The following is a 72,089-nucleotide window of genomic DNA, read 5'->3' as shown; positions in this document are numbered from 1 at the left end:
GTTGGAATTTGTTATAAATGTTCCAAAAGGTCAAATTAAACAAATCATTACTAGTTAAATCTAGAAAAATTAGAATATCAAATCTAACTATAGAAATATATCATAACCCATTGAATGGCTTAGAAACCCTGCAAATACAAATGAACCAATAAATGGAAATATTTGTGAAAAATATTACATGTATTTTGTAACATTTGAAATCTCATCCTCACAAAATATCTTCTAATGACAAAAGAAGAAAAGCCAGCATTACTGTGGGGAAGCCAAGCCTAAGTAGATCCTTTTCGCTAGAACTTTCAACTGATCAAAATGAATGTTACCTGTAATTGGACAAATGATGATCATGTACCATCTGTTTGGCCATCCTCTTCTTAGCCACCATGTGAGGTGTCTCCAAGCATACACTCCGAGTGTTAGGAGCTCTGTCATACCTTTTCATCCATGAAGGACTTATACTCTCTGTTTCCATCTCTACCCTTTGATTTTTTTTTTAATCCATTTTGAGGGAGGAGGATGACTGCAGGCCCTACACAGATCCAGAACCGCTCTTTCAGCTACCATCCATCCAGCAAAGACTAACATATCACTTATTTCTGGGAGTAGAAAGGGAGCCCCTTTATATATTTATTGGGAAATTGAGAGCGTGGGAGCATATGTGTGTTTTAAAATCATATTAAATAAACCAGACTCAAAAACTTACATGACATGCCAGACCAAGGCAAGGGTATAACTTTGTAATGGCTGGTTTTGTGTGTCAATATGACACAAGCTAGAGTCATCAGAGAGTAAGGAGCCTCTGTTGAGAAAATGCCTTCATGAGATCCAGCTATAAGGAATTTTCTCAATTAGTGATCAATTGGGGAGAGCCCAGCTCATGGTGGGTGGTGCCATCCCAAGTCTTTTTGATCATGGTGTTTTGTCACAGCAATAAAAACTAAGACAAACTCAATCTGAATCCCATATAGTGATGGATACCTATCATGGGAACCACATGGTCCTAGCCCAACCTACCATCTAATACCTAGGTTTACATCAAGGAGATATAAGCAGTGGACTCCTGAACTGTCCCTGGAGCTTCAGCTTGGCTTGATTTCCCACAGGTGACATAGCCTATTTGACTGCCTGCCCACCTTCCTGAGAGCCAGTGTGGATCTGGATATTAACCCCTTATTTCCAAATCTAGAGCTGCTCTGGCCTTTTATCTCACAGCTGAACTTTGCAGTAGCTTTGCTCTCAGGTCCAAGGTCCAGCAGCCCCAGCAGCAATTATCCCCAGCACTGCATTGCTTCATTAGTTTATTGTAGGAGGCGGTTTTGATGATAAGGTCCCGTTCCCTAATTGGCTCTTAATCTGTCGGTAAAGAAAGCCATAGAACAATTTTTCAGCAGAAGAGACAGACAGGATTTCCAGAGCCCTGGAGGCACAGAGAGAGACACAGGGGCGGGGAAAGAGTTACCCATGCTTTGGAGAGAGGAGAACAGGGCAACCATGAGGGATCTCGAAATGGAGTGGTCACACAGGCTGCTCCTACAGGGATGGTCAGGGGAGTTTAGCAACTGAAGTTTAGGGCTGGTGGGGATGGAGATAAGAAATTGATAAGGGTATGCCTTTCCAGGTAATAAATAGTATTGCCCAGCAATTGTGCCAGGCTACTTGTAATTGAACGACTATGTGGCTGTGTCTTTTGTCCAAGGATTCAAGGGAAGCTGGGTGGGGGCTCATATCATAGTCACCTCCTGAAGCTAAAGGTGGGTAGAGCCTAAAATTACATGCTACAGTTTACCAATAAAGACTCTCTCTCAGATCACTTCTGAAACTCTTAGAACTCTGCTACAACCCCTTTAGTGTGTGTATTCACCCTTTAAACTGCATATATGCATATAGATATAGTTATTGTATGCTATGTGCCATGAGAATTAATATTTGTATTTAAGAACCTGCATCCACCTTGGCTAGGCTGCCAGGGCAAATAAGATTACATGACAAATTTGTGTCATTGAAACCAATAAGCCTTATTAATTTATCATTATTAAATAAAACCTGACATTGTACGAGACACAAACATAATTGGTTTGTGTTTCTGGCACAGTGCTCTTACAGTGGGCTCTTTAGCCCTGACTTAACTTGTGTTTTCTATTCCTGATAATTCACAACAGTATCCTGTGGGAATAAATTTTTTGCAACCTACTTTTAATAAGGGTTCAACCTCTCCTCTAGCCTACTGCCCAACAGAGATAGTAGAAGAGAAAAGTTATTAGGAGATGGGGGAAGTAGACCTGTTTAGCAATAGTTTTTTGGGGGGTGGGACAGCTCGATCATCTTTGGCAGTAGTTCAGTCCTATAGCAAACACCAAATACAACTCGACAGCTTCAGACCAGTCATCCAGGCAGGTAGACACCAGGCATGAACCAGCAGCAGCAGTTAAATCCTGAAGAAACCTCAAGGTTTGCCACCCAGCTGCACAAAGATTGTGAATACTGGCTATGCCTGTGTAGGCCCAAACAAATTCTCTGGTGGTGCACTTGGCTACACATTAACCTGTCGTACCTGTGCTATTTCTTGCTCTTTGAGGCCACTGGAAGCAGGGCTGGGTGGCAGTTTACCTTCCAACATAGACACTTCTACCTCTATCCACAAACTCTCTAAATGCACAGCCAGCTCTGCAATCTTTTCTAACAGAAGAGAATTATCAGGTTTCCCATTATATTTTTTCAAAATAGTACACATGAAAACTATCATTAGGAAAAAGTAGTGAGGTGGAGCAAACCAAACCAAAGCTCAGTTCTCATCTCCTGGGGCCATTATTTATACTACTTCATCAGGGTCTTTTCATGTCTTTAGCAAGACATCCTTTCACCTGTGTGCATTTTTCACTAAGAACCCCAGGGTAGGAGAATCTCAGTTTTCTAGACTACCCTTAGGCTTAATCCATTTCCTAGGCAATGCCAGTAACTCTGTTACCATTACAATAGATGTCCCTAATGTATTGTTCTCTAGTTGGGAAGGCTAGTTGGGACAAATCCCCAAATGAGATGTTACCTCTGGAGAAGAAAAAAAAAAAAATCTGCCAAACAAACAGCTTTGATTAAAAGCTGTATGGAATGATAGCAAATTTTTAGAAAGTTTAAGTCTATAAATGATAGGTTTTTCATCATCACGTATTGGCCAATACATACTGAGAATAAGTACCAACAGGAGTGATTTAGAGTAACTATTCTGTCATCAAGTATCTAGCTAATCACTCAGTGGTTTGAAATCATACTGGGAGCTTAGTGTTGGTCTCTGTAGGTTGCAGATAGGAACTTATCAATGGTCATTGTCAGATCAGCCTATGTGAATAGAAGTTCTTATTGGTGATGCCATGTATAACCTACATCCTTGTCCATGTCCACTTTGCTTATGAAGCCCATTGGATGATGATATGTGAGTTAATGGTAGTTTGAAAGAGAATGGCCCCCAAAGGCTCAAAGATTCGAATACTTACTCACCAGGGAGTTGCACTATTTGAAAGGATTAGGAGGATGTATGACCTTGTAGGAGGAAGTGTGTCACTGGAGATGGGCTATGAGGTTTCATGCCACTCCCAATGTGCTCTCTGCTTCCTGTTTGTGGATCAAGATGTGAACTCTCAACTGCTGCTCCAGTGTTATGGCTGCCTGCTTGCAGTTATATTCCTCACTGAGGTGGTAATGAACTCTTAACGCTTTAAAACTGTAGCTCAAAATACATTCTTACTTTTATGAGTTGCTTTGGTATCATTATATACATATACATCACTACAGCAAAAGAAAAGTAACTAAAGCTCCAAGAAATGGGCTATTTCTGTGGCAGATCTTTATGATTTTTTGGAGGGGTGGAGAGACTATTGGACTTTGCATTAGGAAAGCAGTTGAATGTTGTAAACAGAGATTAATAGACCATCATACTAAAATCTTGGAAGACAGTAGTACTGAGAACTGTATGTACTGTGAGGACTGAGCTCAACACATTTCAAAGAAGAACAATATTAGCACCTGGGCTATAGGACATTCTTGTAATATTTTGACAAAGAGTGTGTCTGTTTTCTGTTCTTGTCAGAAGAACAGAAGCTAGTTGTCAGAAGCTTCTTGTCAGAAGCTAAATTGAAAAGTAGTGGACTAATTTCTTTGGTGGAGGAAATTCCAAGACAGGCTAATACTGACTCTGACACAGGTTCACCTCATGGTGGTAGCCAGACTTGGTAGTGTCCTCCTTGTAGTACTGGCTTTAGAATCATGAAGCATATGCTAGTTAAGGGGTTATAGAATCTTCCTTTACAATTATGAAGAACCACTGAGGCCAGATGTGTGGGAGGGGAGTTCCTACATGAAGGCCCTGAGAGGCCATTGTGAGAAGCTGTGAATGGGAAGGTTGGATTGAATTAGAGACCCCAACATATTGGAGATTCCAAAGCCATGAGACATATGCCAAAGAGAGCTGCATACATGGGGTAGAACTAGCCTAAGAGAAAAGAGTGTCACAGGCAGTAAAGCCTGAAAGAACAGAGCCAGATAAGCCTTCTGATGTCAGTCATGAAGCTATAGAAGTTCATGGTTTTCCCTGCTGGGTTTTTGTCTTGCTTTGCACCAGTATTTCCTCACTCTAACCTCATTCCTCCTTTTGGAATTGTAATGTATACTCTGTGCCACTGTATGTTGAAAGTATGTAGTTTGCCTTTGATTTTACATGGCGTTAACAGTTTTGACATTTTTCACTTTGGACTTTTTAAACAGTACTGAGACTAAAAGACTATGAGAGCTTTTGAAAAGAATGTTGCATTGTGATATGGCTATGAGCCTATGGAGGTCAGTGAGTAGAATGTAATGGTATAAATGAAAATGTCTCCATTGCTTCTGCTATATATGTAGCAAAGAACTGCCTTATCTGGCATCAATGGGAGGGGAGGCCCCTGGTCCTGTGGAGGCTTGTTGCCCCAGCATAGGGGAATGCTAGAGCGGTGAGCTGGAAGTGGGTGGGGGGGAACACCCTCTTAGAGTCAAAGGGGAGGGGGGATGGGATGGAGGGTTTGTGGAGGGGAGACGGGGAAGGGGAACAACCTTTGAAATGTAAATAAATTATATAATCAATTAATAGAAAGAAGGGAAGGAAGGAAGGAAAGAAGGAAGGAGAAAGAAAAGAAAGAAAGAAAATATCCCTATCTGCTCATATTTGAGTACTTGATCCCCAGTTAATGAAACCGTTTGGGAAGGATTAGGAGGTGAAGCCTTGCTGGAGGAAGGCTTTGAGTCCTTGTCAATTACTGTGTGCTGTTTCCTTGTGGTGAATGGAGATATGAGCTCTCAACTGTTACTTGAATGCCACACCTTCCTGCCTGCTATCATCATCCACACTGTGATGAACTTTTAATCCCGTGAAAATACAAGTCCAAGATAAACTCTTCTATAAAATTATCATCATAGTATCACAGCACTAAAAAAGTGACTAGATGTTATCACATTCTTTCTTTGCTTTCCTTCCTTCCTCCCTTCCTTCCTTCCCTCCCTCCCTCCTTCCTTCCTTCCTTCCTTCCTTCCTTCCTTCCTTCCTTCCTTCCTTCCTTCCTTCCTTCTTTTCTGTTTGGATCAGTTACAGAACCATCTCTTGGTCTGTGCTCACTGAAAAATGGGAAGCTTTCAGGATAGTTAATAAATAGACTTTAGTTACATACCCAGAGGTGGAGTCCATTCACAGGACAGTGTCCCTTTTTTATGGTTTTAAGAAACACCAGCTGTATACTTGTCCTTTAACTTTAGAAAAGATATCTTGATATGATCCAAACTTTTGAACTCCTAAAAATCTCTTTAGGCTAATAGACCTCTGAATTTTGTTATATTTATTTTCTATACTTTAACGTCAATGTAATGAACAAGTGTAATCTTGTGTTGATTAGACTATAGCATATGAGTAGAGAGCATGCAGGACTGAAAGTGATGCTATATTGTTAATCTTGACAACTGAATGTGAACTCCTTCACTGGAATGCAGGGAAAGGCACAGAGAAAAGATTATCTGTCTTATTTAAAGCTTGCATTAGTAATACAATGAGATGTGTTGATTTGTTTAATCTATGAAGTCATGTGTAATACAGTGGCTACATCTGGCATGTGGTAGTTTGAATGAGTTTGGCACCCAACCTTCATATATTTGAATGTTTAGTCATCAGAGCGTGGTACTTGCTGGAGTACTTGTGGCCTTGTTAAAAGAAGTATCACTGAAGTTGAACTCTGAGGTTTCCAAAGCCCATGCCAGGCCCAGTATCTCTGACTCTGCCTGAGGATTAGGATGTAACTCTCAATTGTTTTCCAACACTATGCTCCCCACCACGATAATAATGGACTAAACTTCTGAAACTATAAGCAAGCAATGAATTAAATATTTACTCTTGTAAGAATTGCCTTAATCATGCTGTCTCTTCACAGCAATAGAATAGTGACTAAGATAGAACTGTGATATTGCTGTGTCAGACCTGAACATGCTGTTTGTTGGAGGAATGTGGAAGACTTTGGGACTTTGGAGTAGAAAAGTAGTCGGATGCTTTAAGCAGTCCTTAGTGGACCATCTGAGGAGGAACATGGAAGATGGCAGTGGGGGCACCAATTTGAACTGACAGGCACCCCCCCAAGAAGTTTCAAAGGGGAAGAATATTTATAAATGGCCTAGAGATTATTCCTGCAAATGTGGCTGCTTTTCACCCTTGTCCTAAAATTCTGCCTGAGGATAAAGAGAAGAATTTTCAGTTAATGGCATCAGCAGAGAATATTTCAAGACACCTTAGTATTGACTGTGCCCGTGTTATTAGTAATTCTTCTTACACAGATCTACAGTAGAAAGGATCAAGTTGAGCAAGAGAAATTATAAAGCATACAGTTTGAGGAAAAAAGGAGCACTAGGGGGTGACATGGAGCTAAGTCCAGCGCCCAGGAAAAAAACGTTAAAGAAAAGCTAAATGGAATAAAAGAATAATGGACCTCAGGGCAGGAGTTAACCCAGCTAAGCTTCCAACATACGATGAGAAATTATAGAGAAGCATAAGCAGAGAAGGAAACCATCAAAAGCAGCACGCTGAGGCAAATGTAGTTGAACAAGGGGCAAGTTCCAGCCCCATAGAGCAGCAGAAAGTCACAGATTTGGTCACATGGTTCTGGCTTTAGTGTCAAGGATACAAGAAAGGGGCTGTGAAATCTTCCTTCTGAGGCTAAAGAGAGCCACCGAGGCCATGCTTGTGTCAGCGGTGTCCCTGCATGGAGACCCAGAGAGGTCATTGTATTATGAAGGTAAAGACCAGATTGTGCTGGAGACCCCACGATGTTGGAGATGCCAGAGTCCTGAGACACCTGCCAAGAAGAGCTGCAGACCGGATATGGAGCCAGAGAGAGAGAAAGAGAGAAAGAGAGAAAGAGAGAGAGAGAGAGAGAGAGAGAGAGAGAGAGAGAGAGAGAGAGAGATCCATTACAGCCAATAAAGCTGAAAGGAGTTAGATACAAAGAAAGCTTTGACATCAGACATAGAGGTGCAGAATTTGGAGTCTTCCCTCCTAGTTTTTGGTCTTGCTCTGGTTTAATATTTCTTCAACTATGCTTTTTTTTTTTAATTTCCATTTGGAATGGCAATGTATATTATGTGCCATTTCATGTTGGAAGTATGCAATCTGTTAGGTTTTTTTTTTTTTATTTTATTTTATAGTAGGTTACAGTAAAGAGAGTACCATGAGTCTCAGAAGAGACTTTTTATTTTTTATTTTTAAACAATGTTGAGACTCTGAAAGACTCTAGGAACTTTTGAAGTTGGCTCCTGTAGGCTCACATATTTAGTACTTAGTCATTAGGGAGCCTGACTAGTTGAGAAAGATTAGCAAGACTAAGACAATGCATACTTTGCAAAGAGCTTCATTGTAAACATGTCTTAAGCTATGTTGTACTCACAAAGCCGAGTTCATTATTTGTTTGTTTGTTTGATTTTTCCAAAATCTTGCAATGCTTAAATTTGGCAAAAACATATGAGCTGATGTCAGACGCTGGAAGTCCTGGCCCAGCACCAGTAGCAAAATCGAGCTGAACCAAGTTTCATTCTTGCCTTTTTACAGATTGTTTCCCTGTTGACTGTAAAGCCCCCAGGGACCAAACCCATTACTTGCCCCTCCTGAAAGGTATTAAAATGTCAGATTTCTCTTTTATTTCAAGGATTAGTCTGAATCCTCAAGAAGACCACTAAAGAGATTACCTGAAGACTGCTTTCTGAAAGAGACTCCTCTGGCCTCCTCCCCTCTTCCCTGTAATGGCAGCACCCCCTCTTCTTTCTTTTTCCCTATTTGTCTCTCACTATGTTTCTCTTTCACCTTTTCAGCATCTCTCTTATTCTCACTCTTAATGATTCTCTCTACTGTGCTTTAAAGGGAAACCTCTCCATCCCTTCAGTGCCCCATCATGTTTAGATCATCATACATTGTACTACTTCTGTCTAACGCTCCCCCTCTCACCTTGAGTTCCATCATAGCCTTGAAATCTTTTAATAATAGTAAAGCTCACGAGTCAATGGAATTATGAGTTACATGTCAGCTTTTATTCTGAACTGACCACTGCTGTTATTTTCCATTATATTTAGAATTTTTATTTATGTGAAATCAAGGCATGCCCAGCTTTGCCAAGCCATTCACAAGGTCTTACTTTTTTAAAACAATTATTTTATGTTTATGGGTGTTCTGCTTGTATGTATATTTGTGTATGACATACATGCCTTATGCCAGTGGAAGCCAGAAAAGGTTTTCAGATTCACCGAAACTTGTGTTATAGGAAGTTGTGAATCACTATGTAGGTGTTGGGAACCAACATAGGTCCTCTAGAAGACCAGCCACTGCTCTTAACCACAGAGTCATCCCTCCAGCCCCCCAGTCACTCACGAGTTTTAGCCAAGTAAAAACCATGATGATGATGGTGGTGGTGGTGGTGGTGGTGGTGGTGGTGATGATGATCACCATTGAATAGCACTAACAACCCATAGAAAGCCATTAGAGACTTTACTGAATCCCTCCACTGCCTCATTGTAGTTATCTTTTCTTAGTGAACCCATGCCAATAGAGTCATCCCAAACCAAACTTATCTTTTTTCCATTATTTAAACTCCTAGTCATGTCCCAAGGCTTTCTGACTAGATAAAATCTACTTAAAGGTATTAGATGATGGTATAAAAATTCACATAATATAAACCCAAGTAGATTAAATTTATTGCAAAGGATATATTCCATATTTAATATCCTGTCCCAGAAGTAATGTCTTATAATAAAATAAGTCATGGTTATGGAGCTGACTTGGGAATATTTAATAAGAGGTCCCAAGACTCAGAGGGAAGAATAATTATGTCAGAGAGAAAAAGAAATATGTCAGAATAGATATATTTTATTCTCCAAAAAGTCCTACTTATTATTCCTGAAAACTCACCAGAGGATATTCCAGAGCAATCTGAGAAGCTCACTGATGCTGTTTGCTGAGGGTCATTGTCAGTTGTAGGAGATACAGCCATAGAACTGGGCTTGGTAAAGACAATAGTGTTTCAGAATGACCGTGTTCAAAGGACATCACTTAAATATGGAAAGTGTGTAGAACAGGAGAGAATCAAGCTTGTGGTTCCAGTGTGGTCCTGGAAGTAAGACTCATGAAACTAAAAAGAATGCTAACTATGGCCAAACTTGCTTGATTGAAAAGATTAAAATTAGATTAAAGGTTAAAAAGAAAACGTTTGATAGAAGTCATTGGACAGCAATGATGCATGCAAGCAGTTAATAGATATGGATTTCATTCCACAGCCAATAATATGATCAGACTCGGGGTTCACAGAAGGAGGCTAGTAAGCGTGCTGGTTCTAGTCTGCTTCATAGCAGAGATCGATTTGCAAACTTTCATTGGTTATCTCTCCTATTCTTAAGTGTGCAATTGAAGTGAAAATTCTGCTTTCTTGAGAAACTCAGTTGTGTCGTGAGATGCTTTTTCTGGAACCTATGTTGTGAGAGGATATTTTGTTGAAATAGACATGTAAGAGGCTGTTTTGCTGAAGCAGGCATATGAGGATGTTTTGCTGATGCAGACAGGAGAAGAGGGTATGTGATGTTTGGAAAGAGTATAAACGGAGCCCCACAAACAGTAAAAGGATGCTTGTCATTGAGACACCCATGCAATGCTTCACCGGTCTACATTTCATAGAGATAAACGCACCACCGAACTTCTCATGGTATTCCAGGGGATTCTGGCTACTTCTGCTAACTCATGGCTATTCGGGAGCCTTACAGTTTCTGCTGAATTGAGCTGCTGCTACTGATTCATGTTTTGTGTTTGCTATTGGACTGGAGTGCTGATATCCTGACAACAAAGATTGGAATCACGCCCAAAGAACTACTTCTAAGCAGGGCCACGCCCCCTTGTCCTATTAACCAAAGGTCTCCCCAGCCTTTGGTTGGTGGGCTAGAAGGGAGGTGTTTAGAGAAAAATCTAAGCCTACAATCTGATTGTGATAGATTTCATTATTGGCTCACAATATTTGTACTTGATTTCACCAGCTATGTGACCAGAGCCATGATGGTAGACAGGAAAAGCATCTGAAAGCTGAATTGAAGTATCATAACTTCTATTGTCAGTATAGTAAGTCACAAGTAATCCTTCACCCTGAATAGATATAAAGGTTAAGATTCCTTTTAAAAACTCAGAGGAAGAATGAGTGGTTATGTCTAAAGTCGTTTCATTTAAATCACCTGCAGAGTTACTGTAAAATTACATGAATCAATCATGTGGTGGTGGGTTACCACCATCTTAATGAAATGACAGTCTTAGTCACAGGTTTGTTAGCTGCTCTATCACTGATAATAGCCAAAACCAGTTTGCTTTCACATTAGGGTAAGATCATGCATTACATCTCTCTCTTCTTTTAATTTAATTTTATCTTGTTATTTATTCTCTTTACATCCCACTCACTGCCCCCTCCTGATTACCCCCTCCTACCATCCTCCCTCAATCCCCTCTCCCCTTCTCTGAGTGAGTGGGGGAACTGCTAGGGTGGGCCTGGTACTTCAAGTCTCTGTGAGCCTAGGCACTTCCTCTCCCACTGAGGCCAGACAAGGCAGCCCAGCTAGAAGACTATATCCCACATACAGGCAACAACTTTTGGGATTGCCCCTGTTTCCGTTGTTTGGGACCCATATGAAGGCCAAGGAATATCTACAAGAAATGTATTGTATCTCTTAATACAATCTAAACTGAGCTAGATCATGCCACAGCTTCACAGGATATCACACATGTCAACTATTTGGACTTTTGTTTACTTACTAAGTTAGATCCATGCCAACATGCTAGATGATATTGGTGAGGGCCACACGGCGACCAGTTTTACTTGATGAAGTTCCAACAATTCAACATCGTGGACCACAATTCTCCAGTATCCCTTTATTTTCATCTTTGATGATTCTCATAACGTGTTATGGGAGTTGTCTTATGTGTCTTTCCTTCAGGAAACTTTGTTCGAGCTTTGGTAGAGGGTAGTGAGTATATACAATGGTAATCTCTCTAAAGAAAATCATTCTTTGGAAAAAGTCTCTGCCACCATGAAACCATATAGCATGATAATTCTAACTAATTCTGCATAAGAATCTCCACTGTTCCCCGCTTGCATCAAGAATAGAGAAGTTAAAGATTTATGATTCCAGAAAGTCTTAAGCACTTACACCTGGGCCTAAAGATAGAAACACACAATCTAGAGAAACAGTGGCCCAGACCCAGAGTCCAAGGCCTTGGCAGTTAAGGCAAGAGTTCAGTTAATAAGGATAGAGTAGTATCCATGGTTAATTCCCTGGGTATGTGACTTACAGGATGAGTGACAAAATCTGGTATGCCCCATGAGAAAAAGGATCTGTTAAGAAGTTAGATTGCTTGATCCCCCTCTGCCATGTACAGGAAAATGCATTGAAGGAATCGGGATGACATAGCATAACAGAAAAAGAGTAGGATGTCCTTCCCTTGGGGGAGTGTATGAGGAGAACAGGCCCAATTGTAAGACTAAGGCACAGAGGAGCACAGTTAGGAAATAGGTCAGTGCTCGTTATGCTACATGGCACAGACATTGCATCATGCTCCTTAACAAATGAAAATTGCTCTTATGAGTTTGTTTCTTAGGACTCAGAGTCTGGTACCCCTGACCACAAAATTTGGGAGCATGCAGGAAGTGTAAAAGCCACCTAGTAGTGTTATTGAACTGTAGAAAACAATAGAGACTTAATTGCTTTTGCTTCCATTAAAATACTGTAATAAAATTGATTACCTCTTTTACTCTGGATATTGAAAAACAGGGCTAAATAGGTTAAAAACAATATGCAAAAAGATGATATATTTCTTGGAATCACTAGTCTGGTTTCAGTATTACCTGTGACTAAGCTACTTTGCAAATACACAGTATAAAAGGTATAGCTTTTTTTCAATAACCACAAGAGCTATCCTGATTCACTCTCTAATCATGTCAGTTTCTTTTCCTCACAGACTCCACACCTCCTGTTTGGGACCTGAACCCCACTGGAGCTGGACACTGGCATAATATGCCAGAGAAGTCTACCATCATGTCAGTAGAATGGGTTAGAAACTGTACGATCTAGGAAGTCCAGGACTGAAAGAACTCTGTGGAGCCAGACAAACTTCTTTGCTGGTAGAGCAGACTTCATGACACTCACTGTGGATGCAAGTGCTGTGCATGTACCCCAGAAACTAGGCAAGGTGACGATTATTGGGGATTCTGGAGTACCGAAAATCTATATATGTAGATTGGAGTTACAATAAAAACCAACTTGATGTTTGGAAAATACCTAGAAGAAACCTAGAAGCGACTAAATTCCTAACCATGGAGCACCGAGTAATTATGTTTGGACTATCCTAACACAAACAGGATATTATCAGTTTTATTGTGAGTAAGCACAAGACAGACTATTATCAGACCCAATTAGTCACATCGCATGAAATGGCAGTACGTGAAATCATGAAATGACTTGTCCACATTGGATTTGATCAAGTCCAGAGGTCACAAGCAATATCAATAATAGGTGACGTAGAGTTCCACATAACCTATTTTGTTTGCATTCTTTCATCTTCCTCAAATCATCCTTACGACATCACAAGTATTCTTTATGACTAAATGAGACTAGGTTCATAAAAGGGCCAAGTCAGTATGTTGACATTAACAGAAAATAAAGTCACTGTATGAGAGCCATACTTAACAGTAATCTTGACAAAAATGAAGAAGCTTTTCAATGCTAGAGCACTGACACTGATCATTCATTCACATGAAGGATTAAATTATTCAAAGTATGAATATTCATGAGCTCTTGAGCAGCAGTGCAGCATGAGTCTTGAATGAGGAAAATGGAAAAACTTGAAACAAGGGCATCTGGGGATGAGGCCTGCAGATGGGTCCTCTGGAATGCCTACCCGTGTGGAGGATCCCTTCGCCTTCTGTCATATTCAGAGAACATCCTCTGAGAAAAGATATGGAAACTGGGCGATGGGACAGATGGTAAAGTAGCTGCCAAGTGAGAACCAGGACATCAGCTGTGAGCCCCAGAAACACACATAAAATGTGGGCACAGCAGCATGATTTGATTCCACAGCGAACTGGATTTCTTACAAGGTCATTAAGATGAGAAAGAATGTAGATTGGGAAATTAAAAGTAAAATTATTAGCACTATTAAAACTAATAAGGCCGCTGAGAGATAATAATAACCCAGATCCGTGTGGTGGTGGAGATGCAAAAGATGCATCTGAGAAGTCAGAGCAAAACTAATAATGTTAGAGGATGGATTAATAGTCACATGAAGACAAGGGAATCTTTAAAAAGACCTTTGATATTTGGGTTGTATAATTTGATGGTTGGTGAGGCCATTTATAGAACAGAAAGGGAGGGAGTGCTGAACGAATAAATTTTTAAGGGAAATAAGTTAACATTTGGTTTAAGAGATTGAGGTGTCTTAAAGAAGTGAAGTCTGTGTGTGTGTGTGTGTGTGTGTGTGTGTGTGTGTGTGTGTGTGGCATAGAGTGTTTTCCTGGGACCCAGAGAAATGTCCTGGGTTTGAAATTAGAGTTTAGGATTTATTTGCAAATAGATGGTCATAGAAGTCATTTCTAAGAAGAAGAAGTTACCTAGGAAAAGATGAAAGAACTAAAAGGTCTGGAAAGAGAGCTCATCACTTGAGAGCATGTGTTTCTCTTGCAGAAGATCCAGGTTTGATGGCTAGCATCCATGTGGTGGCGAACAACCACCAGAAACTCCAATTTAGAGGATAGACTGCCGTCTTCTGTGGGGCAGCAGAACATGAGAGGAAGCCTGGTAAGGTCGAGCTAGGAATTGAAGCCCCGGGGACCCTGAAGGGAGAGTGGGAGCTTCTCCTGCTCCTGGCACCAGGCTTCTGGCACGTAGCCACAGCCTGCCATAGGGGCAGTGCCTCCAAGCCCTTCCACATGTAGATGAGGCATCCCTAAAACATCTCATACCAAGCCAATAGAAAGCACCTGTTGTCAGACTCCAACCCACCCCAAACTGTATATAAGATTCTATCCAGAAGGAATAAAGGTGTGTGGGAATTACTCTGTTGACTGAGAGCCTCTGTTGCACAAGAGCTGCAACACTTTCTGGGAAGAGAACGCTCTCCAGAAGCTTTTGTACTCCACGTGCTCGCTAGCTAGCCAGTCCTAACCAGTCCTCTGCAAGCTCAGCTCTGCTCAGTACAGCCAGTGTCTCAGAGCAACAGCAGCTGCTGGGGCAGCAGCACCGGAGCATCAGTAGAGGTGGCAGCAGCAGCAGCAGAGGTGGAGACACTTCCCCCTCAGTGCTGGTACCTTTTCTCCTTCACTCGAACCCTCCTACCAGCTGGGCCAGAGATGCGGCGGAAAGCCTCTGGTACACAGAGCAGCACTCTTCTGTGGTTTTGTTTTTTTCGTTTGTTTGTTTTGGCACTAAGTATACATGCAGTGTACTTACATGTAAGCAAACCACTCATACACACAAAATAAAATAAATAAATCTTAAAAAAACTGAGATTAGGCAGGAGGACCAATGCTAATGAGTGCAGACTGCTTCCGAGGCACAAGGAGTGCTGAACACAAGCCCATAAAGTAACTTCATTCGTTTATTTAGCTTTAATACGTTTGTACTAGTCGTATCTGAGACAATGTGTTGTGGATCCCAGGCCTGGAGCATACTGTGGAGCCAAGACTGATTCTGAACTTCTCATGCTCCTGCCTTCATCTCTGGAGTACTGGGATTGTAAGTGTATGCCGGCATACTCAGTTTACGTGTCGTGCTGGGAATAAACCCGAGGACATGCATGTTAGGAGTGCTGGCTAGTTTATGCCAATTCGACACAACAGAAACCTCAACTGAGAAAATGGTTCCATTATATCTGGCTGTAGGGCATTTTCTTAATTAGTGACTAATGAGTGAGGACCCAGCCCATTGTGGGTGGTTCCACCCCTGGGCTGGTGGTCCTGGGTTACATAAGAAAGCAGGCTGAGCAAGCCGCCAGGAACAGGCAAGAACGCAGCACTCCTCCACAGGCTCTGCCTCAGCTCCTGCCTCCAGGTTCCTGCCCTGCTTGAGCTCCTGCACTCAATTCTTTTGATGATGAACTGTTACGAGGACCTGTGAGTGAAGTAAACCCTTCCCCCCACAAGTTGCTTTTGGTTGTGGTGTTTCATCACAATAGTAACCCTGACGAAGACCCGAGTCAAACACTGTACCAACTGAGCCCTGGACCTAAGCAGCCCATGCTTATCAACATGGAGACCGTCAGCGACTTTCCAGAAAGCTGTCTTGACAGAGTGATGGAGCCACGTGCCAAACTAGAAAAAATTCAGGCTTAGGCAGAAGGTGTGAAATTTGTGCTGCTAAATAAAGGAGATTCAGAAGCCCAACCATGATGTAAGCAACAGGAATAGGGTAATAGTTTGCCAGAAGTGTGGGAGATGCGGATTTGAGTGAGGAAATTTTTATATTTGATTTACAGTTCCATTCACTACCGTTTGTTTTCAAGGCAATGGTGAACAGTGAATTGAGAGGAGAGGCTACTTATGCAAAGGAGAAGAAAAGGAACTGTGGGTAGTAAAAAGTTCTTGCAGGTAACAGGGCAGAATTCAGAGCTGAGGTGTAAGCCATCAGTCCCCTCTATGACAATTTAGGAGACATTAATTGGAAAGGAGGCACAAAGCACAGTGTTTTATTTGAAGACGATGGAGTTTGTATATGGGGGAGTTCTGGGGTTTTTTTCCCCTGTTTTTATTATATAAAACAATTTTTAAAATTTAAATATATTTTGATCATATTCTTCCTCCTCTCCTAAAAATTAACAAATAAACCAAAAAAAAAAAAAAAAAACCAAAACCCCAATACAACAACAAAAAATACAACACTCTCCCCAAAAGACTGAACAGTAGCCAAACACACACATACACACACACACACACACACACACACACACACACACACACACACACATACACACACACACACACACACACACACACACACACACATACACACACACACACACACATACATTGTGGAGTCCATTATATGGTGGTCAACTATCGATGAACATGAAACCTGCCCTGGAGCAGTTGATATACACAATGTCATTCTGCTGGAGAAAACTGATTTTCTATCTTCTCTCAGCAGGTCTAAGTGACAGTCCAGTTGTTAACCTTTACCCTAGTGGCTAGGTTTTTGTTTGTTCCTTCATTCATTTTATTTCAAATATAACAAAATAAAATATAAGATAAAACATGTACTATTACATTGAAGTTGAACAAGACAAAGCAGAAGAAAAAAGAGTCTACGAGAAGGCACAAGAGTCATAGACACACTTGTTCACACACTCAGGAATTCCATAAAACACTATGCTGGAAGCCATGAAACTATCTCAGAAGATCTGGTACAAACCCATGCAGGTCCTGTGCATCCTGATTTAATCGCTGTGAGTTCCTATGAGCTTCACTCAGTTAACTCAGAGGGTCTTCTCCTGGTGTCCGCTGTCACATTTGGCTCTTACATTCTTTCTGCCTCCTCTTTCTCGGGGTTCCCTGAGCTTTGAGAGAAGGGATTTGGTGGAGACACCCCACTTAGGCATGAGAATTTCAAGGTCTCTCATTCTCTGCATAACATCTGGCTATATGTTTCTACATATCTGGTGCAGAAGGAAACTTCTCTGATGATGGCTGAAGAAGGCACTTACCTATGAGTATAGCAGAATGCCATTAGAAGTCATTTTATCACTACGTGCTGTGCTTGCTTGCTTGCTTTCAAAGAACAGTCTTATCTGCCCCCTCCCCCACCCCGCTACCAGGTCCCTGGGCTATCAAGTTTATGTCATCTAAACAGTGTTGGATTTCAGTTCTATCTGGTGTAGTGAACCTTAAGTCAAATCAGTTCCTGGCTGGTTACTCCCACAATCGTCTTGCAGGCAGTACACTACTGTAGACAAAGGGTTTGTGGCTGGCTTGGTGCTTACATTTCTATTTTGATAGCCTGCAGAGCACATTCTTGTACCACAGATGCTAGAACACAGAGCTGAAGGCTCTACGTGGGTATCAACCTGACACTGTGTGTTCAGTGAGCTGTGCGGGTGCTGTGTTCAGCAATAGGGCTTTTCTGTCAGTTTGTGGAGAACAACCTTACAGTCTTGGCAACAGCCTGGATTGTCTGGAAATTCCTATGGGGCTCCTTTGATCAACAATTCTGTTAGATGTAACCTAAACCTGGTACTAGAAGCACTATTTGGTGACAAGAGGTTGCCATTTGTTACTCAGTTTCTACATTCTTTCGATCTCTCTCTCTCTCTCTCTCTCTCTCTCTCTCTCTCTCTCTCACACACACACACACACACACACACACACACACACACACACTTTGGGAGGTTAGTACTGTATTTGATTTCCATGCTACCCATACAATACCCCTTCATTTTAGTCGTATCTCCTCATAATTGCTACTCTTTTCATAATCCCCATAAACTAGAGACTATGAAACTTCAGAAAACTTACACGTCTCTCAGCAGAAGAATGGATAAAGAAAATGTGGTACATTTACACAATGGAATATTACTCGGCCATTAAAAAGAATGACACCATGAAATTTGTAGGCAAAAGCATGGAACTAGAAAAAAATTCATCATGAGTGGGGTAGCCAAGACCTAGAAAAACAAACATGGTATGTATTTGCTTATATGTAGACATTTGCAGTTAAGTCAGTGGTAACTAGGCTACAATCCATAGAACCATAGAGGATAGGTATAGAGTGTGGAACTAGGAACTAGGGTGAACAGACAGATCTTGCTAGGAAAGGGAAATAGAATACATAGTTATGAATGATGAAAGGGAGTCTGGAATTTGGGGATCAAATGGGGAGGGGTTAGGGAGAAGGGGCTGTGGGGGAGAATACGAGGAGAGATTTGTGTTTTCTTTGTAAAGGGCTTTATATCATTTATCTTGGCTGGTGAGTGTGTCAAACACTAAAACCTCTTTTGGCAGATTCAGAAATTCTATTTCCCAGTCATGTGTCTGTCTAGTTTTGAGGATTATTAATTGTATTATTTTGGTGTACTATTATGTAGTGTAGATTAAGATGGCGATTTAGGTTTTGACTATTTATAAAAGACCTAACTTCTTTCCATAAGGAGAAAAATTTTAGATTACAACTGAATGGATTTTCTTTCCTATAACAAATTTCAAAGCGGTTATGCCATGTTTCATAATTAGTTATTTGTTCTTCTAAATAATACTATACTAAATGCGTTTATAGCTTCATCATTTTCTAGACATGCAATTACTGGGTTGAAGAGTCTAAATACCCTTACTCTTGCCCTGTCAAATTATCACCCTGAGTGTTGCTCAGTTCATGGAATTAAAGCCAAGAGGCCAAGTACAATCAAATGATGGCGCTATTAATTTTGAGCTAGGAGACCTCACTATAGTTATAATTTGCTTTACACAAACACTTTCTAAATTAGGACCCTAGGTGGTACTAACAGATTAAGGAATGTGAGCATTTGGAACTCTGGTTAAAAAGTATCTAAAAGAATGCCTCAGATACTCTTTTAGAGCAGGTAAGCCACCAGCCGTTCTAGAGAAAGATGGTTTCAAGATTGTATCTAACCTTGGCTACACTGTAACCCTTTTCAGGAAATAAATAGATCGTGAGTCAGAAAAACAAGCCACTCCCATCCTATCATAAAGCTTAACACACTAAGGTTGGACTTGAATTTATGTGATACACTTAACTTGGTAAGCTGCCTTAACTTAGTTTGAAATGAAAATCAGAGAGTGCCTTTTATTCTGTAACTTTCTTCAGCAATACTGCTGGAAAAAAAATTAAACTTTAAGAATGTTTTAACTGACAACAAAGTATACATATTTATGGGATACAATATAATAACATTGTGTGTGTGTAACATATAATGATCAAATCAGGGAAGTTAGCATATCCATCATTTAAAAATTTTATAATTTCTCTGTATTGGCAATTTTAAACTCTGCCCTTTTGTTTCTTTATAAAAACATACGGTAAGTTGTTGCACTCTACTCCCAATAAACTCTCAGTCACACTATTGTGTTGGAGAGTTTAGAAATTACTGCTGCTGTTTCTCTGTATCCTGGTGCCTCTGTGTCTCTGTTGATTTAGATTTTAATCTTGGCTATCATGCCTGGAGCTGCAATGAGTGTGGGAGGACACACAACTATTTCATATGATTATACCATTCACTTTTCAATATATTATCCTGTAATGGGATAGTTAAATCATACACAAGTATGATTTCTATTTCTAGCTCAACAGTAGAAAACTGTTTTTAGTTCATCTCTGTTTATAGTTAGGAGACAGGAAGCAGGGGGAAGACTTATGACATTCAAGTTGGTGCTTTAGAAAAATGGGTGCCATCCTTCCGGTCTGGGCCAGAGCACTGAGCAGACCTTGGGTGGCAGCTCTGCCCCCAACCTCCAAGAACCCAGAGAAAGCAGGGATCCCAGGTGCTCGAACTCAGGCAGTATCTTAGGTAAGCAGACAGCAGGGCCCGCCCTAAACAGGGAGTAACTGGGAACCAAAAGGACCCAGGAAGTCACTCCTGGCCTGGAACACTGGTTCCTTCCTGTCTGGGCCAGAGCACTGAGCAGATCTTGGGTGGCAGCTCTGCCCCCAACATCCAAGAACCCAGAGGAAACAGGGATCCCAGGCACTGGAACTCAGGCAGTATCCTAGGTAAGCAGACAGCAGGGCCTGCCCTAAACAGGGAGTAACTGGGAACCAAAAGGACCAAGGAAGTTACTCCTGGCCTGGAACACTGGTTCCTTCCGTTCTGGGCCAGAGCACTGAGCAGATCTTGGGTGGCAGCTCTGTCCCCAACCTCCAAGAACCCAAAGGAAGCAGGGATCCCAGGCGCTCTAATTTGGACAGTGTCTTAGAAACTAGTTCTCAGATCTGAGGCCTAGATCAGACCTCTGCCAGGTCTGCTGTTGTGTGGACCCCGGATTCCACCTGAGACATACTGGAAGTTCCACTGAATCCAGATCCACAGAGGAACAAAGGAACTCAGAGCTTCAGACAACGTATCCTGAGATATTCTAGAGGAGACACTGCACCCAGAACAGCAGACACCTAGCTGGACTACTACCTTGGAGGCACCATATCCTGAGGCATCCTAGAGGTACCGCTATAATCAGTGCAGCTGGAAAAGATCACAGAGACATCTGGACCCCTAGGAGATCAGACACAAGCTAGATAACTAGAAAGACAGGCTTCAGTCAGAGACAGCAAGTACAGGCAGCACTAGAGTTAACCAGATGGCAAAAGGCAAGAGCAAGAATGTAAGCAACAGAAACCAAAGTTACATGGCATCATCAGAACCCAGCTCCCCCATCAGAGCAAGCCCTGAACACCCCATCACACCAGAAAAGCAGGAATCAGAATTAAAATCACTTCTCATAATGATGATAGAGGGCTTTAAGAAAGACATAAATAACACTCTCAAAGAACTTAAGGAGAGCACTGGTAGACAGATAGAAACCCTTAAAGAGGAAACACAAAAATCCCTTAAGGAATTGCAAGAAAATGCAACCAAACAGGAAAAGGAATTAAACAGAACCATGCAGGATCTAAAAATGGAAGTAGAAACAATAAAGAAATCACAAAGGGACAATACCCTGGAGATAGAAAACCTAAAAAAAAGATCAGGAGTCATAGACACAAGTATCACCAACAGAATACAAGAGATGGAAGAGAGAATCTCATGTGCAGAAGATACCATGGAAAACATTGACACAACTGTCAAAGAAAATGCAAAATACAAAAAGCTACTAACCCAAAATATACAAGAAATCCAAGACACAATGAGAAGGCCAAACCTAAGGATAATAGGTATAGATGAGGGGGAAGACTCCCAACTAAAAGGACCAGTAAATATCCTCAACAAAATTATAGAGGAAAACTTCCCTAACCTAAAGAAAGAGATGTCCATAAATATACAAGAAGCTTACAGAACTCCAAATAGTTTAGACCAGAAAAGAAATACTTCCCGCCATATAATAGTCAAAACATCAAATGTACAAAACAAAGAAAAAATACTAAAAGCAGTAAGGGAAAAAGGCAAAGTAACATATAAAGGCAGACCTATAAGAATTACACCAGACTTCTCACCAGAGACCATAAAAGCCAGAAGATCCTGGACCGATATCATACAGACCCTAAGAGAACACAAATGCCAACCCAGACTACTATACCCAGCAAAACTGTCAATCATTATTGATGGAGAAACCAAAATATTCCATGACAAATCCAAATTTACACAGTATCTCAACACAAATCCAGCACTTCAAAGAATAATTGGTGGAAAACTCCAACACAAGAAGGGAAACTACAACCTAGAAAAAGCAAGAAAGTAATCTTCCAAAAACCCCAAAAGAAGAGAGTTACACAAACATATCTCCACGGATGTTAGCCCAAAAGCTTGGATTATCGAAGACTCAACCCACAGACCACATGAGGCTCATGAAGAAGGAAGACCAAGAGGGGATGCCTCAGTTCTACTTAGAACGAGAAATAAAAATGCTCAAGGGAGCAAATAGGGAAACAAAACATGGAACAGAAACTGAAGGAGGGACCATCAGGAGACCTTTCCACCTGGGTATTCATCCCATGTACAGCCACCTAATCTAAACACTGTTGTGGATGGCTGGAAGTGCATAATGTGAGGAACATGATATAGCTGTCTCCTTAGAGGTCAGCCAAAGACTAAAACACTCAGAGGACAATGTTCACAATTAACCACTGATATGATCAGGGGTTTCCCAATGGAGAACTTAGTGAGAGGACTGAAGGAGCAGAAAGGGTTATTGACCCCAGGTGGAAAGCAACAATACCAAACAACCAGAGCCCCCAGGGTCTAAACCACCAGCCTGGGAACACATAGGGAGGGACCCAAGACTCCAGAGGTATATGTAGGGGAGGATGGCCCTGTCAGACATAAGTGGGAGAGGAGTTTCCTGGTCCCATAAAAAAAATGAATGAAAAATGAATGAATGAACACACAGTGGGGGGGGGGGGATGTGAGGGTGGGGAGGGGATAGTGAGGGGGGTAGGTGTGGTCACTGCCTCATAGAAGCATGAGGAGGGGGATGGGATAGGTTTCTGGGTGGTGGGAGGAAGTAGGCTAAGGGGATAAAATCTGAAACGTAAATACTACAACCAGTTTTAAGAAGCAGGGAAAAAAAAAGTCTTCAGAACCAACATCTTTAAAAAAAAATGTCAGCACCCTGGGGGTGGAAATTTTTTTTTTTCTTGATACTAAAACTTGTTCTGAGAATTGTATATTGCAGAATACACAGCCTTGGTGTATCTACTCATCAAGCATACTGAGCAGACCTGCCCAAACCTCTGATGTCCTGGAATTCCATCTGGATTCAGTGAAGACACAGCATCAGAGGCTTATCAACTTACTCTCCCCCCCACCCCTCTTCTAAAATCTCAACGCCCTTAATCAGCTTGAAGAAGTTAAAGAAGAGTCAGCGCCCCTATTCCCTGAGCTTGGGGACTAATGTGGTTAATAATGGTCTGTCTTTCTAGGGACAAGTAGTGGTTTTGTTGGAACAGGGGGGATTAGCTAGGACTTACTGCATAGCCATAACCTACTGGTAGAAATCTGTATACTTATTATCAAGATGAAGTTATAAATTCTTAAATGGTACAAAATTTACTTTGATCTCAAATTTAAGGTTTTCATTGGTACGAGCCTCTTATTAATATAAAAATGAGATGAATATTGATACACTCATGGGCATTGTGCCTGTATAACACATTTAGGAATACAATGCCTAGACCCAGCCCTTTTTTAACTTTTTTAACTGGTTTGGGATGGTTAACCTATGAGTTAAGGGACTATAGCAAATTCATATTTTTGAGTTTATTGTTAGGGTGCTTTCCATATTTTACTTAGAAATAGCTGAGAGGAGTTAACAGAAAACAGGCCAGGTTACCTTACATGGATAGTTGATTTTCAAAACATCAGAAGTCCATAGAACTGATGCTACAAATATTTATATATTAATGTTCATATTGATTAGAGACCTGTCTGCTCCTGACAGCTTCCTGTCGTGGATTCTAAGAAGAAATTGAGCATCCTTGGAGTTACTCCAGTTGTGTGGTAACAGCCACTAGGCAAGAATTGCCTTTCTCCATCTACAGACAAATTACTGTCCAGAAAAGGACACACATGCAGAATAGTCGACTGATTATATCTGCCTAGACAGAGTAATCAGTCCTTAATCCTGCATCACCAAGGTCTGTCAGATGATTCTGGGCCAGAAGGCTGAAGATTTGATGCTCCAACATTCGGTAGTATAGGGGCTTTTCAGGTGTTCAGAGGTCTCTATAAATTGGCTAAATTTTAGAAACTATGCTTTGTGCTTCCCACAATTATAGTTAACTCAGTCATTCTGGATTTCTGACGGGGTTGAAAACTTATAGCTATTTACCGTAAGAGAAAAGATTTGAGTGGATGGTAGTCAGCTGACATTCATCCTAAAGCCAGGTTCAGAACTAAATGTTTTAGTTAGGATAGATGACAGAGGTGCTGGTTAGTCAACAAAATGATGGACTGGGTATTAGGACTATCTTGTACCTCACTGGTACAAATTGGCATAATTATGCTCTAATTGTATTTTGAGAGAAAAGTTTCATTTTAACAGGAAGGGTGATGTGTAGGAGGAGCTAAGGTAGGAGGAGTACTGAGAGCAAGAAAAGGAGTAAGAAGAGGAGGAGAAGAAGGATAGGAGAAGCTAGGTGATGAAAGAGAGAAAGAGGGGGGAGACAGGGAGGCAGATATTCATGTATCTCCACCAGTCAAAGGTAGTTGTTATATCTAGGTCGGTCAGTGGGTTACACCTCTGATTGAACAATTCCAAACTTATAACACTTATGATTAACATTATTTAAAAAAAATGTATAAATGCAAAAAGGAAAAGGGGGCATGTGATAGGGGTTTTCTAAGGGGGGTGGGGGGAATGGGGAAAGGGGATGGCATCTGAAGTGTAAATAAAATATCTAATAAAAAAAGAAAAAAAAAGAAAAATGGGTGCCTCCCTCATAGCGGCAGGGGGAGGGGAGATAGGATTGGGGGGTTTCTGAAGGGGAGAACAATTGAAAAGTAAATAAAGAACATATCCAATTAAAAGAAAAAAGAAAAAATGGGTGCCTGACCCCAGTTGGTACATCGTCTATGCAACCTTGACGATGTTCCCCTAGGCTCAGAGAAGGTGGAGAAGGTGGCTAGAACCAAAGGATCCAGATGCTAGACATAGTGTCTTCTAGACATGATAGGGAGGTGACAGGCGGGAAATCTCTGTATTATGGCTGCTTAAACAAGACCTGCATAATGACAACACCAGCTGACAGGCCAGTGTGGATAGGGAAAAGCTTATAAGGCTGCACCTTTAGATGGAGACCTATAGAAAATCAAGGGCTTCAGTGGTGCAGAGAGAGGGAGAACCCTCTTGGAAAAGGCCCCCTAATGGGTTATCCAATCCTAAACAGTCAGCCATCAACACATGCACAGGCAAGCATCATTAAATGGACTCCGTAGATGTTATCAATGTCAGTAATAATTAAAGAAGAAAAAGTCATGAATTAAAAAGGAAGTAGGCCAACCAGGAGACCTAGAAGGGGTGAAAGGGGTGAGAATGACGTAAACACAGTGTTAATGCATGAATTTCTCAAAAGTTACTCAAAAGATCATAAAATGTGAATCCTGAAAACTTGACACTTCCAGTAAATTTTTTGTTGTTGTTGTTTTTGTTTTCTGTTTTCTGTTTTTAGATGCAGAGGCCATAAGAGTTGGGTCTACAAAGTAAAACTGGTTTACACTAGTTTACACACACACACCACCAACAACAACAACTATCACCACTACCACTTCTTCTGGGCCTTCAAACACAAATAAATCTCTTTTATCAATATTCTGCAGCAGTTAAGTATTAGAGACAGAAATTGCAATTCTGCCTCTTCAATTCTAGAAATGTAAAGAACACCACCTCACATTTGTCTGAAGAAGAAGTTTCTGATTTGCTTCACAGCCACAGAAGCATTGTGTGAACACAGAAAACAAGTATGTAAGTCTTTCTACAAATAAACAAATGCATATGCGTGAGTAAAATCAAATATGTGCCAGCAGAGACATCCTCTTTTCCACAAAAGCATAATTCTGGAAAAGTCCTTCACTTTTGCTTCCTTCTATACTGTAGAAATCCTCTGAACTTCAGACAAATTAGCACTTGATATCAATCTAGATAGCTGAGACCCTCTTGGGACCTTTGTCAGCAAACTTCCTGCTTCAGAAATTGCAACTATAACCACATAAAATATCCTTTTCTGGTGCTGAGTGTAGCATGCACATTGGCTCATTGGTTGAGGACACCTTAAGTTCCCTGGCACCTATGGAACATCAGGTATTCATTTATAAAACAGATGATTCTACAAATCATTAGAAAGGTTCAAAGAGAAGACACTTTCAAACTTGCCTGAGTTTGGTCAGTATTTCACACCGCATTGCAACAATAAGTCAACTAAATAAATTCATGAAAAATCTTTGTATTTTGACCACTCAACGTCGGTCAAGTCAGTTCGGTGCAATTTTAAGCCATAGGACACAAGGTTCCCCAGCACATCTCTTTTGAAAAAAACACCCAAGTTGCCACAGTTGCTCAAAACCTAGCTCTTCAGATGGGAGCTTCTTTATCTTGTTTCACTTTTACTTCCTACAGCCCAGTGGGATAGATAGCTATAGCATTAAAGCCAACTATATACACATTGGCGAAGAAAGAATATTCGGGGCTTCCATGTTATAAACATCCATGATCAGCTGCTGAGTCTTTCTGGCCACACAGCTCAGAACCCATTATTTGAGGATCCCTGTGCCTGACTGTGAGTCACCAGTCAACACAAACATCACCTGCTGGCACGCACTTCAGACTTTTAACTTTTCAGTGATTCAGTTTTAGAGCACAGAGAAAGGAAATGAAAAACACCGCGTAGCAAAGAGAAATGAAACCAAGACAAAGGGAACCCCATAGGAAGAACAACAATATCAACCAACCGAACCCTCCAGAACTCCCAAGGACTAAACCACCAACCAAAGAGTACACATGGAGCGACCCATGGCTCCAGCCGCATAGGTAGCAGAAGATGGCCTTGTTGGGCATCAATGGGAGGAGAGGCCCTTGGTCCTGTGAAGGCTACATGCCCCAGTGTAGGGGAAAGGCAGGGCGGGAAGGTAGAAGTGGATGTGTGGGTGGGGAAGCGCCCACATAGAAGCATGGGGACGGGCAATGGGATAGCAGGTTTTCGGAGGGGAACTGAGAAAAGGGATAACATTTGAAATATAAATAATAAAATAACCAATAGAAAAAGAAAAGAAAATTATAGAGGCAACAAAAAAATATAGATGAAGGGGAAGACAAGAAGTATGCCCACATACATAGGAGATGTGTGCTTTATAATGCCAAACATTCATTTTATATTTTATTATATTTATTCATGACAATGAGCTTTACATTTTTATTTGTTCTTTGGTGATTTCATAGAGGAATACAATGTATTTAGATAATATTCAGTTTCCCCACTTCCAACTCCTCCCAGATTCCCTTTCCAAATCCTGCTCCCAATTTCATATCTTCTCCATCCCCCACCCCCAATCACTTCTCTCCCTCCCAATCTCCCTCCACTGTGCCCAATTACTGCTCTTCATATGTTCATGGTTGTGTGGCACCATCTACTGGAGCATGGGTGTGTGGCACCATCTACTGGAGCATGGGTGTGTGGCACCATCTACTGGAGCATGGGTGTGTGGCACCATCTACTGGAGCATGGGTGTGTGGCACCATCTACTGGAGCATGGTAAACAGATTTTATCATTTGAGAAAACTGACTTTCCCTTAGCACTTATCAGCTGCCAATAGCATCTCAGTTAGGGGTGGGACTTACAAATCCCTCCCCTCTCCACTCTGGAGTGTTAAAGGTCAAAACACTTTTCTGTAAAATCAAAATGAAAAAAATTATTCCTGCTCCCTGTTGTTTCTTTATTCTTCCTAGAGATAGTTTATGAAATGTTTTCTATGTATATAGAAATATGCTTTAATTCACCCATGGACTCCTAACCTAAAACTGATCTACAGTGTTGCATTTTCCTACATTGTTATATTTAAATTTGCCTCTTACCCTTTTTAAAAATTTATTTCATTTATATGAATACACGAATACACTGTAGTTGTCTTCAGACATACCAGAAGAAGGCTTCAGATCCCACTACAGATGGTTGTGAGCTATCATGTGGTTGCTGGGAATTGAACTCAGGACCTCTGGAAGAGCGTTCAGTGCTCTTAAACACTGAGCCATCTCTCCAGCCCACCTCTTACCTTTTAATAGCTGGAGTTTCTTAGCTTTTATTTAGATGGAGGCCTGTTGATTCCACTTTGCTCTGGTCTCTTATTTCCTTCCTTTAAACATTTGAAAATGAGAAAATTATTGGAAGAAGTTTAAATATTGTGTTTAGCAGTGGGTATCTGGCAGAGATTATTTATGTATACTGATTTGATGGTGTTTGCAGTAACTGACACTGTCCAGGGATGATGAGGGGCCCAGGGAGGTCCTGTGATAGCCCTCTGGTGAGAGAACAAACCTTTTACAACCAGGTCCTGGTTCAGCTACTGAAGCAGAGGCTATAGTTTGGGTAGGAGATCTGGACCACGTAGTATCTGCCTGTTGAAAGGATACTGATACTTTTAGAAAACAAATATAGTCGCAGACAGTGGTACTTTGAGGAATCGTAGAGCATTCATGGTCTTCCCACTCAAATTAGATGTCCAAGAAATAGGCAACAAAAAGTGTTTGGTTTTACATGGACATGTATGCTATTATGGGGGTAAAATAACTAATAGGCTTGTAACCTTGTAATTGATTCATTATTTTAAAATAGCTCTATATTTTGTAAAGTATGGGGAAATAGACATGCAGTTAGAACTCCAAGTAAGCTTTGTATCTGCAGTCTTATGACATGCTGTCTTGGACATTTCTGGAGAAGCAGCTCAGCAAAGGTGACAATGGCTCGGATAGTCTCAAAGAATAAACTAGGTTTTTGTTCCAGGTGGGAAAGAAGGCAGAAGAGAGTGTTTCATGTATGGTCATGATACAATTTACTGTTCAGATTGGAGCACTTCTGGTTGTGAGGCTTTGAAATTCGTGTGCTTTCAGTATCTGTGTCGGGACAGTAGAAAGATGATAGGCAATGTCCTTCACAGTGGGAAACGAGGTGAAGGTCAGAGGTTGCTTGATGGATGAATCAGGGATCAATCAAGCAAATGTGTTTGTTAGCATCCAGGTATGGTTGCTTGGCAGGTGAGCCTCTGTTACCATGGGTTTGTTTGAAACCAAGTGTCAGGATTTCGAATTGTTAATGTTTCTCAATCTGGAAATGATGATAGTATATAAACAAAAGTAATTATATAGTATGGATGGATGGATTAGACTAATAAAATTTCATTAACAAAAAGTTATCTGAGAAAGTGGCTTTGGGAGGCCAGCACGAACACAGGAACTTTGTTTATCAGGGTCTGTCATACACAAGGACACTCTTTTTTCATCTGTGGCTACTCAATACAAAACTCTGTACCCCCCCCCCACCTCTGGCCAAGTTTCTCTCTTGTTCACTTAACTAGTAACCTCTTCTCATTCACTCTGAGTCTTAGAGTTTGTCTTTCCGAGATACTTTGTACTTCTCTGTGACTTGGCTTCCACCTCATCACGGACATCTGTTTATTTCCTTTCCTTGCTCCCATAGAGCTCTCGATTTTATCTATTGCTCTCCTCCCCAAGCCTGCTCATGTGCTTCTGGGGATGTTGGCTGCATCTTGCACTCTAAGGACAAAATCCTGAGTATTATCTGAAGATAACTAGTCCTGTACCTTTGCCACCAGTTGACTGGTTTTCATCAAGAAAACACTACTGGAATTCCAGCAGAGGCTGCTGGGAACAATTTCCTCACGTCCAAGAAAACAATGTAAGGAAAGGTTAAGAACGCCGGTGCCATTGTGATGAGTTTTGTAAGAACTTACAGGGTGCTAACATTTCCTTTTACCGGTACTTACCTTAACTATGCCCCACCCTACGCCCCATCGCTATGGCCTTGTTGACAGTTACTCAGATTGACCATGATGCTACTTGCCACCAAGACTTTGCCCAAGCTGTCCTCTCTGTTTCGAATGTTTCCCTCACAGGTCCTCACCTGGCTGATTCTTTGACCTTGTAGGCTCAGCTCAACTTTCCTTAGGAATCTGTTTGAATCCCTTGGACTCCATCTGACACACTCATCAAAGCTTCCATGGTGTGCTCTGTGCTGTTCCATCATAGTAAGTTTGTCAACGTTACTATCAAATACTCTGTGTCTTGTTCTCTGATGGAATTTAAGTCCTTAGAAGATAAAGAGTGAACCATATCTGATCCTTCCCTGCCTTTTGGCACTTGGAAGAGAGGAAACAGAAGAGTTTCCTGCCATACTTTCTCATCATGCATTACAACAGTGCTTCATGTCACATACTCAAAGGTACCATTCTGCTGGTGATTTTTTCAGGCATGGAGACAATCTATCAGTTTAAGCTTAATCTCTGTCCAGTGAAAGCCCTTGGGCTGTCATCTTTCCCGGAAACACTGAAATGTGAAAGTTTTTAGACAAGGAAGTAAAGAAACTGTTTTCAGGAAAGCCAATTGGATTCGAAGCTAATACAGTTCTCAGGGAAAGGCTGACAGAAGATACATGGCTCTGTGTCCTGCTTCTGAATGCCCCATCCAGAGAATCACGTAGGGCCCTGAGATGGACAGTTGCCTCCCAGGCTTGGAGCCAGATATTGAGTTACAAGTTCTCAGCTCAGTCACTCGTTGTCATTAGGGAAGTGATGGAAACCCTGCAGTCTCAGGTTTTCTGCCTGTGAAGTGAGTATACTTGTTTTAGTCCTGAGGTTCCTTGTGTGCTCTCTAGGGAGATTGAGGGAATTATGTATGCAAAAGCACTTACAGGTGCCAAGGTTCAGAGGCTGAGGGTATGGTTGAGTGGCAGAGAACTCCCTTAGCATGTACAAGGTCCTGAATTTTATTTTCAGCACTGGGCTAAAAGAAAGAAGGAAAAGGGGGTGGGAGAAGAAAAGAATAAATGAAATAAATAAAAATAAAAAAAGAAAAGAATGGAAATCAAGACCAACTTTGTAGTCACCATACATAGTGTATCTATACACTATGTATAAATGAGAAAAAAGGAGAGGTACAGACTTATATCTAGATTTAATCTGTGTCGACAGAGAAAGAAACACCTTGCTGTCACATTGTCTTTCGAAACTAAAGCATATCTATGCGTGTTTGGATGTGAACTATAAGTGGATAAAAAGAACGGCATGAATAAATAGGATTGTACACAATGGTGTAGAAGCAGAAGACAATGACTTTGTGAACATAAATGCAAACTTGGCAAGAACTCAGTAAGACTCGATGCCCACCTGCCCAGTATTTTCTGGGTTGGCACTCTGGTTCTCCTATCATAATAGAGCGTTTGAAGGATCTCATCTCTCGGGATGAAGCTTCATGTGGACTTGTTTTCTGAGACTGTGTCAAATTTATTGAAACTGCCTTATTCACATGAGATTACAAACAGAAGACCAAGGAAAACGGCATTTTACGTATTTCTAATTTTTGCTTGCCATTCACCTACAAGACGAACTGTTTGAAAATAATGAGCACCGAGCACAGGGTTCCTTTCCGAGTGATCGGTGCTAACAGAGAGCTAAAATCCATCAAGATTGTGTTTAGTAGTAAGGAAAGAACTTTCAGCTGGTTTTTAAAGATTAATTTGTTAATTAGGTGAACATCTGGGTTTTGGTTCATCACGTCCCTTGGAAACCTTGATTAATTTATGAGATTTTCACCCCCATTTACTAAAAAAGCAGCGAGTCGTCCGGCGTTCCACACCAATGACGGCAAAAGTTAATTGGATTCTGAGATCTTTCTCATTTCCCCCCTCAGCAGCTCCTTGCTGCTGCTTCGAGTGGAACCAGGCGCTAAGGGATTCTGTCTATTTGTGTGTGTGAGAGAGAGAGATACAGAAATGAGAAGAATTACAAGTGATTGGAAAGTGAGTTTGAAAAAAAAATATTATTTGGTATTTCCTTTGGTTTGGATGGGAAAGTCAGGAAGGGTGAACAGAAAGCTAACCCCGGAACAAGTAAGCATATTGGCTTGCTGCACGCTTTGATTTGAGGATTGTGCGTATGTGCTACGAGAAAGGGCTGTTTGAGGGTTTTAGTGGATTGATGCGTTTAGGGTTTGGAAAGAGTAAGTCAGAAATGCAGCCGGACTGCACTGCTAACGAGAGGTGGGCCCGCAGATAACACATCCCCCCTCCGTCACCTCCTGGAACAGCATGGCGTGGGCAAGAGACAGAGAAGGGAAGGCAGAGGTGGCTAGAGCTGACTGCCGATATGGAAAACAGCTCATGGCTTTTAAGAAATCACAGGCAATGAAAGATGGCCATCACGAGACAAACGTGAATTTGTCGCTTGATCACATAGACAGCATTCACGAGAAGGGGAATTCACTGTACCTGCCGTAACCTCTATTCTACTTTCTCTCATTGTCTTTCTCTGGTCTGTTTTTCTTCACAACTTTATTATTATTATTATTATTATTTTTGAGTTACATTTGACCTTGGAATCTACACACTTATATGAGCCCACTGCGGGGACTTGAAGGAATATGGTACCCGTATGAATAACGCAGGGAAATGCTGACAGGTTGTTCCTGAAAGCTGCAAGGATTTTAATTGCATGGGAGCCAGTGTTCGGCAGACCCAGATGTATGCATATGATTATGATGACCATAACCTCGTTTTCTAATCAGACAGAGTAGTTCAGGCTTTTACTAAGTACAGAAGAAAGTATTTGTGGTAACAAGGATTGACTTTTTCATCAGAAAGATATGTGAGCGCAGTGGAGTTAGAAGACAGAAGGAACCGTGAGTCTCAGTACCATTTCACTTGTACCATATACAGTTGTGAAAACATGGGACAGGGAAAGCATAGTGGTTCACTTCAAATGTTTTTTAAAATAAATTCTATTAAAATGTTTTTTCTGCATAAAATAAAGAAAGATTAGGTTTTGATTTTTAATAACTTTTCATGAGGTCCATTTTTATTTATATAATGGAAAATAAGAATAAAATATCTTAATTCTTCAATCTGACTTAAAAGTAAGACTTTACAATCTAAAGAATCAGGGCTATGTAAAAAGCAAACAGAATAATTTATTTCAACTTTCTCTTCCTTTGAACAAAAATGAAAATGAAACTTTAACAAACCATTTTCTTACACATTTTGCCAGTCTTTCTGAAAACACCATTGATATCAAAGTTCACTGAAAGCCGGGGAGAAGGCACAGTCTTACTTTTGTGTTAAGCATCTTTAATTTTTTTGTGACACAAATAACAAGAAATCAATTTGGGACAAAAGGGGGGGGGTATTTTCACAGCAGCAATGAGCACTTAATACAACAAAACTTATCTCGAACACCTACCAAGGTGAAGCCACCGAGTTTGTAGGTGACACAGGGCGATGCTGTGCCGATCCAGTGGAGCATGGGTGAGCCCCAGTTGGGATGCTTGAAACCGGGGAGCTTCGTTCTCTTCTTCCTCCCAATCTGGATGATGAACTGTCCACTGAGGAATATTCCCACGGTGTTCCTCTGTCACACAGTCCATTGTGCATGTCAGAAAACCGGCCTGCGGTCTGCACAGGTGCCTCTACTCTGCATTTAGACGTAACTGAGGGTTTTATTTTTCAGATTCCAGATGTTTCCTTTCAAAATGTTTCTTCGTGATTTCACTCCAATATCCTATGTTGCCCATGGAGTCTCACCTGGCAAAGAGATACATGAAACACATTTAAGTGTTCTGTAGATCTCTAGGTTCATGGGTATAAGAACCTTAACTACTCCTTAACAACTTTACGACTCTTCGTCGCTGTGAAGATGAAGAATATGGGTGTTTTGAGCTGATTCAAGAAAAACTATACTTATTGATCAACAGAACAAAGGGTAAAAGATTCTCTTGTGGATAATTACATTTTGGGACTCAAAGTTTAATGATTTAAATGTCTTGTTTTCAAGGTAATAATAACCACGTGAGTAACCAACCACATTTTGGTTGGGTTTAAGGCTCACTCTGTGAGATAGAACCCTTATCTAACATTACTGAAGTGGCCAAGAATCTGAGACTGGATAGGTAACAGACCTTGAGGAAAACCTACTTTGTTAAACGAACACAGCAGTGAAATGAATCCTAATGATACATCGCTATATCCGTCCTCCTGAACATTGCTCAGCTCTTAGCAGACATGCTTCCTCTTGCAGTAGACAGTGATTGACAAAGAGATCCACAACTGGACTGTACTCTGAGAACTCAGCCCTACGTGGGACGTCTTTATCAAACTCCTCTCAGGCGCAGGGAACTTTGCTAAAGTGGGCACACAAGGATTCTAAGCATCAGAAGTGGTAAAGGATGCCAGGGAGACAGCGTCTTCCAGATACCACAGGACTGATGCACATTCAAACTCACAGAGTCTTGGACAGCAGGTACAGTTCTGCACAGGCTCCAACCAGATGAAATCCCAGCACTGAGCAGAGGGAGTAAATGCAAAGTCCCACCTCTAACCACAAAGCTATTTGCAATTGATACCAACTGGGAAAGGGAAACTCAGTTTTCTACAATGAAGTGTCACTAGTTATACTAACCATACCCCAGGGTAGGCTACAGACCCAGGAGTAGTTGTTCAACAAAAAACACACTACACACACTACTTTTTTCTCTCTCTCTCTCTCTTTCTTTCTTCTTCCTTCCTTCCTTTCTTTCTTTTGATTTTTGTTTTGGTACTTTATTTATTTGGTCTTATTGCTTTTCCAACTCTTTTCTTATTTTGTCTGTTTTGATTTTTTTCAGAGAGAGAAAGAACATGGATTTGGGTATGTAGGGAGGTGGAGAGAATCTAGAAGTTAGAAAAAAATCAGATCAAAATATATTGTGCAAAATATTGAACAAAAATTCTAAAAAAGAACTAATAAACAACAATGGGCGCAAAAAATACCAGGCCAAGATCATTTACCAGTATCGATTAACAGTGTTTCAGTAAATGACTCTGTTCAACAAACACAGCAGTGAGCTGTGCACTAGCCTCTGAACACAGACCAGTTTACTGATTTATTAAATAGGAATTCAAGTTTCTAACAGTCACATGTACTCAAAAAAAAAAAAAAAAAAAAAAAAAACAGTCTAAGGATCAAAGAATACAATTACTTAGCCAGCTTTCTTACTTTGGAGAAGACTCTAAATAAAGGCTAGAGAAAGCAGGAAGTTAGAATTCTTCCCTTGGAGCTAGCTCATTCCCTTTGAGAATGAGGTAGGGCAGAGCCAACAACCTCCTATACTGCTTGCTATTTGTGAAATTGATCTTTAAATCTAACAGGACTTAGAGAAAATCATAAGCAGCCAGGAAACAAAAAATTACCTCATCTACAGCCAGCATTTATTCTTTGAAAGAATGTGTATTTTGCAAAAAAGCTTTTTTTGTTAAGCAAAAGGGAGTCTACAAAATTATGAAACCCTTACAGGACTGAGCATTACTTAAAGCATTACAAAGACCCTAGAAATACTTGTGGATTTAATGTAAATAAGTACAAAACAATTTTTGATGAAAAAACCCACAAACTATTCTATTTAAAATTTTTTTTAAAAAAATTTAGAATAGGTAGAAAAAAATCTGTGTTTTTAAAAACAAAAATTTTTTAAATGTCAGCTTCTTGATTGTTAAAAGGGAAGTGTAAAAGGGATAATTTATTATTTGGTGCAGTAGGAGTGATGTTTATGTTCACATCTTTTAAAAAGAAAGTGTAGATGAGGAGATAGCGTTAATGTCTGAAAAAGAGGGCAAACTCAAAGGTGAGGGGGAGAAAAAGCCGTTGGAAGATACACAGAGAACCAAACAGATGAGCGAGGAAGACAGGAGATTGTGAGGGGATCTGTGAGCAGGGTTGGGGGTCTGGGTGGGGGCAGGGTGGAGGGTAGTGATAGTATTGGAGAGGAGGAGGAGCTAACCTTCTAGGGTGACTGCCTATAATAGCCTCATGTCCTCAGTGGCGTCTTACAAACAGTTCTTTGCTTAGGAAACCATTTCTGCTTTGTTTTCAACCATCGAAGATTGTTTCTGAGGTAAACTTTTACTGGGCCAAGGATTTTTAAATATTTTTGCTCATTTCAGACAGACATCTATTTACAGAGAACAGTTTTTAAAACTTTTTTTTAAAAAAGAAATTCAGTTTTTATATGAAAATTATTCTTTTACTTTATTCTGCATTCTGAAGTTGCACCTGCTATGTTCACAACTTGAAATTTATTTCTGTCTTAGGAGCCTTTCTTAAAAGACAGACCTTGAGTCTTCACTGGCTTGTTAACATTCTAGTAGCAGAAGTAGATTTTTAGAACATGTAGAACACAGGGCATGTAGAAAAACAACTGAATTTAAATAGGGATTTAAAAAATTATCATAAAAAATTTTATATGTGTGTACATGTGTGCACATCACACGTGGGTGAGTGTGTGTGTGTGTGTGTGTGTGCATGTGTGTTCAAGTGGAAAGGTCACCACCAGGCATCTTCCTCAGTTGCTTTGCACCTCATTTGCTTGTCTGTTTGTTGGAGACATGTTCCCCTGAACCTAGACCTTGCTAGTTGGCTAGAGTGGCCCACTCTGGTTCCCAGCGCTCAGGTTTCAGGTGCTTGCTGCTTTGTGGGGCTTTTTATGTAGGTTCTGGGATTCCAAACTCAGGTCCTTACTCTTTCATGGCAAGTACTTTATAAATTGAACCCTTTCCCCAGCTCCAGAGTAATTCTTATTTTTACTTTTTTTTTTTTTTAATACTGGATTCGATCTTACACAGCCAACATAGTTTTAGAAATAGTGATAGGTTGTACAAGGTATACCTGGGCCAGAATATTACTTTGTACCCCATAACTATGCACAATCAACATGTAACAATCAAAGAAGAAAGGAGAAAAAAAAAAAATGAAGACAGAAACACTCCCCTGCTTCCTGCTCCAGAGAGTCAAGAGGCCAGCTGTTCCTTTAGTTTTTGTTTTTGAAAATCATGTTATTGTGTCTCCTTCTTGGACTGTAATCCTTGCAATAGATTGCTTAGAGCTGAAACATTTTTAAAATTTCAAACCAGAAATTCTTGGTTCCATTAGGAGTTATTTTTCTCTACCTGTCTTTGAGAGCGTTTCCTCTGACAGGGCTCTCTGGTGTTTCTTGTCACGTACTTAGCCTAAAACCACCACATTGTCCCTGGCTGTGGGTTTCCTTCATTATATGATTTTCAGTGCACTCATGAACTCCTCTGAGCAGTTATTTTCAATGTTTGCCCAGAAGTAAGCAGGAATTACTTTGTTGGGGCTGCTCCATTTGCCGCAAGGGGATGATTATTGATGTTCTTTTCAAAGTCAACAAATGACAGCGGGGTGGGGGTGGGGTGGGGGGAAGAGCAGAAGGGGACTGTGGCAGTTAGGCCTGCAGGCAGCTACAGACACAAAAACAGAAGTTGGTTTCATTATTTTCAGACTGTGGGCTTAGCTTCTCCATGGCAAAAGAAGAGACAGATCTTCTTGTAACAGCCTTGAGCTTAACTGGGTAAGTGGTTTGATGCCTTTGGCCTCAACACAGGTTTTGTCCTTGGAGAAACCAGTCTTATGCAGCTGGAAATAGCCTTGAATGAAAACCTGTTGGGCCTTTGATGCTGACTAGGCCATTCTCCCCTGGTAGCCTTTTTGCCTGGCCTTATAATTAGTGACAGAGCATTGTGGCTATAAAATTTCTATGGTCACTGGAAGGTCATGAGGATAATTAAGGCTGTTTGAGCACTGGCCTGATTGGGCCTTTCACACCCTGATGTGGATTCCTTAGAGACACATTGGTAAGGAGAAACACTTGCAGCAAACAGGAGAGTCCAGAGTTCTGCCTCTTGCCGACCTGCCCACGTGCATGGCTCTACATGGTTTTTCTATATTGGCCTGTTTCATTTTTCAAAACTAGTTTCACATGAGAATGTGTCTTGAAGAATTTCACATGTTTTGAAGCTGTAGCTTCATCTTTTAATATTTTGGGGGGCTTCCAGAAATGCAGCCGCTGGCCTCTGAGAGGCTCCATTCCACTCAGCAAATGCAGACTCATACTTACTCTGTGTTGTCTTGCTGTTGTACAGGGATGTGCTGAATGACTTCATAAATTGTTCCGTGAAAATCTTGCCCTGTTACACCCTCAGAGGCTGGGACAGACCTACTTGACATCTAGAAAACACAACACATTAAAGGACAAAACAGTCCAAGATTAGCTGGAAAAACGCAGCAGCTTGAGGGATGGAGAACAGATGCTGGACACCTCTGGAATGCTACTTCCTCCTTTCTAGCTTCCTGCACTCACTCTATGTTATTTCAGGAATAGCTTGACCAACCAACCACTTATTTCATCATTTAAGAAAAAAATATGGAAACTGTTGCGCAAAAAAAAAAAAAACAATAGGAAGAAAAGTAGCAAAAGGGGAAATTAAAACAAACCAAAACAACAAACAACAGCTTAATAGCTTAGAACCAGAAAGCACATACAAACATTGTATCTTAACTGCTATTTTGGCTACCTTTTGCCAATTACACAAGCGGGGTGGCTTTTGAAAGGATAATTCGAAGCCCAAAGTCCTCATCATATTGCAAGTGAGTAAAAGGGCAAAGGGGGATGCTTTGGTCTTACTGTGAGGATGGCTCTGGAGACTACAGGCTTAACTGAACAAGGAAAGGATGGAGTGTATTTATCTGGTTTAAAAAAAATCATCACAAGCTTTGTTGAAGCCTGTGTTTCCTGTGCTTTCCTCACATACTTCCTATTTTGTAATTTCTTTTTTTCTATAAACATTGCCTTCCAGCTTATTGTCTGTCTGGTCTTCCTTCCCACTTAACCGCTTCTCTCTACCTGTAGTCCTTCCTGTTTACCCAGCACCCCTCCCCCAGTGAAGGGTTTGCCCTGGGTTACGCTGAGGCACATTTTCTGCACTGGGAGGCCTTAGTGCTCTGTGGTTTTGGAAATCGTTTCCATTTCTCTTACTAACATTCTCAAGGGAAGCACTACGGCCATGGACCGTGACTTCTCCAGTCACTTTGGGTTGAAATTTCCATAGAATTTATAATTGAGATTGAATCTGCATTGTCCTTGGTGTGAAGGTGGTCAGGGGCTATGGTAGATGTATGCTAATATATACGATCTAGTATTGAAGTATCAAATGGCAGCAAATTTGTTGATGTTATGCATTTGTCCTCTGTCCAACTCCCAGAAGAGGTGCTAAATGGATAACAAAATGCACAACAGGTAAAGGGAGAAAAACCCATCTAATACGTACTACAAAAACCAAAGAGATTGTTTTGATTTTTTAAGATGCAAATAAATTAGTAATTATATTTATTTCCTCTCCTAATGACACTTTTGAGAATTTTTCTTTTATTAATGGTTGTTTTCTTCTTATGTTCATTGCCTTGGGCTGTCCATTTTTCATGTGTAAAAGGCATCCTGGCTTCTTTCCACTCAGCTCATCCCCTCATATCCCTGTCCTCACTCTCCTCCTTCGGCTGTGTTCGTCCTGGTTTCTCACCTCATCTCCAAAGCACCTGACATGGCCAATTAGGGAGGTCAGAAGAATTCTCAGACATTTCTGATTCTAGAATGAGCATGGTTCCAAATGAAGTTATGCTATGTGTTATAGAATCAAGCAACACTTCTGAGGTGCAACTCAAGGGCATGCTTGCCTGCTTCAAGTCTGAGGACACTAAAGTACTTGGGGTCAGTAGAGGGCTTCAATTAGTGCTCCAGTCTTTGTACAACCAACACCCTATTCTTAGTATTGATCACCATTCACTCCTTTATAATGATTCATTAAGAATATATGTGTGATTTTTTTTTTTAAATAAAGAAATTCTATGTTTCAAAACTCAATATGTCCTTTTACCTCTTCGGTCTCCTGCTCTAAGCTTTAAAGCTACACCTTTGAAGGGATTTGTCCCAGCACTACAAAAGTCCTTTTAGCTAATGGATCAATCACATATTTATTTTGTCTTTTTTGGGGCTCTGGAGGTGTGGAGTGACACCATCCTTTCTAAGATTGAAGGGGTCACTGGCACACCGTTCTCAGGTGTGTCTCCTCTTTTTCTATGGCACTATGGGAGCTACTTACTCAACCTTGGGAGGGTGAAATCTAATCAACCCCTCTCCATTACTCGTGGGACATTTCTGAAATAAAGTCTGTAGCCAGAAAACTCACTGGATGAAGCACACAGGGTGATAGAATGCTTACAACAAAGGGGCTATTTCCGAATGGCAAATAGTTCTCTTCTAAAACAATGGAAGAAAGAAGAAGCCAGAAGCAAGCAATCCATTTCTGGTTCCATCCATAAGTGGACTATTACCGAGGAATGGGGAGACAGAGGAAAAACCAGTCCTTTACAAATCTATGAGCGCTCATGAGCTGAGTTCAGGGGCACATTCTGTTTGAAACTGATTATCTACAATTTTTTTTTAAAGAGACTGACTGAAAACAAATGGTTTCAACTATAAAAGCCCCTGCCTTTTTTTTTAAATTTTTTTTAAGGATTGGACCTTTAGGGTAATAATAAAAATGTATACCTGTATATTACTAGGTTTGTATTACATGATAACTCCCTTATGACAAGCAAGTAGCTTCAAGGATAAGATCAAATGTCTCTGAAAAGCTATTGAGGTTATGAGGCAGAAAGGGAGGGAGGGAGTTCTGCAAAGTGAAGGGCTGAGATCACCTAGGCAGCATGGATGATTTAAGCCAGGGACTCTGGGTTCTCCATTCTTCTTTTCTCTATATACTCAACCTAGCTAATTCTCTATTCATAGGCTATACCAGGAAAAGAGTGCCCATCCTTATTTCTGACAGCTTTACTATCTCTATAAGAGAAGAAAAATGAGAGAAATGCCTTAGCTCCACAAATCTCACTGTCCAGTGAATCAACACTGTGGAGTTCAGTGAGGGCTAATGAAGCCATTGGACGCCACTGCCCTAGTTCTTAAATGAATGCTCTGTTTAACCAGCCACTAGGAAAACCAACCCTGGGAACACCAGATGCATCCGGAAAAGCCACAAACTCGTATATCCCGAAGTCACCCAGGGCATCTTCATGGCCTGAAAGGAAAAAAAAACAAAAACAACAACAACAACAACAACAAAAAAAAAACCCATAAGTTACAGAAGCAAAGCTTTCCTCTGATACTTAAATTTCCATGTATTTATTTTTGTTTCTTAGGAATACTCAAAGAACTTAGCTTTATTGTCTGCTTCTTTAAGTGATATTTGCATTGAATATATCCCACATGGTCGTATTGGCATTGAATGGTTTGGGGAATAAGTCCTTAAAAGAAAAAAATTAAACTGAACTTGACCAATTGTCCCCAAAGTCTCCTGTGGGGATATTGTATTATATGCTCAAATACACATGTGTGGACAAGATTGGGTATTCAAAAACACTAAGGCCTTAGCCTAGAGGTCACAGCAAACTTTGATCCACCCATAATATCTACTGAGTTTAGATGGACAGATCTAACAGAGAACATTAGAAGAGAATAAGTATTACCGGTAGCTACACTGACTCAAAAAAAAAAAAAGAAAAAGAAAAAGAAAAGAAAAGAAAGAAAGAAAGAAAGAAAGAAAGAAAGAAAGAAAAGCCAGTTGCAATACAATAGGGATATTGCCCAGCCTTTATCTCAGAAATGAAGAAGCAAGAGGTAGTTGGGAGGATCGAGCGAGATGGTCTCCCTTCCTCTCTGTGACAGTCAATTATTGTAAGTAAGCAAAGGCTAGACAAGAGGAAGAACCTTTTCTTTTCACTAAGAGTCACCTTAGGCTCTTCATATCATCTTATTTTACTTGTCATAGCAGCCCCAGGAGGAAGTCTCTGTTAAATAGATAAGGAATTTAAGGCCAAGAAAAAACTTTTTTCCAAGGGTATATGTCAGATATAGAGAACTGAAACCTGGCTCTCGGTGACACCACCATCCAGGCATAAGCTCCGTTGTTAACTAAGAACAGCTCAGTGTAGAGTCAACAATGAAAGGTGAGGGTCAGCTGGGGACAAGGGAGCAGCCTGGCCTGACCATACCTCTGTTTCTTCCTCTCCTTAGGATGGAGCTGCCAGCATTGTATATCCTCCAGAAGCTACAAAAGCCCCCCTTTGCTCTTACAGACCAATGCTAAGAGGGCTGACAAGTGAGAATGGAGAATTCAGCAACTTCGTCTCTGAACTTTCTTTGCCTTGTCTGTAATTGAGTGGAGAGTCCTCCCCTAGCCTATCTTACAGACCTGTGCGGCAGATATAAAACCACCACAGAGGCGGCGTTTTGTAAAGGGGAGACTCCGAACAATGTGGGGACTGTAGTTGGGCTAATATCAGCTTCTATTAATTCGATTGCATTGACAGCAATATCTGTAAATATCAGCAGAAAACACTGACAACTAATAGACACCACTATGGACAACACTCCTCTCCACTCTGGCCATTACCTGAAAATGTTTGAGCTTTTCTGTATTCTGACTCGGGTCTGAAAAGACAAACAGGTGCATAAATCAAGGGTTAGAATTGAGGAGAAATTTTTAAAAAGTTATTTCATAGACGCATATACATTACCTGCCTTCTAGCTTCTGCCTTATAGCTGGAAAAAGAAAGGGGGAAACTCAGTAAGGTATTTATTAGAATGTTTCTAAAATGTATCTTTTTTTCTTTTTTTTTAACCTACCTTTGTAAGGTTGATATTTTTTCCACAGAAAAAGAAGACACATGACTATAATCAAGAACAGTGATATTCCAGTTATACTTGCTAATGGGGACAGTGATTTTCCCCTTTGTGCAAGCTTCTCCAACCCTAAAAAAAATAGCAATAAATTACTAAATAATCTGAATTGTTTAAGGTTATTCTCTACTTAAATTAACACCATTGCCTATCCGTCTCCCTCTCTTTTTCTCTCCTTCATTCCCCAATGAGGGGTTACAGTGGTTTAAAACTTAAACCTCAAACTTCCTGGGGATATTTGTGATTGGAAATGTGGCTGGTTGCCTGGGAAATACTGACATGATGTACTAGCCATAGCCATAGGAAATTGTTCCTGTCCTTCATTTGCCCGGGGTCTACCACTTTCCCATTAATGTTTCAGCTCTTTGTCCCTACATGGTCAGATGCAGGATGCTCTCTGTCCTCCATTCTTGCTGTTTTAGCAAGATTCAAGGGTGTGACCCTTTCAAAGACATAATAGTATATTTACGGATATGAGAGGAAGAGTACTTATCTCAAATACACCTTACTACTTTTTTAACCAATCAAGAAATACCGATATCTCAAATAACATGTTCATACAAATCTCAATAAAATATCTAAAGTCAACTTGAAGACTTACCCAAGTTTGATACTAGAACCCACTATGAAAGGAGAAATTTGTCTCCTGATAATTTTTTTTCTGGTCTTCAGAAGTGCATTGTGAAACATCACGCACGCAAGCACACGCACACGTACTCACGCACACACACAAGGCAATGTAAATGTAAAATCCCACCTTGCAACTAAAAGTCACTTTATTTTGTGGGACCTATCTTTTATTACTAGAACTGTATTGTGTATGGTGCTAATAGCTGTAATACATATGTTAAGTGCTTACAGTATACCAAACTCTGTGCTAAGGATGCATGGCCCGTAGTGACTGCTGAATTTCCTGGGCCATTTTATTAGAGAGCAATTATATTATTATCTCTTCTTGATGAGGAAGCTAAGGCTTACAAGCCATTTAGGTTGTCGTAGTGGGGGATAATCCCAGGCTTTTAATATTTCATTCTGCCTCCTTCCAATGCTGTTTATACAACGTATTAACTATGGTTATGTTAATACCAGCCCTGGACTATAATATGATAAGTTATATATTAACGTGTAAAGAAGGAAGTAGTTGTAATCTTTAACATGCAGCTCTGATACCGCTGTGCAAATGAAGCGTGGCAATCGTCTGTCTACTCAGACTGATGTGTCTTGAAATCGTAATTCAAAAACTGTAATACCATTTCCATTTCAGACATAGAATCTGTGTGTAGCCAGTACCATAGTGGCTACTGAGTTCTTCAAGAAATGCCTAGCTAGCATCCTCTTCCTCTTCTGCTGTAAAGGTTCTGTTAGTGCCTCCGGAGTTAAAATGGTCAGAGCCCTTACCCATCTTTTTCTCAATACAGAGCTATCCAAAACATCTCAGTTTTACCCCGTAGAATACTATCATTTACAAATGTCTTATCTTTTCCTGCTGTAGCAAAGCTTGTATACAGCAAGCTGTAGTAGACCGATTATGAAGCCCATGCTATCTCCTCTTATCTGACCATACACTGCTGTTCTCAGACCCTCTTTAGGTCTGTGAGAAAAGGATGTTTTTAATTATGAAAAATTCTGTGTCATTTTGGGGTCACTGTGATTCTGTTAACCATCCACCAATGCTCATATAAATACCTGTTTGTTCATCAGTGATGCAAACAATTTCTCTGCTGAACTGGATCTTAATCAAGCATTTATTTGAAGTCTATTTTGGCCACATTATGGCCGAATGTCACCATAGGTTGACTACAGATACAATAACTCACCAAAATACTCAAAAAGTATTATGTTGTAAAAGACAATATCTTTCCAGGAGACATTTTCTCCCTCTGGATGGTGCCAAGGCCCTAACCTCTTTCTTCTTTTGGCATGGACTCTTGGAAAATTCCAATTAAAAATTATTTTTATTTATGTGTGTGTGTGAAAGTATATATTCCACTTCTCCACTTCTGACCCATGAAGGCCAGTAAAGGCCATCGAATCCCCTGAAGTAAGAGCTACAGACAGTTGTGAGCTATATGATCTGAATTTGGGTCCTCTGGAAAAACAGTAAGTGTTCTTAACAGCCAAACCACCTCTCCAGCCCCCCCAAAATTTCAAGTCTTAACACCAAACTTCATATTCCTCAACCCTTTCACCTCACAATAGCCATCCTGCTAAAATTCAGAACATTTAAAAACAATCAGGTACTAATTTATTTTATTATGTGGAAAAACATTTTAGTATAGTCTTGGCTGGTTCTTTTTAATTTTACTTTCCTAAAATTAAAAATATGCCAATGATGTCTATGTCAGAGTGCTTCTCTTTCCTGTGGTGGATTCACTCTGGCATCCATCATTGACAGATACATTTATGATTCTTAAACCTGGCAACAGACTTAGCATACAATAGTTGGCAGTCTTACTCTAAGATACATAAGACACACTTTCTCCTATCCTTCATTTTTTTAACTTTCCCCCCAACTTGGACAAGTACTTAAGTAATCAAATTTTTAGATTCTCTTCCACTGAGGTCACAACCTTCTCGTTTCTCATCCTTTCTTCTATCCCTAGACTCCTTCTTTATCATCCGCTCACTCCCTCCCATTGGCTTCTATTATTCTGCAACCAGAGACCCAGCTTTGTTAGTGATCAATCCCTGTCAGTCAAAAGCTTGGCAGTAGTGAAAGCCAGTGTTCTCTCTGTGGAGAGTGAGGACACACACGGTCCTTTTCTGAAGACAAATGATTGTTCTTGGACCCCCCACATCTAGAGTGCCATGGTTCCCTGATCTTGTCCCTGTTTCTTCATCTAGAATGCATGCCAAAAGGTACCGTGACTATAGTCTCGGCCCTTGGCAAGTGTGTTTTGGCTAGATGATCTTCTAGAACTCTGACTTGAAAAGAGGATAGTAGGGGAATTCTGGTCTCGTTGCTCAGAGAATATATTGGGACCTGTAATGCAGGTCTGGGCACTTAGAAGAGCACCCCTCTTTCTTCTTTTAGAATTTATATTATTCATTTGTACATAGCCATCCTCCCCACTGTTTAAACACAATGGGCTCCTTTACCGAAGCCAGAGTGCAAATGGTATTTGCCCCCTCCTTAAGCAAACAAATAAAACGGAAGGACATGCTAAGTGCAAATATGGGCAAGAGGTGTGGTATCCATGGTATCGCTACCCTGCTGTCTGAGGCTGTACCCAGAACAAGTCAGCCATATGCTACATAGGCAGTGTGTCTATTCTGAGATGGGAACGGAGTCCTGAGAACTCTTCCATCCAATCTGTTCAGTAATTATGGCAGCTGCCTCATGTCCCCATGGAGATGAAGATGCCATACTCTGTGCTGTGTTACTTGTACACTCCTCATGGCCCAACCTGACAGACACTGTTATTCTGTGGTAGGTTCTCAAACAGCTATCAGCAAAGGTCTCAGGGTTCAGACATCAAAGTTGTATCTCAATCTGTGTCTTCACTGACTCGGAGTTGAGAAATGTGTAGCTAAAGGGGGGAACGTGATCAATTTCTCTTCCTAGTTTGCATCCTTTCCTACATTTTAGCAGTGAAAAGTTTTGGATTATAATTTTGAAATAATTTACTGACCCACATTACATGTGAATCTAAAACACATTTATTATAAATAACTTCTAAGCCATGTCCACATGTCCTCAGATACTTGTGATTATACACTTGAACATCTTTTTATACAAGTCTTTAAATTCTAAGCAGATGGTAACATTTCCATAAATATTCTCATATATATATATAATCTCATAGTAGTAACTTAGGGTTAGTTAATACTTAAAATATGGATATCAGTATTCAAAAAGTCCTTAATTAAGGTAATAAGATCATTAATTTTTTAAATATAACTGCTAATTATTATTTTAGTGGCTATTATGTCCTCGAAACAAATAGACATTTCTTTTAGCTATATATATATTTCATTGTTTCTCATTAGTATGAAATAGTCCATTTTGTGGACAAGGTATCTGCATGTTTGTACTAAATTAGTTGAAAAAATTATTCAAAGAAAATTTATTTAAATACATATCCATACTTTAAAGTATTAACTGAACCTAAATCTTTACTATGAGAGACAATGCACATACACTGCTTTATAAGCACGGTTATATATGTATTGATTAAAAGGACAATAGTCACATCGATAGCTTAATGACCTAAAAAGAACAGAATTTTTAAGATTGTTAAAAAAGAAAGGGTTTGAATTCAGATGTTATTTTGTCGTGCGTTTGCTGTGTGACTCTGCCAATTGCCTCTGCTTTCTTTAGATATCTCCACTGAGCTACAGAAAGGTCAATTAATAATATCTCAAATTAGATGTGAATCACAGCCCACAGAGGTGGAAGTCTCCATCTGTCTTGCTTCCTTCAGGCTGAAGACAGAGAGCTAATTGTCACATTCTCCAACCTTCCTCTCCCTAACTGAAAGTTGCCAATAAAACTTTTGATTATTTCCTGGCCTTGTTATTTTTGTTCCATGTCTGTGACCCTGGAGTCATCTGGATTCCTTTCCACTTTGCCCTCTACCTCTTATTGCTGACACTTTAAAGCAAGTATGTAGTTTTGCCTCATTAAAAATAAGAGATTCATTTATTTCCTGCAACTTGCCTCTGGGTACACGAAACTTTAATTTGGTTCTAGAAACATCTTAAAGGCAAACATCCCATCCTCAGAAATGATTTCAAATTCCCTACAAGTCTTAATACAGCTTGTTTGTCAGAGTGAATTTTCCATAAGTGTTCAGCTGACCTTATAAGCAATGGTCATGTGTCAGTTTGTGTATGTTTAATCTGTGTTGAAGAAATTTATTCATTTTGAAACAGAAATATTAAATACAATATAACACATTGGCACACACTGATTTTCTTCCCTTTTTTACTATTGCTGGAGTCAAGGCTCTGTGAGGACTGAGGACTGGAAAACAGCTCTGTAAAACCACAGTGAGGCCACTAATATTGACAAGCCTGGATCACTCTGGAAACTGAGCACCTGTTCTCCTTATTTACAGCAATAACAAATGCCAGCCTTTGGACAGGTCAAACAGGTTCTGAGACTTTGCTAAAGACAATTATCTGATATGAAGACTGTAGCTGTCTTTAAAATAATGTCTTAGTCCGGTACTGGGGGCTTCTGATATTATGAAAGCTTACTGGTGAGTATTGTAGAAAATTTTAGAAGTTGGGAAATCTCAACTATGATATATTACTACATATTGTATCTATACTTTTACTTGCAATGAACATAAAGACCGTAAACAACAGATCTAACCTGCTACCAAGATTGCCACCAAACAGTTCCAAAGACACTTTGGTAAACACACATGCACACACACACACACACACACACACACACACGCAAGCATGCACACACACATGCATGCACGCACGCACACGAGTTCACCTCACTTTAGACTGTCTTGCAGTTAGCCACATGGTTAAAAGCTTATTGAGCCTATAACAATGAAGTAAATTATAAAACAAAAGATATTTTTTAGTTGTATGTATGTTATATTTCAAACAGGGTTTTTTTTTTTTTTTTTAAATCAGGGGTTGTTTGATTTTCAGTGCCTATCCCTCATTTGGCCCATAATAGGAGCCATGTAACAGATTAATGAGTGCTAATTTTAGTTTTTGAATATACATTCTATGGAAGGTCTACAAGGAAAATATATTTTATTACCCCAATGAGAGAACAATTCAGCTAAGACTTTTGTAGCTTTATTCTCTAATACACTGGGCACTAAAAAGATGTAGTTATGTATGATTTAAATTCAAATGAATAAAGGTGAAACAAAAGTAAACCCTTAATGTTCAGTTGCATAGCCATGTTTAGATCACTGAAAACCTAAGCAAAGTTAGTGGCTGCCATGTTGGAAAGTGATGATATTGACAGCTTCTTCCTTGTATTCAGTTTTACTGGACAACAATACTCCAGGCAGTATTATCATCCTAATAAAAATGTTTATTAAGAGAGTGTATGAATCCTAATATACTTGGTTTTTACAAATACAGTTACCTTAAATCTCAGAGTTCTAAGAGAACACATGTTTCTTCATCAGCCTATAGGCTTTGTACACTTTGATAACTCTTTCTGACTCTCTAAGACCTTTTTAATGAATTAAAAATTAATTGGAGGGAAAAATCTTAGACAAGTAGTTGTCATACTTGTATTAAGTGTTATTTGACTTTAAATGCCATAGCTGGAGCTCCTGATCTAGTTAGTCTAGGGTGTCTTAACAAGCAATTTGTTTATCTGTTTATTTTTAGACAAGGTCATTCTATGTGTTCTATGTCGGTCTTGAAACTGACAGAGGATTCATCTTGCCTCAGCCATTTGAGAAACTACCTTGGGGGTGGGGTCAAGGCAGGGTTTCTCTGTGTAGCCCTGGGTGTCCTAGAACTTTCTCTATATACAAGGCTGGCCTAGAACTCACAGAAACCTGTGTATCTCTGCCTCCCAAATGCTGGGATTAAAGATGTGCACCATGACCACCCAGCTTTCTTTTCTTTTCTCTTCTTTTTTTTCTTTCTTTTTGTTTTATGTTCATTGGTGTTTTGCCTGCATGAGTATCCGTGTGAGCATGTCAGGTCCCTTGGATCAGGAGGTACAGACAGTTGTGAGCTGCCATATGGGCACTGGGAATTGAACATAGGTCCTTTGGAAGAGCAGACAGTGCTCTTAAGTGCTAAGTCATCTCCACAGTGAGAAGCTGCATTTTTAAAAAGCAAACGGTCTAGGTGATTTTAATGCAAATAACTGAATAACAGTAAATGGTAAGTTTTAGTCTAAGAATTAAAAAAATCCTATGTAAACAGGTAGACAGGTATTTTATTCTTGCTTCCTTTATCGAACACAATGTACTGAGCTTCTTTATGTTATATGTCCTGTTCTAGGCACCAGGAATAAAGATATGGAACAGAAGGTGCCAGTGGACTCATGGTTGTAATGTTTTGCACAGTTGTTCCTCTACCAATACATCATCTAAATCATTGTTTCCTATCCAAACTGCATTTTTTTCCTGTTGGATCCTGTTTGTCTTTTTTCTGTACACAAAGTTACTGATAGTAATAGAAGAAATAATAACAGAAGATTTTAAAAAGAAAAAGGCGAAGGAGGAAAGGGGATAAAAAGGAAAACAAAAAGAAAGCAGAAGAAAGGAGATTTGGGAGCTGGAAGTGTAGACAGAACTTAGGGCCGAGTGTAGCACAGGGGGTAAGAGACAGGGAAGAGTTTGAGGTGGTCGTTTTCTGCTAGGCTGGTAGAGAATGGGGAGACTCACTTAAAGAACATGGGAATGCAGACAGAATGGCTGTTGGGGGAGAGGGAAAATAGTTTGGGTCTGCTCACTTAACCTATGTCTCACTTTTACAACTTCTGACAGGGGCATCTAGGAGGAGGCTGGGTGTGTAGCCATGGAGCTTTGAAGATAAGGAAGTAGGATAGCCAGTGTTCCATGAGTCTATGGGAAGGAGGAACAGTGAACAGGTAATCGGACCAGGGATCAGAACCATGCTCACACAGAAGCTCATGGGGTGAGAGTCTGCTGCCTGTCCCTAACAAGCTGTGATCCTTAAGCTTTTGGGTCATGGCATTTCTAAAGATGCAACTTCTGGAAGATTAAGAATTTTATAGACTCATGAAAAGTTGTTTCCAAGCTGATATGGCTCCCGATAAATGCTCCTGTCCATTTCAAGTATGCCGGGTGAAAAAGAAAGGGGAACCAGGGAAGACCAAGGGGTGAGTGGGAAAATGGAGAAGATCAACTCATGCATGGCCATTCTCCTAACCTAACAGTACATGTAAACCCTTAAGTGATCAGCCTCGTTCTTTCTATACTCCTGCTTGAAATCAGGAAAGCAATAACGAACATTTAGAAGTAATTTACTCTTTCTTCATGGCTCCCCACAGTTGGCATTTGAATTTCTCTCCATTTTGTTTTGAGTTTTCATCCTTTGAGCCTGAAAACCCACGGCTTACTTAACCATGGAGAAAGACCATTTGAACAGCACAATTAATTGTGTTCTCTTATCCACAGGCATTTGGGCAATCCGGGTTAGTGTGCCTTGTCCTTTTGCACACTTACCTACGGAAGTGATGATGACGGTGAAGTGAGTTTCATCACGTCTTCCTGTGATGTTGTTGTAAGCACAGCACACGTAGTCAGCTGTCTTCTGGGCCACTTTCTCAGATGCAACTTCTAAACGAGGCCCATGCTTAATGACGTGTGTAGTATTGTCGGATCTTCGGATCCAGGAGTAGGTGTTGGGGGGATAAGAATCAGCAGAACAGTCAAAGAGGACAGCTTCTCCCAGGTCAACAGTGAATACTTCTCCCACTTTCAGCCCCTTATCAGAATTAACCTGAAGTCCATACGGTCCATCTGTATTAAACAAAGAAACAAAAAAAGATGGAGGGTGTGTGTCACTCAGTCACAACACAGTTTCAGGGTTTAAAGAGCTTGGTCTCAGCTTACTTTCCTTAAAAGTCTTCATGTAGATTTGAGCAAATAAGCCCTTATTTAAAGCCCCGACTAGTGATGAGATCCCCCAAAGTGGGAATTACTTGATTGAACATATTTGTAATACTTAGAGCCTAAAACTTAGTTTGCAGATTTACAGGCACTGCATCCTCAATGTGGGACTAAGCTTTTCAGTGCCCTGCTGATAAATGCACACTGTTGCTAGGCAACCTCAGTCTTTCTGGAATAGGAATTACACTTAAAAATATTTTTACAACATGTAAGTACTATTTTCTTCTTAGCAACCATACTTTGAGAAGTGCCTGTTTTTCTTCTCAATGTCAGGTCAATGTAAATATTTATTGACGAGAGTTTCAGAAGGAACAGAGATTTGTGCCAATACGTGTAAAGGTGTTTCATATTTTAACAGATTAAAAAAGTCCTTATAAGCCTCAGATTCCTTTTGGAATACACACACACACACACACACACACACACCTATCATTAACAGATATCCATTGAAAAATCAAAAAGCTATTTGACTATAGCTATTTGACCATTTTCCACATTTCCACACCCGAGGCAATCCCTATGGCTTCTTGCAGAGAACAAAAGAAAAATATATTAAAAATATTTCCCAGATACAATGTTTCTCCTCTAGTTTAACTCATTTGGGCATGACTAATTCACTTTTCATTTATTAGACACTTCTCATGGGAAGGAAGTCTTATGTAATCAGACATATAGCCTACATTTGATCTTGAAAGCAACTCATAAGACAGGTGTTATTATTCTCATTATAATATCTTAAAATGTGTTTTCCTATAGTTACATAGCGATTAGACAGCTGTATAGATTCAGAGACATGTAAAGTGACAAGGTTTATGTTACATAACTTTCTATCTCAGAATATCATTGGCTAACAGTATTATATTAACGATAAATTATTATCTCATTACATAATTATGTAATTAGCCAAACAACCATTTAATCAACAATCTCTTTTTTTTTTGAGAGATTGTAAGTATAAAATAAGTTGTGTTTATAATTTAGGAATGTGTGTGTATTTGTGACAACAATTTAAAAGGGAGGGCATGAATTTGAGAGAGATAAGAAGGTACGTGGGAGAGGTTGGAGGTATGCAAGAGAAAGAGAATAATGTAATTATAAATATTATAATATATTTAGTGCATGAAAGACAAACAATTTTCATTGTCAAGGAATTTACAAACAGGATAAAACACTCAGTGCTTTCATTTTGTTTTTAAAAGTTGAAAATAACTTTCTAAATGTGTAACCATGTGATGAAGGAACTAGACTTTAGGGTAACACATTTTTGTCAATCGTGAATTATTCTTTAGAAGTCACTTAAATTTTTTGGACCTCTTCATCTTTTAATGTAAAAATATAGGGTAGCTGACTGCCAAAATTATTTATGCATTTGAAATTATGACAGAATTATTTGAAATTTTGACAAAATTCTTTGTTACAAAATCCTTTCTGTTTATCCGCAGAGTGATTCTTCATGGTACCATCATTTCCTGATCCATCTGCCAGTGTGAAGACAAGCCTCATCACAGAAATTGGAGACACCACTTTATATTACATTTAACTATAGAACATGCTTCCTTTCTAAGAACATGGGAAAATGTGAAGCATTGCCACAGAATTATATTACTGTTTACATGAGTGAACCTACTATCAGAAAGAAAGCCTAGAAGCTGGCTGAGTTAGTCCTTGTGTCCTGAGCAATTGGGTCCAGGACCCACTCAAGATAAGCAAAACTGTACATGCAAAAGTCCCCTACAGAGAATCGTGCAGTATATGTGTATTATTTACATAAGTGCCCCTGTAAATTGTAAACATCCATGGGATTGCTTATTATACCAAATGCAATGTATTTTTATGCTTCGTTCTCTGGAGATGATGATATAAAAAACATGTATGTTCAGTACATGTACAAGTTTTTGAATATTTTCCATTTGACTTTATCTGGATCTGCTGACATAAAATACATAGATGTAGCATGCTAGCTGTCTCTTTAAACTTAAAGCAACCAGAAGCTGGAGGTAATTGATGATGACGAGGAAACCTAGGTGCCCTTTCTGTGAGTGACCTAGGACTTGTGACATTTCAGGCTATGATGCAGTCTCAGAAGCCACTCTGACAAGGAGCTACAGACAATGAAGCTTGGCCTCTTTTTCTGAGCTCTGACGAGGACTGAGCAGTATATCAGGGATGAAAAGTTGCTTTTAGTGGCTGAGAAAAAAAATCAGCATTAAGGTGTACTTATGTACAATACTGTTCTAGGTATTGTGGGCAAATTGGGGTGCTGGAGAAAATGGCTCCTGAGACTTGCTTCTGCTCTATGCTGCAGAAGGGCCTTTTTTCCTTCAGGTTGCCAGCATTGCTGAGATACCAGACATCTAGCCATGGGGCACTGTCTGCTTCACACACGAGGAATGCATGAAAAACAGGATGTGTGACTTGGAAGCACCGAAGATCTAAGTTTGTGTGCACAACCTAAAACTCTAGAGGCATTTAGAGCAGGGCAACACACATTTGAAAAAGGACAGGAAAGTGATCATAAAATTTGGGTCTTTCAGTCTAGGTCCCCATCTTCCCACTGGACTCCACGGTTACAAAGCACGACTATAGAAACAAATTGCTGTATGGTGGACCTCACACATAAACGACTATGGTGCTTTTCAGAGTGTCCTGATGTTCTTCATAACTCCCCTTTGGAACCAACATAGGAACTTACAATGTATTTATTTGAATATTCCCATTTCTCTCATCTTGAAGAGTGGGTTGACTCAATAGAGGAAGTCCTAATTTAGAGCTTGGTGAGTAAGGTCAATAATGTAATAATATGACTAGTTTTAAATAAAACATATGTTGAAAGAAGAGTCTCTGATTGTGTAGCTTCTTTCTCTCCTCACAGGTCTGTTGACTTTGCTACTTACTGTTTGTGGACGTTCATGGCTGGCATTGTCTTTTCTCTGTGTCTTGTGTGTGCCATGTCTGGCTCCCCAGCGTTACTCTCACATGGCTCTATGCAGCCTCCTTGTCAAGCATTTCTTTCAGATCCTGGACACTAACACTTTGAGGCAGTTGAGTTCAATGTTTCTGATAAGATTTTAGAAAATTTATACTCTATCAGATTATAAAAAACAAAAAAAATTGCATGTTGGCTGCAGAAAATCACAAACTAGAGAAGCGCAGAAATGAAAAGTTCTCTGTAATTTTCCTAGAGACCCAACATCTGTATAATCATGCCTTTCTCTAATTGCATCTCCCTGTTTTCCAGTCTTCTCTTCCACCTCCTTTTTTTCCTACTTCTCCTGTTCCTCCCTCAGCCCCTCTCTCTGGGTCTATGTCTATGTATCTCTCTGTGTCAGCTTCTTCCTCTTACGCACATAAACACACACACAGGTACACAACTTCATCTTACACTGTGCATAATTTATGCACTTTTCCTTTCTGACTGGAGTATGATGTTATTTTCTCTACACCGGTCAGCGCTTCAGCACTTCAAACCTAACATTCTTCCATTTTAAGGTCGAGTAGAGCACATAATTCAAGTGAATGGGCAGCCCTGCAGGAGACATTCGGAGTGGCTCAACTAGAGTCGCCTCTGGTACAGATAAAAGTAGATGGATAATCCCATTTGGCTTTGGAGTATGGTTCACCGTCTAGCCTTTGGCAGAACGCTCTCGATGAAAATGAACTCTGCCCTCAGGGATGGCTGTTTACTAAATGACTTGTAAAATCACATATCATCTGTTCTCTTTAACAATTTATGACTGGGTGGAACTGTACCTAAGTTTCCATCAGATGCTGCTTGCCACCCTGCTAGGGAGCAGATGGGAAGTATTTACTGTAAATGACCTGTTTTCCCTTTCGCTTTTATCGCTTAGAGAAGTCCCTGCAGCCATGCCATGTCTTTCACAAAAGATGTAGTGGTTATTGGGTTATTATTTACAGTTGGAGCTAGCAGGCATTTACATTTTGTAAACCGTAAGTAGCCTTTGCTGACTTTTTAACTTGGCATTGTATGCTTTCAAGCATAATACCAGATTATGATGTCATAACCCAATGAATATATAATTGATCTTGACAGATTTTTGTTAAGACATTTCTAATAATAAAAGATAATTTGCATGAAGACAATGTCATGGAAACAATGAAAACAAACTGGCTTATACATGGTGGAATTTTAAATCATTGATGTGGATATATATGGGAGAATATTAAAATATGACAGTCACTCTCTTGTTGATTTTGCCTGACCACAAAGCCATGGAGACATATCATCTGAAGCATGATATGAACAAAATAATCTGTTCCATTTTAGTCATGTTAAACTGGGTTTCTAACTGTGTCAAATGTTGCCCTATAAAATTAAAGGTGCTTAAGAAATGTGGAGTTCCTCGGAAAGTTTGTTGTACTGGTACTTATGAGTAGAGAGTTTAGGAAGACCTAACTCAGTGAGGATGAGAGGCAGACATGTAAAAGATGCTGTCTTTGCACAGAGGAGATGGGAACAGGCCAGGACAGATGGGTCTTTCAGTAGGAGATAATATTGGGGAAAAAGGGAGAGTAATTACATAGAAATGGAGCACTGGCGAATAGCTTCAGACAAACAAAATATTCCCATTGCACACAAAAAGAGACTACTGCAAACACCTTGATGCCACATCAATAGAAGACCAGCATGCTATTTAAACCTTGTTACCCCAAACCAAAAAAATGAAGCAAAACAGAAACAGGTAATAAAACAGGGCTGAAGTCGTGATTGCAAGAAAAACTACTAATGAGTCTAGGTTGTGTTTCCAAGTCATTTGATAGTCAATTGCCATACCAAGAAAGTCCTGGTGGCATGTCTTTCTTTTGATTCAGTGCGTCTGTTCATGTTTTCTTTTCACTGTGTTTACATAATTCACTTACTTAAGTTTGTGCTACTTGTATTTGAACTGAAGTTTCCATTCATGTCATAATAACTCATTTAGCAACACACACACACAGCAAGTACATGAGCACTCTAAGTAAATGCATAAATACATAAATAAAACTAAACATATTAGAGGTACTGTCATGGCTCTGTAATGACCAGAAAATACTAGAATACAGAAAAGCACGGGGCTTGCTTGGAGATTGAGTCCATCATGATGGCAACTGAAGAGTGTGATACATTTTATTCATTCACGAGAGTCAGTGTCAACAATGAAAGGTGACTGAAGAGAATGAGAATTCAGAAATTAACTATGATCTGTGGGGAGACACTTAAGATTGCTCTGGCTGGGATGCTTACTGACCCTTCACTCTGAAATGGCAGGGAAAATCACTTTATGGCCTTTTGCTAAGATCAAGTGTAGAAGAGATGGAGGGAAAACAGGGAACATCTGTTCTTCGGGGCATATTCCCACACATAACCCAGGAGTGCTCCTTTCCCACGCAGTCTGTGAAGAGCACATCCTACTCCAGGGTCCTTGTTCCACTTCCTTCTGGGAAATGGATGACTCAGCACCTCTGTGTGGTACTGGATTCTCAGGATTGAGAATCCCGCTACACATGAGATCACGCAATGGTCAGAATCACAAATTTCACTTCCAACTTGATTTCAAAAAAATAGGGTTGTGTCACTTCAATCATTAGGTTGTGTGAGTAGATATATTTCTCGACCAGACAATGCCTAGGTCAATGGTTCTCAACTTTCCTAATGTGGTGACCCTTTAATACAGTTCCTTATGTTGTAAATCCCAACCATAAAATTATTTTTATTACTACTTCATAACTGTAATTTTGCTACTGTTGGGAATCATAATGTAAATACCTGTGTTTTCCAACGGTCTTAGGAAGGGTCGGGTTGCAAACCACAGGCTGTGAACCACTGGCCTAGGTAATATGAGTAAAGCAAGTCCTATGCCTGTGAGAACTTTCCATCAACATGGACATAAGGGAAAATGAAAACAAGTTACTTACAATATATGGTGGGCATAATTATATCACTTTCCATCTCGCTGACAGGGTTTGACACGAGGCAGGTGTAGTTTCCAATGTCCTCCTTTGTCACTGGAACAATCCAAAGGGTGTTGTTTTGGGGAGAAAAGGAGTGGCTGGAGTTGATGCAAACGGGCTTCCCATTTTTTCGCCACTGGTAAACCAGCCTGGTACCTCCTTCTACTCGGCAGGTCAAGGTAATGTTGCCCACATACTCCACAGCCCCAGAAACAGGATGGGACTGAACCGTTGGCTTCGTGACAGGATCTGCAATATCAAGAGACATAGAAATGATTTTTTTCCATCTATAGAGCTATAGTAAAACTCTGAGAAGCTTTTCCAATATTGAGTCCTGGGGAAATGATTCTGACATTTTAATATTTTATAAATGTAGACGGTTTGGGTAACAGTTAAAGAGGCTACAAAAAGGTCACAGAAAAATTTAAATGGTAAAATATGAAATATATTTATGCATTAGAACTAACCAAATTCTAAAACTTATTCTTCAAGTATTGCCAATTAACGTACATTTTATATAGCATAGTTAGTGGTTGAAATCCCAGAATCCCACTTTTCTATTCATCATACTTTCTCTAACATCAAAGCTCTCCCCATCTTTCTCTTCCCCTCTCTCTGAACCTAAGAGCTAATGCATATTAGGCAAATGCTTATCTACCATAAAGCTACACTCACAGGCAAAATGAATACAGCAACTTCCCGTTCTTGACTTGTAACATATACCAAAACCAGTTAGCAAGAAGAGATGTGGCAAGTTCAAATTTTCATCCACCCTCTGAAAATTAAATCATATAGTTTATGTATAGTATACTTTTGAAAATGTGTAGCAACATTTTTAGAGAGTGGCTTGTGTACAATTTCTTTGACAAACCGAAGTCTACATTTCAACCAACATTTGAGTCTATTTGACAGCAAGATGTGACATTTTGGGATTTTTTTTTAATTGAAATATAAAGGACAAATACAATACAAATTCCCATTAGAAAGTCAAGAAATGAGAAACTCACTTTATTAATGTGGCATGCAGTAGGCAAATGGATAAACATAAAAGAACACAAGTGTTTCTTCACTGACTTTTAGCTCTGGGTACATGGATAAGATTGGTAATTACAGCTGAGCAATGATAGCACATGCTTGCACTTTAATCCCAGCACAGGTGGATCTCTGTGAGTTTGAGATCAGCCTGGTCTACAAAGCTAATTCTAGGACAACCAGGGCTACACGCACGCATGCACCGCGCGCACGCGCGCGCGCGCACACACACACACACACACACACACACACACACACACACACAGAACGCAAAACAACAAAAAATACCTTGTCTCAAAAAGGAGAGAGAGAGAGAGAGAGAGAGAGAGAGAGAGAGAGAGAGAGAGAGAGGTAATTACTTATGCATTCACTATCAATCCTCAGAGTTCTTTACTCTGTTTGAGAAAATAGTGCCTTCTGGGCCAGTGAGATGGCTCAGTGGTAACGGCACCTGCTGTCAAGTCTGAGTTTGATTTCCAGATCCCACATGGTGAAAAAAGTGAAACAAGTCCAGCAAGTTGCCTTCTGACTGCTGCATGTGCTCTGCAGTATGTACAGGAACACACATATATACATACATACATACACACACATACACATACATACATACATATATACATACACACATACATACATACACACATACATACTTACATATATAGACACATACATACATACTTACATACACATACATACATACATACACACATACATACACACATATACACACATACATACTTACATACATACACACACATACCTACATACATACCTACATACATACACACATACATACATACACACATATACATACATACATACACACATACATACACACACTTACACACACATACATACATACACACATACATACTTACATACATACACACACATACCTACATACATACACACATACATACATACACACATACATACACACACATACACACATACATACTTACATACATACACACACATACCTACATACATACCTACATACATACACACATACATACATACATACACACATATACATACATACATACATACACACATACATACACACACATACACACACATACACACATACATACATACACACATACATACTTACATACATACACACACATACCTACATACATACACACATACATACATACACACATATACACACATACATGCATGCACACACATACATATATACATACTTACATACTTACATACATACACACACATACACACACACACATAAATAAATAAACAAATAGGTAAAAGACCTAGGAAAATAGTTACTTGTTCAGAGTTATGCATTCTTCATGGACCAAGAAGAAGAGGCCTTTTCTCCTGTCAGTGTTCTTTTCCTGCGTTCTGTAGCTAGAGATATTTGATAGTCTCTGTCTAGGTAGGCTCACAGAGCACAGGGAGGTAAGGTAACACATAGGCAATCTATGATTGGATCCACTACTTTAAGCTTTGATTTCCCATCAAGCGTCCAGTTGAATAAGATGCTTCTTCTCAGGCAAATTTATCTTGTGCTATAGTTACATTTTATAACAATGGAAACTGCACCAGGGCAAGAACCAACCTAACTCTCCAGCCCAGGGGAGTTAGAAACAAATGAAAGACAAGAAAGAATGAGGTTGAATTGGCCTTGGAGGGGAGCTGAGTAATTTGAGGACATCTGGCATTTTCGAGGTGGATGTCATCTCTTGGTTTGTTCATTTAATTCAATCCTTTGTCTTCTTTGGCAAGAGCAAGGGGTTTGTAATAGCAGCTTGTGTACGTTATTATGTTTTTAAAAAGCAAAGTGAATTGTGTGTATTGGTCATATCAGGAACAGATCCCTGCCATCTCCTTGTGGGAATGTATATGGTCTGAGATAACTAGGCAACAAAGTGACAGTCTTGTAAGAGGAAAGCCAATCATAGGGATAGTCATCCGTATCATACGCTTGGGTGAAACAGTGTAACCAAGACCTGAAATTTCCTTTTTGAGGTTTTTGCTTAAATCTTTAAAGCCTGTTAAGACTTTACTACATTTGGGGTGGGGGATTTGTTTCCCTAAACAAATCCAAAATTACAATACACATATAAGGACTGTTCTAGTATAAATTGTATAAAAATGTGTTGCAGGAGAACTTTATGAAAATTCCCGTTAGGTATTTCTTCACTTGCCCCACAAGTGTTTTGCAGGCATTGGCTCTCCAGCTCCTGTCTTAGTCCCATGCAGCCTCTTCTGTCTCTCACCTGCCTCCTTACCCCATGGGGGGAGGGGTTACTGAGTCTGCTCCGGTCAGCATAGTTCTGACATGGAGAAGAAAGAAGCAAGAACACAGATAATGTCTCTCCTTCCGGAAACCTCATGTTCCAGTCATGGAAGAGAGAAAAAAAAAAGTTAAATAGAGATACTATTAGCAGGGGATGGCAAGTTCAGTGAACAAAGAGAAAAGCAGAATTGAAGAGTGAATAGTGTGTGTGTGCGTGTGTGTGTGTGTGTGTGTGTGTGCTTGAGGGAGAGAGAGAGAGAGAGAGAGAGAGAGAGAGAGAGAGAGAGAGAGAGAGAGACTAAGGTGATATTTTTATATGCACTGTAGAGTACCCAGGGAAGACTTCACAGATACGACAATTGAGATGGTGCTTAAAAGAAATAAAGGGAATGATAATTGGGATATTTGTCCAGATAGAGTGAAGAGTGAGAACAAAGGCCCCGAGTTATGAGTTCATTTGTCCTGTTCGAGGAAAGCAAGGAGCCAGTGTGGTCCGGGCAGCATATAGTGGACAGAGGCGAAGAGTGGATCAAATAGGTTCTGGGTATGCTGGGCCTTTCCATGTTATTGCTGGCAGTTTGACTCCCATTTTGAGTGAGCTAAGAAGCTACGACAGATGTTTGCTGGAGGATGCAGGAGCAGAGAACCTGGAGAGGAAGCTATAATAGCAGTTTAGTTTAGTTAGAGGTGTGAGCAAGACTGTGGTAAAGGGCAGGTGAGAGCAGCTGGAGTATATTTCTAAGGTCAGCCAATGAGGTTTTCCAGCAGAATGTGAAGGCAAAATGATCAGTGGCGTATGCAAAGCCTTGGCCTGAGGAAGTAATAGAATCAATGTAATATTTACTAAAATAAATATATTGTCAAATAAAGAATACAGAAAAATAAGAAGTGCATAGTATATACAAGGTGTGCCACTTATAAATGTTAATAAGAAAAAAAACAAGTTCCTGGAAGTTAGCTCACTCCTCTTGCCCTCAGAGAACATTCCACAAACTTCTATTGTCCTTACATAAAGTCCTTGGCTCATCTTCCCTTAAATATTGTACCAAATACAAATCTGTACATGATTAAAAATAGGGTCCTTCCTAAGATATAGCCTACAAGTGAGAAAATAAAAATGTCCTCATATTACTCTTTTGTAACTTTATATAAGTTCTAAGAAAACAGTGTTTTACTTTATGCAAGAAGATATGATGCTGTGGACTGGGCACCTTCCGTATACACATATATAATTAGATATCAGAAAGCCTTACAAGGTAGGTAATGACATTATGGAGGCTTTGAGAATTAACTAATTCACTCACAGTTGCAAGAGCCAGGACCTTAAAGCTCTAGAAGCTTGGTATCCTGAGCTTTTCGACCTAGCCTCCTATATACTGTAACAGAGGACTCACCATCAACCGTGACTTGTATCTTCTGACTTGCGGATAGAGTTCCATTTCCTTGGATGTTGACCTTCACGATGTAATTACCCTCATCCATGAACTGCAGCGGATTGATGAGCAGAGATGCATTCGGTGGCATCATGGTGAACTTGTGCTGGTATTCCAAGTCGGGAACCACAGACTTATTTACCGAACCTAGCAAGTATTTGGGCATTGTGTGGGATCTTTCAAACAGCCATATGATCTGGATGTCAGATGCTGGAGTGTGGAAGCCATAGTGCACTGGGAGGTAGAGGGCCTGTCCCCTGATGCCATGCACAGTGTGTGACGGCACGGTCACCTTCAGTCCCAGACAAGAACCTGCTACAAAGAGAAAGAAAACTGTGAGTGTCCCAAGCCACATCTCGTAATACAAAGGTTTGGTTGCAGAGAGAACTCAGTCAGATGGTAATCCCTTTCAGAGAAAAAGGATTCTAAGTACTGACTTATTCTAGTACCAGTTACAGGTAGAGGTAAATATTTGTCTCTGAAACCTTCTGCATTTGAAAGACTCCACCCACTGACTCTACATGACTTCTCTAAATGCAAGGCAAAAAGGAGAAGCAGAAATGATTATCTACTATCATTACAGAATAACAGAAAAAGAAGAACTGAGAAATATTATGAGCTCGAAAGTCCAGCAGAACCATTAAACACATTTGAACTTAGATCATGTCAATGTCATATCCTGGTGAAACTATGCAGTTCCTGAAATATTAAGGGATTATTTCTTTGTAAGAAATTTCTGCAAAGCCTTCTGAAATAGCTTAATATTCCATTTTTGGAAGTTACCTCTTCTGTAGTCAAAGTCATACTAATTACAAGTAACCTAGTAAAAGTGACAGGAAACTATATACTCAGTTAAAACCAGCCTTGACCACAAAGGACTCTGATTGGTGCTTGAGGAACAGCAAGGAGCTGGATCAGATGTGACAGAACAGAGGAGGAGAAGCACAGAGCTATACGAAGCTATTGATAGCCAGGACACAGGGCAGGACTTTAAATCCACAGGACTCTTGGGCAGTTTTACTCTATGTACAATGAAAATGGAACTGGAGTTTGCTATCAGAGGAGGGCCATGACTTTTCTAATGATTTATTTATCTCACACTAGCTAGGAGGAGAATGGACTGAACAAAGAGAAAAGCAGGAACGCTGAGGTGTCTTGGGGAGTGACCGAAACAAAGCTGGCAAGAGATGGGGGTATGCTGAGCCATGGTGCAAGAGATGGGGGAGGGGTGTGCTGAGCCATGGTGCAAGAGATGGGGGAGGGGTGTGCTGAGTCATGGTGCAAGAGATGGGGGAGGGGTGTGCTGAGCCATGTGAGCAAAGGCTGGTGCTACAGGAACACATTGGCTACTGCACTGCAGGCCAGGATACACACTTACAATGAAGAATACAGACTCCCTTCACGTTCTTGACTGAAGTCATCTCGAATACTAGAGCTGAAACGAGGAAGTAAATCATGGGGCTGCGACAGAGAGCGACCTGTTTTGGTTGTGGTGTGAGGAAATCGAAAGTCAAGGGGTGTACTCATCTTGAGGTGCTCATCAGACATCCAGAAGGCAATGCTGAATGGATATAGTGATCATGCTCTCATTATTAAACACACTAAAGCTGGTTTAAGATACAGCTAGAGCCCTGGAGAGAAGTGGGGCCTGGAGTGCTTCCTCGTGTACAGTCTTACGCAGGGCCTGTGTTGTTTGGACCCATGAACTCACTGCTCTGGCTGTATCTTATGTTCACATGCTGCTTCTTAGCTCTGGGTCCTGTAGATGTCATAATATAATATATTACCATTTGCAATGAAAACTGTTCTTTCAGGATACTATATTTTTAAAACACGAACTGAAAGCTCTTCGTTTCATTTTATAAGTGGGTGGTATTGATATGAAATCACCATCAGAAGAACATTTGGAATAATAGGATAATGTGTGGAATTTAAATGTAGACTATTTTGAACACCAAGAGAAAAAAAATGGCACAGGGCCAGTGAGATAAACCAATGAGTAGAGAGAGGTACCTGGCCACTAAGCCTCGAAACCTGAGTTCAATCCCCAAGACTCACATGGAACAAGCAGAGAACTAACTCCCACTTCATGGTGTCCTCTGACTCACTCTCACACTGTAGGTAGCACACAGACAGACAGACACACACACACACACACACACACACACACACACACACTTATTTTTAAAATGATTTTTAAAAAGAATGGCCCAGAATGTTAAAATGGTAAGCATAGATGCTTTGAGTAACCTTGTAAAGGAGATGAGAGAAGTGGGGTGGGGGCTTGGCAGGACTGTAGACTATGGAATTAAGTTTGTAACACTGAAGACTCCATCAGAAACGGAAGAGATGGAGCAGAAGAGTGATAGCCACAGGTGGAACAAAGCTGAGTGAGCGGAGAGGGTAATCGGACCAACCCAAAGGATTTTTCATTTCAGTCTTCCTATGCACATCAAATGGTCATCCTATTCAACTGCTTTCTCAGTTCATTGTTTCCAGGAAAAGTGGGGGTTTTAAGCGTTGTCTAAATCAACTTATGGGAGGCAGGTTGGAACGAAGAAGGAAAAGGCACAAAGGTCTGCCTGTCTTTCATGGTGATTTCCCGGGAGAAGTTCAAGCATGTTACCCCTATCCCGTGAGGAATCAAGTTCTACCAACAGTAAGTTCTTTCTCTCTCTCTCTCTCTCTCTCTCTCTCTCTCTCTCTCTCTCTCTCTCTCTCTCCCCCCCCCCCCGTCTCCCTCTCCCTCTCCCTCTCCCTCTCCCTCTCCCTCTCCCTCTCCCTCTCCCTCTCCCTCTCCCTCTCCCTCTCCCTCTCCCTCTCCCTCTCCCTCTCCCTCTCCCTCTCCCTCTCCCTCTCCCTCTCCCTCTCCCTCTCCCTCCCCCTCCCCATAGTGGGAAGCTAGACAGGCAGTGCAGTCATGCTCTCTCTCTCGGGCCTTTACGTGTCCTTGTGATAAACACTCACTTCAGTTTCACTTCCCTGTCAAAGGTATTACAAGGCACATGATTTGTTTCTGTATGGACAAGTTCAAGAACTTGAAATTTAGAGTTCTCCTAACTTGAGAGGTTAAAAATAAGAGAGGGTAATAGGTACTGGAATATCTAAAGTGTAGAGTTACTCGATGCAAAAGAGCAGTGGACTCTGTGAGGGACCTGTAGGAAGGAATAAGAAAGACAGTGAGCAAACAAACGGCTTAAGACTAGTGATGTCTAAGACAGGAAAAGCAGAGGTGGAGAGAAGAGAGAAACTCCAACAGTGGACAAGGCTGGGCTCTGGGATGGGAACTGGAACAGGAGCATGTTCCTCTTTGGAGGTGTGCTTTCTGAACAAATAAAAATGCACCTCTGTGTCTTTAATTGAAATTAGAGATACAGCGTTTCTTGATAAGCAATAAGTAAAAACTAGGTTTTAGTGCATTGTTTCTATCTTAAGGCAGGAAAAACATAACTTTCACAATGTAGCTGTGGGTTGCTTTTTTTTTTTCTTGACTGTGTATGAAAATATCTACTAGCAGAGTGTCAGGGTTCATGTCTGATCTCAGATTCCTTTAGAAACTATGTTCATCAGTAATTCTTAGATTCATCCCTTGCAAATTGCCCTGAAATGAGCACGGTTAGGATCGTGCATTTTTCTAAACTTGTAAAGAGAATATTTTATTTGGTGTTTTGCTAAAGCTGGAAATGTGAAGTCTTACTAAAGGGCACATACTTGTCTTAAAACAGTGTTTAGTCCGTAAATGTGGTCTGGGGTTGGCGGGGCATTTTAGGTCTCTGCTCATTGTCTTATGTGTGAAGAGTGCAGTACTAGATTGAAGCCTAGAATGTCTCTCGGATCACTAATTGTTCAGGCGCTTGATGCCCTGAGGTACTTTTATCAGAGTAGCCACTACTTACATTTCAAAAGGGAGGGTTCAAAGACTTTGAAATAGCGAGTCTCAGTATTTGGGCCACATATTAAGTTGTCAGTCCCTGGATGTGTGCTAACAAATTCTGCACTTGTTACTAAGCAATCAAGGGGGTATGGTGGGAATTACATCTTGGCCTTGAGAATGCTTTGGGAAGAGCCGCATGGCTGCTGATATAAAATGAGGTGGTTTCCTCTGGCAAGGAGCAGCTTTGTCAGTGACTTACTGGTGCGTTTAAGACATTCCCCAGCATATCCTAGGAGTCCCTGCTAGACTGAGGTGGGGTTCAATATCATTTTGGCCAATCAGTTTTTTTTTTTCCATTTGGAAAACTTGCTAAAGAGGTTCTTGCTCTTCTGTTTTTCTATAATTTAATCTATGTAATTGTCACTGGAAAAGATTGGTTGGAGTTTCATTAATATGCTGGAAATGGTTGTTAGGCAACGCATTACTATGGGGTAACACTCACTAGAATGGAAACGTTCCTGACTTTTGAATCTTGATTCCCATGTGGGCTCTCAACTATGAGCAGGGTGATTCAGAGACTCTGAGTAGGTTATGAGGAGAAAATTTTGTTTCACAAGACACCAAATATGACACAAATACTGCAGTCTGGAGAGAAATAAAGTTAGTAGATCTGGTATGGTGACACACAACTTTAATCCAAGCCCTTGGGAGGAAGAGATCTTTGCCCTTTCCTCCTAGAAAATAAATAAACTGTGTTAGTAGAAAAAAATTATCTTGAGACACAAGTTGCTAAGTAGATCTCACAAAAGTGCTTTTTCTTGTCTGGAGTGTAGGGTTCTCCTTTCTTGGGATCCTGAATGCAGGAGTCAGAGGTGTGCATCACCACACTGAATGAAAGGACCAGCATTTATATGACATTTACACTCACCACATAAATAAGGAAACTAACTCATTGGGCTATTTAAGAGAATGAACCATAGATTAATGCATTAAATAATATACTGCCAAAGATATTTCTGAATGTATTCAGTGCTTTGATATAAAATAAAAAATTCTTCACCAAATATGTTATGGGCTTTTTTTTTTTAAATGCACTCCACAGTGAGAGATATAGCATATCTCTCTATTACATAGTAGTTTTCCTGGAGATTGTCTATGTCATTATTATTAATTATTTATGGCATATAATTATATCATAATTATTAATAAATATGAATATTATTTTGTCATTAGAGACAGGCTGTCACCATGGTATCCTGGTTGGTATGTAGAACAGATTGGTCTAGATATCACAGAGATCTATTTGCCTCTGCTTTCCAACTGCTGGGGTTAAAGGTGTGGGCTATCACTCACCAGTGCCTGTATTATTTTTGTGGGACAATTTATAGGTAACAAGTGTCAGCAAGGAATGAGTTTTCTTATATCAGCATCTAAAAAATCTTCCTTCTAGGAAAGGTTTAGATCCACTGATACGATGAACCGTTGTGAAGCTCAGAGAGTAAACAGGTAACAGGCTTCCTGCACATTTTAAAGCACACGGTCTTCTAGATCTGTGTTTCTTGCTATAGATGTAACACACCCAAGTACAGTGGTTTACTAATTTAGAAAAACAGGCTGTGATATTTGAAAATCTTTAAGTGCTTTTCTAGTTGCATTAAAAAAAACACACACAAGGGGCTGGAGAGATGGCTCAGTGGTTAGGAGCACTGACTGCTCTTCCAGAGGTCCTGAGTTCAATCCCCAGTACCCACATGGTGGCTCACAACCATCTGTAATAGGATCTGATTTTCTTCTCTGGTGTGTGTGGAGACAGAACACTCATATAAAATAAATAAATATTTAAAAAAAAAACACAAAAAAGTAAAGCTTTCTACAGCTTCTCACTGTGTGAGCAGATACTTCCAGAAAGAAATGGTAGAAATAATAATGGAATTTTAGTTTTCTTTTGATATTCCGAACATTTGCACATAAATGAGAATTTTAGATTTTTACTAGATTGACCAGTACTTCCTGGGTGTAAGAAAGCTGTTAAGATCTCCTGCCTGCACTAACAATAACCCAGAGAGACACGGAAAATACCATTCATAAACTGGGAAACAGAAACACAGCAATAACTTCATTTTAGAGATTTCTTAAGACATAACAACAGTGCCCATGAAAAGAATATAAAGTTAAGGAAAACTTGGAAGTATGCTGTAAAAATTATCCCTGTTCCATCAACAAAGAACTCCTGCAAGCAGTTTGGTTGTATTGAATATAAACATTAGGTTTTACAAAGTGACCTCTATGGCAGCTCAGAATAGTTGGTATTTATTTCCCCCATTCACACACACAGTATTAGCAAACATAACACGACCACTGTTGACTGGAAATAAACTCTTGCATCATTAGAAAAAATAGAATTTACAAGTCTGTATTTTGAATAGATTATTCTTAACCAAACACAGGAGCCTATTTTTAAAGATCTTTTAAAGGTACAGAGAAAATTCATTATTTTAAAAGCAAAAGAGCTTTTTCATATTACTCGTGACCCCCGTGACTTGCCACCTCCAGAGAAAGGGAATTTCAGTAAGGAGGAAGGTCTTGCTTTATAACAACTTTATTTTTGAAGTTGGAAGAAATCACAAGTATATTGCAATTAATTTTATTTTAGTCAAATTTCTCAACTGAATTCATTCCTGAATTCTTCTTAAGGCCAATTACAGAAACATTATCTGTAAAAAACTAGCAGTCCCACTGTTTAAAAATGAGAGAGAGAGAAAGAGAGAGAGAGAGAGAGAGAGAGAGAGAGAGAGAGAGAGAGAATATCACTTAGCAGCTAAAAATGATGTTAAATTATGGTAACATACAACATGTTACAGGTTTAAATTTGATAGTGTGACAGTATAGACCTTGAGATGACCACAGTTATGTGAAACAGTCACCTTAAAAATTGACAGATGGCAGTTTTATGTCAGTGAGATTTATATGCATCACGTACAATTGTGAACAATTATTATGCTTATAATGAAAACTAACAAAATATACTGGTGAAGTAAAACTTTAAATACCCCCTAAAGTCCAAAGCTCAAATTGTTTTTTTAAATATATCTGTTATTCTTTAAAGAGTAAAGCTCCTTTTAAACTTCTATCAGATAAATGTAAACAAAACAAGAAGCTGACTCGACTCTTAAGATCTAGGAGAGGAAGGCTGGAAACTCTTGATGACAAGAATATTGATGGATAACAGCATGTCACGACATAGGGAGGCAAACTCTACGACAAAGGAGAAAGAGATAAAAGTATGATATAGTAAAGAAGAGAATAGGACTAGGCATTGACAAAGAGAAAGGCTAAAGGCGCTTTGGAGCACTGATCCTTTGAAACACATTTCTCTCATTTATCAGCTTAGCTACAACTTCACATTTTCGATATTTATATTAAAGAAGAACCAACAGTTTGTATGCTATTTTTAATTCAAGCAATACCTTTCATTAAAAGAAAACCACTACCACGAATTGTTTTGAATTTCATCTCGTGTTTTAATTTAATGCACTATTAGAACATTTGCCAATTAAAACATTAACCATGAAAGATTATTGAGTCTATCGGTAAGCCCTGGGAAAAGGAAAGACTCGGAGCGTTCCTGCTGCCTTAACTTTCTTAGCGAGTCCCATTGACAATAGCTGTTGCTCCAAGGAAACAAAAGCAATCATTTCTTGAAGCTCATTTCTCTTACATGTTCCTGTTTCTTTGCTGGAACAGTGTGTTATTTTAAAAAAGGTTTTGACCTGTCCTTCAATTATCTTGAAAAATCTACAGCCCTAAGCAAATATTTACCTTATGACTACAAAAAAAAAAAAAAAAAAATCCACAAAGAAAGCCAACAAAACCCCACAACCCAAACCCCAAATACCTAAAAGCCAGCTCCCGCAGGGCCTTACCTATAAGAAGAAGGTATATTTTGCAAAGAGAGGTCCCAACCATGTTGCTACGGAGCTCCATGAAAGCATCCTGTCCCATGCACACGGCGCCCTGTTCTCAGCGGCAAGTTGGTTCATGGACCAGCAGCTGCTGGTTTATTTGCTAGGGAAATTAGCAGTGAGGTAACAGACCCTAGCCTGCCTCTTGCTTCTGTGATTTGAATACAGAATGAATGTGTATACAAAGGACACAGGCAGTAGGAACACCTGTTATATGCTTTGTGAGAACACAGGGCTGTGGCTTGCAGAATAGTTTCTTAGTGATTCTTAGTAATTTTTCAGTATAGCTTTATAAATTATCCTGAGTTATTCATAATCAGAAGGAGGAAGACACTCTCTTTAGGTGACCTCATGATAAATAAAACCCAGGCTGCTTTCCTATCATGAAAAATTATGCCATCCTTTTGAAATTTGAAAAAAAAATACTTTCTCTGAAAATTGAAGTACTTGATTGATTTCCTAAGTAGCCATTCTTCTTCACAAAGTTACTAATTATCATGTAAAGATAAAGAACCAAAACAGAGCATTAGAATATTTTTTGTGTTATATTTTCTATTACCTATGGCTGTGATAGTTTTATTGGATCTATGTATTCATCTCACTTAAAAAAACAAATCACAGATATGTTTGCAAGTGGAACTGAGGCATACATTTTACATAATGATAATGTATAGCATACAGCAACAGATAAAACCTGAGGCCATATTTTCTCATCTGAAGCTTAGAGGAAGTGAACCATTAACCCATAAAAATCTTGCCTTTGTGTTCTGGCTACATCTTCTAGCTCTTTTTCATTGCTGTGGAAGTCAGTGGTCTGGAGACTTTGTTTAATATGGTGAGTTCCGAGTGAGCTTTTATTTCTCTGGTCCGAGCTTTCTGCACGAAATAGAACATATCTAGAAAAAAATTGGACTTGAAGCTCGTAGAAGTCTCAACACAAGTTATTTTTTAACAGGGAAGTCCCAGTGAAGAAATTCAGTGCTTGGGGTGTGGGGGGTGAAGGAAGGTATAGCTTTTCATTTTAACTGCTTAAATGAAGACTGTTACTCAAATATTATTAAAAATAAGAAAGGGAACCATTGTTATTCTGGAAACTCGCTTTGAAATACTCTTTATATTAATGTTCCCAACTTGTCAAGAATGTGTCTAAAGGCAAAGACAGCACTATTGGGAAACCCGAGTGCTTTATACAGGTCAGTTGCTTTACAATGCTCCGGAGATACCTCAGAAATATATCAAGGGCATCCTCAAGCCCAGAGTGACTACATGTTTCTTCATACCCTCTAAATCCTGCACACACATTCACTACAATTTATTTGCTTAGATGTATACTTTCCTTCTCAGATCCTTGACTACAGCGAACCATCTTAGTCACTAACAGTTGGTATCCAGCGTAATTCTCATTTTTAACATGTTTCCCTAGAAATAAACCCCTGTGCACTTTAGCCTAAGTTGTCTGCTCCTTAGTCATTCCTTAAGAAGTGCGCAAAAAATTTCCATATCAGACTGCACAACATCCAATTGGGAAAAAAAAATTCCATAGGATTAAACAGATACCATTTAGATCGGTCTTAATACAAGCTGTTCCTATTAAATAAGATCATCCTTCATATTGTTCTTAAACCAAAAAAATGGCCCATTGTGAGGGTTTCAGGATCCTTGACAAGATGTGAGAAACAAAGACAATACAGAGGCGTGTCCCTAGTATCAGATACATAGCATTTAAAGGACTTATAAATATTCCAGTATTTTCCTCATTTTATATTAAAATGTGCATTTTTGTGACAGGAAGAAATAGTAGGTGTCCTAATAAGGACTTAAATACAAGCATCATCCATTCTTGTGCTCTTTTCCCTGTCATTATATGTATTAAAAATTTTGCATTACATGTGTGGTTTATACTAGAACTGTACACCTTGACCCAGCGCCCTCTAGTGGTATGTTGGTAAATAACTGTTTGTGAGAGTATTTGTGAATTCAGCTTTATATCAAAATCATACAGGCAAATTTAACTTCAAGAGCTCCCAAACTGACAGAATTCCTAAAAAAAAAAAAAAAAAAAAAAAAAAAATTCCAAAGGGTTTTCTCAGAAAAGGGTAATTCTTCCAGAAATATGGTATCACTCAGAGGCAGTGGCAGGTAGATCTCTTGAGTTTGAAGCCAGTCTGGGCTGTATAATGAGATCCTGTCTGGGGCTGGGAGGTGGGGTTGTGTTATCTTAACACAGTATCTCATAGCACAGTTGATAATCTACCAGCTGTTTCTGTAAAAAAAAAGTCCTATATCCTCACTGTTTACCTACCTTAGTTATATTATATTGCATTAAAAATGAGTACACTAAAACCATTTGAGTCCGTGATGGTTGAATTAATAAGAACATAAGGAGTCACTGGGAGTGTGTGGGGGTTAGAGGATTAGGGCAAGACAGCTTTCTGATCT

General features: G+C 39.9%; 1 protein-coding gene across 4 annotated transcripts; it reads right to left on the bottom strand.

The window, feature by feature from the left end:
* Positions 1-32,884: 32,884 nt before the first annotated feature.
* On the bottom strand, positions 32,885-69,801 carry Hepacam2 (HEPACAM family member 2). Of its 4 annotated transcripts, none has more exons than XM_076913064.1 (10): positions 69,612-69,799; positions 61,776-62,126; positions 57,048-57,332; positions 50,688-50,984; positions 42,499-42,624; positions 42,390-42,414; positions 42,266-42,303; positions 40,818-40,891; positions 37,879-37,988; positions 32,885-33,514 (listed from the first exon to the last, which is right to left on the bottom strand). In XM_076913064.1, the coding sequence occupies exons 1-10, from the start codon at positions 69,688-69,690 to the stop codon at positions 33,511-33,513; spliced, it is 1,389 nt and encodes a 462-aa protein (XP_076769179.1). In that variant the 5' UTR covers positions 69,691-69,799; the 3' UTR covers positions 32,885-33,510. The 4 variants fall into 4 exon arrangements, with proteins under 4 accessions (XP_076769179.1, XP_076769178.1, XP_034375466.1 ...); XM_076913063.1 differs by having other exon boundaries at positions 61,776-62,129; positions 69,612-69,798; XM_034519575.2 differs by lacking the exon at positions 32,885-33,514 and having other exon boundaries at positions 37,875-37,988; positions 69,612-69,801.
* Between the last annotated feature and the right edge of the window lie 2,288 nt (positions 69,802-72,089).

The sequence above is a fragment of the Arvicanthis niloticus genome, chromosome 15 (genome assembly GCF_011762505.2).
Source record: "Arvicanthis niloticus isolate mArvNil1 chromosome 15, mArvNil1.pat.X, whole genome shotgun sequence".
NCBI lineage: Eukaryota > Metazoa > Chordata > Mammalia > Rodentia > Muridae > Arvicanthis > Arvicanthis niloticus.
Note: the sequence above shows the minus strand (reverse complement) of the source record. Positions and strands in the feature narration are given on the sequence as shown.

Coding starts and splice junctions, on each gene's coding strand:
- Hepacam2 (XM_034519576.2), bottom strand. CDS start 69,690: ATGGGACAGGATGCTTTCATGGAGCTCCGTAGCAACATGGTTGGGACC. Junction 50,985..57,047: donor AATTATGCCCACCATATATT/GTAAGTAACTTG, acceptor TGTTTAATACAG/ATGGACCGTATGGACTTCAG. Junction 37,989..40,817: donor ATGCATCTGGTGTTCCCAGG/GTTGGTTTTCCT, acceptor TGTGTTTTCTAG/ATGTCAAGTAGGTCTGTCCC.